At 44.5% G+C, this 72,089-nt stretch overlaps 1 protein-coding gene and 1 pseudogene across 1 annotated transcript; both read left to right on the forward strand.

Moving 5' to 3' along the window:
- Nucleotides 1-17,952: 17,952 nt before the first annotated feature.
- On the forward strand, nucleotides 17,953-22,235 carry LOC120961939 (uncharacterized; annotated as a pseudogene).
- Nucleotides 22,236-26,298: 4,063 nt separating this feature from the next.
- LOC109735950 (uncharacterized mitochondrial protein AtMg00820-like) lies at nucleotides 26,299-26,930 on the forward strand. The gene is made up of 2 exons (XM_020295152.1): nucleotides 26,299-26,315; nucleotides 26,507-26,930. The coding sequence occupies exons 1-2, from the start codon at nucleotides 26,299-26,301 to the stop codon at nucleotides 26,928-26,930; spliced, it is 441 nt and encodes a 146-aa protein (XP_020150741.1).
- Nucleotides 26,931-72,089: the final 45,159 nt, after the last annotated feature.

The raw sequence follows: 72,089 nt of genomic DNA on the forward strand, positions 1-72,089 counted from the left end.
TAAACAAGGGACACCTCCAGTCCTGGTAGGAATAACCACGTCGACGGAAGCCGTCGGATAAGCCGGGGGAGTCTGGTAAGCCGTCAATTGAGGCACCTGCTCCGCTTCTTGCCGTGCTCTGTCTTGGTCCGCTGCGTGATAGGCTCCGTTATAACCCGGGCCATGGCCAGGGGGCGGGTCATGGCGTCTGACGTTGCTTGAGCCGGTCACTGAGACCATGTGCCTGCTATAACTCGGGCTCCGGCCCGGACGGGGGGTCGAGTGGATCCTATCCCGGCTGTAGGAGTACGCCTCTTGCTGCACCAGTGCCGTCTGAAGGAGTTCCCTGACCCGCCGGGTTTCAATAGCCGTCGGAGAGTCGCCGTCAACTGGGAGAGCCGCCAGCCGTGTTGCCGCAGCAACTATGTTCTCCAGCGGGTTATTATAATGATCCGGGGGTGTTGGCACATACTGAGGTGGGGCAGGGGGCACCTGAGGAGGCCCCATCACTCGTGGCAGAATAGGGGGCCCAGACCCGGGCGCTATGACCCCTGGCGGGTTACTAGACCCTGCACCTGGCGTGCTGAAGAGGTTGCGTGGATCGTAAACCGGCGGGAGCCGAGATTGGGTCTTTTGATGCCTCCTCCGCATGACCTCATTGGACGCGTTCTGATCCATCGTGAGTTGGAAGGATTGCGCCTGGATCAACTGAGTTTGGGCATCGAGAGCCGCCCTCTCCGCAGCCATCCTGATCCCTTCCGCCGCGAGGTCCTCCTTAGCTTTCACTAGATCCAATTTTAACTGTGCCACCTCCGCATCATGCTGAGCTTGATCCGCCGGGTCAACCATGGCGGTTAACGGGGCCATCATCTTGTCCGTGAGATCCATCACTACCTGAGCCGGAGAAGGCACCGGGTTTCCTACTCCAGCCGCGGGGTTCTGAAAAGGCTGTGCACCGGCCATAAAGATTCCCACCCGGCTTGGCGGCTCAAATAGGTCCGGAATACTGTCACCATCGGAACAACCCATGAGCCTGCCATCCTGAAGTTGATACAACGAGTTTGACTCACCGGTGGCCGACTCGCCGTCAGAGCCGGCGGCCGTCTCATCACCAGATCCAGATCGATCAGAGAGTCCTCCGTGGATACACCCCACAAAAGCATGCCTTAAGGCAGGCCGGGCCCGGGCGGGTCGTGCGCGCTGAGCCACCTCGATGAGATCGGTGCAGAGATCCGGCTCAGGGCCCGGCTCACCAACCTTGCCGATGAAAACATGAATTCCGCCGAAGGGGACCCGGTACCCGTACTCAATTGAGCTGGCGTCGGGGCCCCAGTCTGCATCGTCGATGTAAAGCTTGCCGCGACGACTCTTGGTCATCCGGCCCACAGCGTATCCCTTGAGCCCTTCGAAGCTGCCCTTCAAGAACTCAAATCCACCGTGCGCTGGCCCCACGGTGGGCGCCAACTGTCGTGGATTTGTCACGGCAGATGTCCTCGAGCTAGGACTTAGTCATGGAGCCATCGCAACTAGGAAGCTTGAAGGGGTTAAGTGGGACAAGGAACACGAGGGTTTATACTGGTTCGGCCCCTTACGGTGAAGGTAAAAGCCTACGTCCATTTTGAGGTGGTATTGATTAGGGTTTCGATGACCAGGGAGCTTAACTACTATGCCTAGCTCTCGACGAGATCTTTCTTGTCCTTCAACTGCTGTCGGGTCGTCCCTTTATATAGGGAGGCTGACGCCCAGCAGCTCTGAAAGTCCCGGCCGGCTCATAAGAGTGTCCGGCTCGGACTCTCAACTATTCTTGCCTTACACTACAAGTTCTACCATAATAATAATTGTAACTACGGGCCTTAAGCCGTATCCAGGTCTTAAGCCCATCTTCGGCCCACCGTCTTCAAGCTTAACGCTGGGCTTCTGGCAATGACCATATGAGTAACCCGGCCCCTCCTGGCGGGTGACTCTAAGGTCCATATCCTCAACAGTTGTAGTTTGTTTCATAACAGTTGCAAGTCGACCCTTGACTCACAACTGGGCTCATTGTTTTCGTAGTTTTCTTAATTGCAAGTCCATCATCAACTCACAATTGGGCTCATTGTTTTCGTAGTTTTCTTAATTGCAAGTCCATCATTGACTCGCAACTGGGATCATAGTTTGTTGTTGTTCCAGATGCAAGTCCACTCTCGGCTGGCAACTGGGCCCATAGTTTGTTGTTGTCCCGGTTGCAAGTCCACCCTCGACTCGCAAATTGGAATGTGTTTTTTTCATCTCAATTGCAAGTCCACCCTCAACTCGCAACTCGTATCATTGTTTTATATACTTTTCCCAGTTACAAGTCCACTCTCGACTCGCAACTAGGCACGTAGTTTGTTTCATCCCAGTTGCAAGCCCACCCTTGACTCGCAACTGTGCTTGTGTTTTTGTCTTTCATCCTAGTTGCAGGTCCATACTCTTGACTCACAATTGGAACCGTAGTTTGTTTTTATCCCAGTTACAAGTCAACCCTTAACTTGCAACTGGTCTCATAGTTGTAGTTGTCCCAGTTGTATATCCAACCCCAACTCACAACTTAGCTCGTAGTTCTCCCGGTTGCAGGCCACCCTTTGACTCGCAACTAGGCATGTTTTTTGTTTTTTCCATCTCAGTTGCAAGTCGACCCTTGATACACAACTGGGGTCGTACTTTGTTTCATCCCAGTTGCAAGTCGACCCTTAACTCGCAACTTGGCTCATTGCTTTCATAGTTTTCTTAATTGCAGGTGAAAGAACATGCGGTGCCCCCATGTTTGGTTTTGGTAATTGATGACAATCTCTATGGACTAATGGTTGCCTTGAGTTATATTTGAAGGATTTGTCCATAGGCATCTCTTGAAGTCCATGTGTTGGTTTCAAGGAGTTTATGTGGTGACCAAGGTGTTATTAAGGAATTATTCAAAGATTGGTCATGTGAGAATTGAGCTTATTGCAAGCATGTCTTGAAGAAGAAGATTGTGTGATCATTCATGTTTACCTTCAAGACATCATCCAAATGAAGAGAGTTGGAAAGAGTCAAGGTTGATCAAGACTAAGTCAAGAGTGAATCAAGTTGATCAACACACAAAGCGCACAAGATGTACCGAGGGATCAAGCAATCCCATGGTATGGTAAGCATTGTCAATTACGCTTTGTGTACTAACCCATGGTCTTCGTGAGAGTTCTTTGTGGGGTTAGGTTGCGGTGTGCAAGTTCAAGTGAAGCGGGCAAGTTCAAGTAAAGCATCACGAAGAGATCAAATGCTTGAAGCCATTGTGGTGACAATGGACTTGTGAAGATGTGCGGAAGGGTGGCTCACCCATAGTTGAGTATGGGGGAGCAATCAACTAGTCTTCATCGAGCCAACGCAATCAAGAAAGGTGGTCCATCTTGAGGGAGTCAAGATCGTCATCATCTAGCTCAAGTGGACCATGTGCAAGGCAAAGGTTTGCTCTTGATAGGTTTTCTATTTTACCGGTCTCATGATGGTAGTTGGGAGACCGAGTTATAGGATCGATTGTCGTACTATCAAGGGGGGCTCTCGATGAGTAGCTTGATCGTATCGTTCATAGAGAGCTCAAACCATTGCATCCTTGCATCATCTTTATTGGTTCTTGTTTGGTTCTTCTCTTTGTGAGTTTTGGAGCTTATGGTCATCTTGATGACAAGCTCGAGTTCATCGAAAACAGAGTTCACTCGCATCTTCTATGATGTTTTCGATGTTGGAAGGTTATGTCGGTTCTTCTCGGTTGGAGATTTCACTCCTCTATTTGTTGGCATACCTCCCCTGCCTCTATTTGTTGGCATATCTGTTGGAAGGTTATGTCGTTGTTTTGATGCTACTCGTCGTCTTGTATCCAACAAGCTTGAGTTTGCTCAATTCGGAGCTCATATGAAGAAGTTTTGGCAGTTCTGTTTTTCTCCCTACGGTCGTACCGCAGTGGCAGCGGTCGTACCGCTTGTAGCGTCAAGCGGTAGTACCGCTCCAGTACCGCTCTACTACCGCCTCGATTTTGGGTCTGCTCTTTTCGTGTCGGGTTCAGCGGTAGTCGCGCGGCAGTAAGGCACGGTAGTACCGCCTATAAGCGGTAGTACCGCTCCGGTCGAGCGGTAGTACCGGTACTGCATTACTGCCACCGTACTCTGCTCTGTCCTGCCTCCTTCTGTCCCGTGTTCTGCTCCTCCAGCGGTAGTACCGCTGGGGTGAGCGTTAGTACCGCTTATCGGCGGTACTACCGCCCCAAGGTTCTTGGTTTGTTGCTCCTTTTCACTGCTTCTTCCGCCCGAGCGGTAGTACCGCTCGTGGAGCGGTAGTACCGCTCGTGTGCGGGCTGAGCACATAACGGTTGGATTTTCCCCCTCTTATAAAAGGGGGTCTTCTTCCCCAATGAACCTTATCCTTTGAGCTCGTGTTCTTCCCCCATTGTTGACCTTCTTCGAGCTTGCTAACTCCCAATCCCTCCATGGATTCTTGCTAGTTTTTGAGGGAAAAGAGAGAGGAGATCTAGATCCACATTTCCACCAATCCCTTTCTCCTCTATGTGAGGGGAACCCCTTGGATCTAGATCTTGGAGTTCTTGGTGTTCTCCTTCTTGTTCTTCCTCTCATTTTCCTCCCTAGCATTAGTTGCTTCGGTGGGATTTGAGAGAGAAGGACTTGGGCACTCCGTGTGCCCTTGCCATTGCATTTGGTGCATCGCTTTGAGTTCTCCACGGTGATACGTGGAAGTTACAAGTTGAGAAGCTTATTACTCTTGGGTGCTTGGTACCCTTGAGCTTGTTCCTCTTTTGTGCTTGGGCGCCCTAGACGGTTGGTGGTGTTCGGAGCTCAATCATTGTGGTGTAAAGCTCCGGGCAAGCGTCGGGGTCTCCAATTAGGTTGTGGAGATCGCCCCGAGCAATTTGACGGGTTCTGGTGACCGCCCCCAAGGGTTGCCAAAGTGTACGGGTTCGGTGACCCCCCCAAGGGTTGCCATTTGTACGGGTTCGGTGACCGCCCTCAATGGTCCCTTAGTGGAATCACGGCATCTTGCATTGTGCGAGGGCGTGAGGAGATTACGGTGGCCCTAGTGGCTTCTTGGGGAGCATTGTGCCTCCACACCGCTCCAAACGGAGATTAGCATCCGCAAGGGTGTGAACTTCGGGATACATCGTCGTCTCCGCGTGCCTCGGTTATCTCTTACCCGAGCCCTTTACTTATGCAGTTTACTTTGTGATAGCCATATTGTTTCTAGTCATATATCTTGCTATCACCTAAGTAGTTTTTCTTGCTTAGCATAAGTTGTTGGTGCACATAGGTGAGCCTAGTTGTTGTAGGTTTTGTGTTTGACAAATTAACCGCTAGGTTTATTCCGCATTTGTTCAAGCCTCAACCGTAATTATTTTAAAGCACCTATTCACCCCCCCCCCTCTAGGCGACATCCACGATCTTTCAGCAGGTCCATCATCGACTCGCAACAGGGATCATAGTTTGTTGTTGTCCGAGTTGCAAGTCTACCCTCCACTAGCAACTGGGCCCATAGTTTGATTTTGTCCCAGTTGGAAGTCCACCCTCGACTCGCAACTGAGACGTCATTTTTTTCCATCTCAGTTGCAAGTCCACCCTCAACTCGCAACTATATCATTGGTTTTATATACTTGTCTCAGTTACAAGTCCACCCACGACTCGCAACTAGGCACGTAGTTTGTTTTATGCCAGTTGCAAGCCCACCCTTTGACTCGCAACTGGGCATGTGTTTTTGTCTTTCATCCTAGTTAGAAGTCCATCATTGACTCACAACGGGAACCATAGTTTGTCTTTATCCTAGTTGCAAGTGAACCCTTGACTCGCAACTAGTCTCTTAGTTTGTAGTTGTCCCAGTTGTAAATCCATCCTCAACTCACAACTCATCTCGTAGTTCTCCCAGTTGCAAGCCCACACCTTTAACTCGAAACTAGACTTGTGCTTTGTTTCTCAACACGCAACTTGCCCCGACCTCTGTCTAGTTCCATGTCCAAACCCAATATGCAAACCCGCCCGACCCAGTTGCATGTCCAAGTTAAACATGCAACTCATGCCCGACATGGTTGCATGTCCACTCTCGAAACGCAACTCGTTCTCAACCCAGTACCCCTATATAGTTGTATTTCTTTTTGCAAATACATGTCTACTTTTATGTAATACACACTGTATATTTTTTGAATATGTGGGAACATTTTTTTAACACACACTGAACATTTTTTACCCCTATTGAACTTTAAAAAAGTAAGAGAACATTTTTTTAACATTGCATAAAAAATTTCTATAAGTTTTCATGATTTTTCTGAAATGCGTCAAGTTTCTTTTAGAAAATTGTCACAAACAGTTCCTTGAATGTTACAATTTTTTTCCATTTTATAATAGACTATTTTAAAACATCGCAAACAATCTTTTGAAATGCATCAACATTTTTAAAATGTCAATTTTAAAATCAACATTTTTTAATGGTGCAAACAACTTTTTTATTGAAAATTTATTATTAAAATAAAAATAGAATAATTTTATTCATGTTTTCTAAAAATCTTTGGAATTTTCAAAATTGTCCACACTCTAAAAACTGTTTGGGTTTTTTAAAAAGTTGCCATGTTCTCAAAATTTGTTTGAGAATAAATTGTTTGGAATACCTGATTTTCATCTTCTTTAAGATACTTTTCGAAATTTTAAAACTGTTTGTGTTATAAAAAAATATTCGACATTTCACAAAAATCATAATATGTAAAAAAGAGGTTTCAAACATGTTTTCTTAATCTGGACGCCGTGCTATGTTCTTAAATGTTTCCCATTTGCTAAAAGTCAACCGTTGCTATCGGTTGTACCAGTGCGATCTTTCGTTCCACAGTATTAGGTCCTGACTTCGATACCTATGCAGCGCAGAGAATGTTTTTTTCTTGTCACGCTCCAGTCATAAAAAAACAAAGAAAAAGAACGACGCGGTGGGCTGTGACAAAAAAACAAAGAAAAAGAACGAGGCGGTGGGCTGTGACTTCTGACGATGTCACAACTTAGATGTGAGATAATATCTCAATGTTATATAGTCACACCATTCTTCTTAGATCCACTAATTATTATATGAATTTAGTTTTTTCGATAAAGGACATTTCATTGAATAGATATATCGAGGTGATACAATCATGTCAAAAGAAAGCCCGGCCTCTGCATAGCTAGATGCACACAGTCAAAAAATCCAGAGCACCCTAAAAATAAAATAATTTGATACAATGCCAAGCAATAAATCGTGTCCAGCCTAAGGAGCGGTAGATCCTATCCGTAAATCACACCGCCATCCATGGGGGTAGAAAACCTCCCTGGCCGTACGCTCCAGCCGTGTAGACGCCATCATAAAAATGTCCCTGTCTTCCGGCTTTTGCAGGATAGACCAAGTACGGAGCCATCGTGTACAAACATGAATAACCTGCATAGGAGATGAGACACATTTATTGTTAAAAACCACATCATTCCTGGTAAGCCACATTGCCCAGCATAAGGCCGCCGCTCCCACAAGAATATGTGCAGAAAATTGTTTATCTATACCCCGCAACCAGTTGCCGAACATATTCCGTGCACTACGTGGTGGGTATAAATTCGAAGCTACTTGGACCATAGCCCAAACTGCCCGAGCGAACTTACACTCAAAAAATAGGTGTTTGATAGACTCGTCATGATGGCAAAAGACACATGTCTTGGAGCCATGCCAGTTTCGTCGTGCCAGATTATCTCTAGTTAGGATGACTCCTTTGTTAAGAAACCAGAGGAAAATCTTCACTCTTAGGGGAATTTTTAGCTTCCACAATTTCCTGTTATCTACAGGAACATCACAATGAACCATTGCATCATACATGGATTTGACCGAAAATTTGCCATTCTGATGCAAGTTCCATCGAAAAGTGTCCGGATCATCTGACAGTTGAATGTCCTCCAGGCGAGTGAGTAATTCATTCCATGCTGTCAGACGAGTGCCCAAAAGATCCCTACGGAAAGAAATATCGGGGTTTTCCTGTCCTAATATTTGTTTGATCGTGACAAATTTATGTCGGACGATCCGGTACAAGCTCGGATATTGCACCATTAGGGGAGTGTTCCCTAGCCAGGTATCTTCCCAGAAACGAACCTGAGCACCGTCCCTAACCAAGAAGGTCCCAAATTGGAAGAAGAATTCCTTGGCCTTCATGACACCACTCCAAAAATGTGAATCCCCAGGTTTCCAATGAATTTGAGAAATGGCATTGGATCCCACATACTTGTTGCGAATGATTTCCTGCCATACTCCATTCTCAGTGAGTAATTTATAAACCCACTTGCTGAGAAGAGCGATATTTTTAATCTCAAGGTCTTGGATTCCCAGGCCCCCTTGGCTTTTAGGTCTGCATAATACGCTCCACCTAGCCAGTCTATATTTCTTGGTTTCGTTATCACACTGCCAAAAAAATCTGGATCTAAAGTAATCTAGACGCTGTAGAACCCCTTTCGGCAGGTGGAAGAATGACAGCATGTATAAAACCATGTTGCTTAGGACAGAATTGATCAAGATCAATCGCCCCCCATAAGACAAGAGTTTGGCCTTCCAACTGGCTAAACGTTTCTCAAGTCTCTCTTCCACATGCTTCCACTCAGCGATAGTTAAACGCCGATAGTGTATGGGGATACCCAGATACCTAATCGGAAACTGCCCGAGCTGGCATCCAAAAATGTCGGCATACTCGGGTGCAAATTCTGCAGCATCTCCAAAGCAAAAAAGTTCACTCTTATGAAAATTAATTTTGAGACCAGAAAGTTCCTCAAAGACACATAAGAGCAGCTTGAGATTTCTTGCTTTATCAAGATCATGATCCATAAAAAGAATCGTGTCATCGGCATATTGTAGAATGGATAGACCATCTTCTACCAGATGTGGGATGACCCCGCTAATTTGACCATCCAGCTTGGCCCGCTCCACTAGGGTAGCTAGCATGTCGGCCACAATGTTAAACAGAATAGGAGATGCAGGGTCGCCTTGACGAAGCCCCTTCCTTGTCTGAAAATAGTTGCCAACGTCTTCATTAACTTTTATGGCCACACTACCGCCAGAGACAAAGCTCTCTACCCAGCGGCACCATTTTGGTGAAAACCCCTTCATGCGTAAGGTTTGCAACAGGAAGGGCCACTTAACTTTGTCATAGGCTTTCTCAAAATCAATTTTAAGAATGACACCGTTCATTTTTTTCCGGTGCAGTTCATGTACAGTTTCGTGCAGGACGACCACTCCATCTAAAATGTTGCGACCTTGCATAAATGCTGTTTGTGTGGGTTTTACGACATGGTCAGCTACACCGTTCAACCGATTAGTCGCTACCTTCGTAAAATTTTTAAAACTTACATTGAGAAGGCAAATCGGTCGATATTGTTGAATACAACTAGCCTCCTTAATCTTAGGCAGTAGGATAATTTCCCCAAAGTTTAAACGAGAAATATCAAGGTCCTCGGAATGCAGTTGGTTAAACAACTGAACCAAGTCTGCCTTAATGACGTCCCAAAAGCATTGATAGAACTCTGCGGGAAAGCCATCCGGTCCCGGTGCCTTGTTGTGTTCCATCTGAAACACAGCGGTTCGAATTTCCTCCTCAGAAAAAGGAGAGGTTAGGAATTCATTCTCCGCTTCCGTAACTTGAGTGATGTCATGAGTAACGGATTCGTCTAGATGAAAATTAGTCTCGGCTGGAGGCCCAAAAAGGTCTTTGTAAAACTTAGTGATAAAATTTCTAAGTGGTACGTCCCCCTCTATTCGGCCTTCGTCCTGGTCAAGGGCGAATATACGCTTCTTTCTATGTCTACCATTGGCTAGCATCTGAAAGTATTTCGTATTATCATCACCTTGTACTAACGAATCCGCCTTGCTACGTTGGTACCATTTAATCTCCTCCTCACGTAGAAGCCGGGCAATCTGCTCGTTAAGATTGCTTTTTTGCTCGATCTCAACAGCAGACAGAGGCCTTACCTCCGCTATTTTATCAAGGGAATCAATTAGGGTAGACAAACGCAATTTTTCTTTTTTGTAAATTCCAGCAGTATGCTTGGCCCATCCTCGAAGGAATCGACGCAAGGCGCGGATTCGATTATTCCATCTTTGGATGGGCGTGTTACCGCAGGGCTGGCGTGCCCACACTTTCTTAACTAGTTCCTGAAATCCCTCTCTAGTGAACCATCCCAATTCAAATTTAAACTGGTGGCGATTAGAACTCGGGATTGGTTGTCCAAAATCGGTTAGCAACGGAGCGTGATCCGATAAGGCCTCAATTCTTTCAAGTGCCTGAACCGACGCTAGGGGGTATTTGTATTCCCAGTCAGTGGTAACTAGCACCCGGTCCAGTTTTTCAAAGGTCGGCACCGAACGGTTGTTGGCCCAGGTATACTGACGACCAGACATCGTGATCTCCCTCAGATCGAGGCTGTCGATAACAGCATTAAAGAGGAAAGGCCACCTAGTGTCAAACCGATCGTTGTTTTTATCTTGCTGATAACGAAGGATGTTGAAATCCCCCCCGATTAACATGGGATGAGGATTGTTTCGACAGGTATTAACCAGCTCCTTTAAAAATGCAGACTTAAACTCCTCTTGAGCGGCACCATATATCGCCACCAGACTCCAGATGAAGTTGTCGGACTTATTTCGAAGGTGGAATTTAATATGATACTCCCCCTTTGTCGTGGACAATAGTTGCAAGTATGTAGAGTTAATACCTAGCAATATTCCCCCGGACCTCCCGGTCGGCGGTAAGACATGCCATTCGTAATCAAAACCACATGAAAAGTGGTCCAAGTCACGTGTTGGAAAATCACGTTTACCCGACTCAGTGATAGCCACAAAGTCCAACGAATGATCCTTTACACAATCGGCAATGTGTTTGTGTTTAGCCAAGTCACCAAGACCTCTGCTATTCCAGAACATGCCTCTCATGATGAACCAACTTTATGTTTAGAGACATTTAGTTTCTTAGAAGAGCGCCCTCTTTTCTTTGCTGAGTTAGACTTATTCTTACGTACTGACGCGACAAGCTCAAAAAGAGTAGTGTCGCGTATAGTATCATCAAGGTATACTTCAGTCGTGTCTTCAACCAGATGAGAGAGAAGCTTGCCTTCATAATTGGCATCAGCGTCCTCATCCTCCTCATCTGACACGAGAGGGTCGACAAAGCTCGAAGACTTGGGAGCAACCGTAAGCCGGTCGAACTCCACTTGTTTTAGAGACTTGACCGAAAAATCTATCTCCTTGTCATTACGTCCTAGTGACACCCCAAGTCTAGTAATATTTGAAGATACTTTGGAATTATCAAAAGACATAAAAGATTTACGAGAGGGGGTACCTTCGAAGTCGAGGTTACGTGCAGCAGTCCTACGCATGGCCTTCACCATAGTGTCCTCGTCGGTAGCTGCTGATCCGTCAGCCCCTACCTGATGACGCCCGCTGCGCCTCAGCAGTGAAGGAGTAACATCGGCCTCGGAGCCCATCACCTCGACTCCGCAAGGCGTGGTGGGTTGCTGCAGCGATGAAGAAGTAGATAGAGAAGGCTGCTCCTCAGCCTCCTCAAGCCCGGGGGACGGCGCCCCTCCCGGTGACGTAGGAGTTGAAGATAACGCGCGAAGCACTGCCATGGCAGACTCCTGGCTAGCTCGCACAGATGGGGAGAATATCACTCCGCCACGTCGAGTCGGAGAAGCAGGAGTGGGCGATGATGACGGCGAAGGAGCGGTTCCCTCCGGCATGGGGCGCCCGCGAGTCTCCACATGGGGGTTAGGCGGCGGCGACCAGCAAGTCGAAGGTGGCGGCGTCGAGAGCCGTGGCTCCAACGTCGTAGGAGAAGCAGCCCTAGACGAAGTATCCGACCCCGAGGAAGAAGGCCCCCTTAAAGACGATGGAGCAGCCATGGTGGGTAAGCCTCGATTAGGGCTCGTAGGTGTGACGACGGAGGCCATCTGCATGGGCACCACACCACCCGATGAAGAAGGGTTGTTGGATGATGAAGTGGGTTTGGACCTCTTGCTTGTATCATTGTTCCTCGCTGAGTCCTCCCTGTCATGCCCCTTGTCGCCCCCTAGATCATCGTCGTGCTCCCAGACTCGAGGTACAAAGTCACTATCAACGCGAAAGTCTGCTTCTTCAAGACTGTACCGGAACTCATAGCCTTTCCTTTGAACCACCACGTCGGAAGAAAGAGAGTCCAGTGTGCTGCTTTTGAAAGAATCAAGGTTCAGTACCGCTACCTGGATACGAACAATTCCTCTCCGGCGCAAACAAAGAAGATCAACATCGAGAGTAGAACCAATCACCGAGCCGACTGCCCAAAGCCCCAAGAAATGTCGGAGAGCGTGAGGCACCCCATGCACATGAACCCAGATAGGAATTAGCTCGAAGCGGTGTGGTATCTTCTCTGAATTCCATGGCTTAAACTCGATAGTGACATTGTGAGACTTGATAAATACTACAAAGCCAGTCACCCTCTGTAAGACCTCCTCACTCGGAAAGGACATAAGAAAAGCGTCCTTGCCGTGCGGTATAGCCTCCCACGTCCACTGTTGTTGGTACTGAGCAATTTTAGCAACCTCTGCCTCCACGATACTGGGAGTAATAGAGCCACCAGAAATAGATACCAGCGCCGTCAGTGAATCCTGTGGTGCAAGATCCTCCCTGCAAACATTGTCAGGCATCTGGAAAAAGGCCATACTTTCAGTTCCATAACCACATAACATCGCCACCGGCTTCGGCAACTTGAGAGCTGGGCAGCGCCGCGTGGTCATCGGATGGTTATTTTTGTTACAAATGAAACAGAACTGCTGCGTCTCGCAATCATCATTTGTGTGTCCTGCAGATTGGCACTTCGAGCACCATACCTTCTTAGCATTAGCTATCCCGTCTGCTGCCCCAGAAGATTGAATGGTATGCTGCTGGTGTAACGCACTGACCTGCAACGGGGTGTTCTGCCCATACCCCACTGCCAGCATAGACGAAGCAGCGGGCACCTGCACCAAAGGCGGCATCGCATAGGCCGCCAGTGGAATAGAGGTAGGTGGTACAACAGCTCCCTGGTGAACCTTGGGGCGACCACCCTTCCCGCCCTTTGGCTTCCGAGGACGTGCGCCTGCTTGGGCACTGGCGGTGGCCTGATTTTGTGGCACTTGGGCGCTGAAACCGGCCGCCATCTGCATACCGGCTGAACCAGGGTGTTGCATGGGCTGGAACTGTTGCTGCTGCACATAACCAGGCGACGGCTGAAGAAGAACCGGCTGCTGATGCATGTACTGACCAGGGCCGGCGAAGAAGGGCTGCTGAAAGTGAGGTTGATACGTTGTTGGCTTCTGCATAGGCTGTTGCTGTATCTGAGGCTGCTGCGCCGGCACGAAACCACCCGGCGTCCCATACGGCTGCGCGGCCTGCACCGGTTGATAGACACCCGGAGTGAAGCCAGGCGCGCCGCCCGTCGGGGAAGAAATCGACTGGGAAGAAGCAGGGGGCTGCAAGGGCTGCTGACCGGTGGTGATGCCCGGTGGCGCAGAAGGGTCGCCGCGCGTCATCGTAGGAGAGGCGACGACGGCAGCGAAGGTACGATCGAAATTAGGGTTCGCCCGTAGCGCCTTCCTGTTCCACATATGACGAAGCCAACGGCCGAGATCCACCATCCGAAGTGGACGCACAGGATCCACCTGCGTGCCTGCTGCAGCCGCCGATGTCGGATCGGCAACAGCTAGCGTAGAGACGGCTCGTCCAGGTTGGCCCGAGAGCTGTGGAGGCCCACGGAACTCCGGCGAACTGCCTCCATCTCCGAGACATGCTCGCGGCAGAAGATCGCCCAGCGTTCGTGGCGGTGACAACCGCGGCGGCGGGACCGGGCCGATCCAGGGCTTGATCAGAGGCCTCGACCGGCCAGGAACCCCGGGGACGCCGCGAGGGAAAACTGCGGCCGTCGCCGCCACATTCGAAGAGGAGGCCGCCACGCCTTCCAACGAGGCCGGCGAGGGATCGCCGCTCATGTCCGACCTGCACACAGGAGAAAAAACACCTACCTGACGACCTGAAGGCCTCTCCCAGACCCTAGATGCAGGTGTAGGGTAACCGATGTCAGCCCAGAATTCTTCCGCCAGTTCCTCGTCCGTTTTCCTCCGGCGAACTGCAGAAGGCAAAACAGGAGGGTCGAGGGAAGAGTCGCCGGCCTCTTGCGACGGCTCCTCCGCGTCAAGGCAGGAGAAACGGGATCCCGAGGTGGCCGCCGGCGTCGGCGACCAGCAAGGAGCCAGAGTCAGTCGCCGCCGAGAGGCGATCCGAATTTAGTTAGCGACGTAGTTAGCTGTTTGGACCCGTTGTAGTTAACCCAGTTTTTTACCTACTTACAAAATTTGTTTATTTCCTCGAGTACTAAAATGTTAATACATACGTTACTTACTTTCTGTCCACCAACTTATAAATACTATTCACCTTGTTCAATAAAATGTCCACAGGTATGTACGCACGATGCTAGTTGTAGTGTCATTTTTCACATTATTAGTTTGTTCATTTACACAAAAGTTTTCTGCAAAAAAATGGCAATAAGTTCCAATTTCACACGTGAAAACACACTTTCTAACAATTTAACGGAAGTTTCCGTAGAACAACTCATATGCATGGAATTTCTTATTCAATTCGACCCAAAAAAGAAAAGAAGAGGAAGAAATGGAACCAGCAACCCATACATTATTGGGCCGACAATCCCATAACTATTGCACAGAGAGTGAAGGGAAGGGGTGACGGCAATAAGGGTTATATAGGGCGACCCAAATAAGTGGCTGAATTAGGAACTATATTCAGAGATGTAAAATTCCAAATGAAAGTAGGACTAAATGTTGTTGATGTAGTTCACTGTAAGCGTGACTGTAACGTTGCTGCACATGTTTTAGCAGCGCATGGTGCTGGCATGGGGAATGGCTGCATAGAGACATGGCTAGGCCATTTTCCTGCTTTTGTATCTGAGTTGTAATTGGTGATATGCCAAATACAATATTGTAATGCATTACTTGTATTTTCCTTTTAAAAAAGGTGGATGAAGCAAAGTTACTAGCCTAAATGGGTATGGCGTGCCAAAGTACGGACTGTGTACAATGGTGCCTCTTCCCGGCCTATGGATTAGCATCCATTAGAATCGCCTAAAGAAAATGAAAAGTAGCCGATTGATCAACTACTCCCCTCTTAATTATAGATTGACATTCTTGATCTCGTGGTTACCGTGCACTGCCTATTCTTAGTCCAGACACCTTTGATGGTTATATTACACTCCCACTCGTAGCCTCTTCATCGGTGCCACGTCGATAATGATTGTGGTCACATGAAGTTATTGCTTCATTTTTTTATAGTATTAGCAGCCTTAGTTGAGTTTAGATGGACATTTTATGCTCATCAAACTTATAAGGCAGAGTATATTGCTTACAAAGTGTGGTAAACATTGTAGGCTACAATGACCGACTGCATCACATGAAAGTACTCTACTCTTTTCGGACGATACCACAAATAACATAGTTCATACTTCATAGTACCTCGTAGGCACTTTTTAGAATTGGATGGCACAAACGCTCTATTGCGCAATTTAACTCCATGGTACATGTTCCTTTTGTTTTGTCTAGAATTAAACCTAAAAAATACTCATGTTAACAAGAGAAAGTGTACACAATAGACTGGTATTTTGGCCCATTTTTGGCTGAGGTCCAGCAACATACAGATCACAAGTCCTCTCTCACATTGTACCACTACACAACTTTTTCTGACCTTCACACATAGACGCACTGCCACGGCAAAAGCGAGAGAAGGGGCAAGGCAAAGTGAAGAGAAGCGGCGGTCTTGGCCACCTTCACCACCATCGCCGGCGAGCAATGCCGGCCGCGGGGAAGATGAAGGAGAGTAGCGGGCGGAGACAAGGAGCTTGACATGTGCCTGCCCTCCCCCGCTATTTGCGTTGCTACTCTGCGCTCCATGCGTCCCACTCACGACGTGGTTCCAACAAGGAGACCGACAACAAGAGCGAGGGTTTAGTGGCCGCACCTCCTTCCCTCCCTCTCTCACATGTGACTTGTGTCGGATTTTCACATGCTTAACCAATTTGGTCATATGATTCGTGGGTGTTGCTCTAATGGGATCGTACGAGACAACGACTATCATGTCGATGCTCCAAAAGGACTATTCTTGAAGCATTTTAGAGCATCAGTTTTTCTCCCCATACCTCCACGAATGCCATTCCATCACAAAAATGCGTGGATGAAATACTCATCAATGCTTACCTATTTTTCCGGATTTTCCTATTAACCCGAGTGCATATGATCTTGGGATCAAAAGTGCACTTCCAAAAAGTAGTCAACCAGTCTCAACTACTTTCCTCTTTATTCCAGACTATCCATCTAGGTCTCTTGGGTACTGTATGCACTGTACGCCACCACCTCGTAGTCCCTATGCCTACCATGGTTATATTCTGCTCCCACTCACGGCCTCTTCTCGATGCTCATCTCATCAATGATCAAGATCTCAAGTTGTTGCTTAAAAAATGCAGTATTAGTGGCCTTAACCAAGTTTCGATGGGCATTGTATGCACACCAAGTTGCAAAGGTAGAGTACAATGCTTACAAACTACGGTCAAATTAGGTTTCATTCAGTGACTTTCTAGAATTGGATTTTTTAGGCTTCTAGAATTAGTTTTTTTAATTTGTAGAATTTGATTTTTTTAGGCTTCTAGAATTAGATGTTTCAGGTGAACTTCTAGAATTAGATCTGTTGCCCCGAAATCACTAGTTGAGGAGTACACGTTACAAAGATCATTCCCACCTCCCCAGGTTGCGACAAGTGGCGCGCTGCATGTGCGCCACTTGTCGCAACCCGAGAGTTTTTCCTTTTTTCTAAGATCCGTTTATTCAAAACGTTTTATCTCTTAAACCGTGCATTCAAATCTTGAACCATTTTCATCGTTGGATTCCTTGCTTCGAGATCTTCGAAACTAGATTCCATGTTGATAGGTTTTGACGATTTTTTTCACGAAAAAACGGACAAAAAAACCGACCCGGGAGCACGGGTTTTTTCCCTTTTCAAAAGAGGCACGCCTGTGCCTCTCGCGAAAGCACACAACCGCGCCTCTCGCAGAAGCAAAACCGTGCCTCTCGCGGAAGGAAAAAAATAGAAAACGCGTTTTTTTCCGTTTCCGATAGGCATGGTCGTGACTCTCGCGAAAGCACAACCGTGCCTCTCAAGGAAGCAAAACCGTGCCTCTCACGGAAGAAAAAATAAATAGAAAACGTGTTTTTTTCCTTTTCGGAGGCACGACCGTGACTCTCGCGAAAGCACAACCATGCCTCTCGCGAAAGCAAAAAAACCGGAAAACACGTTGTTTTTCGTTTCCGAGAGGCACGGCCGTGACTCTCGCGAAAGCACAACCGTGCCTCTCGCGAAAGAAAAAAAAACGCGTTTCTTCCGTTTCCGAAAGGCACGACCGTGACTCTCCCGAAAGCACAACCGTGCCTCTCACGGAAGCAAAACCATGCCTCTCGTGGAAGGGAAAAAACAGAAAACATGTTTTTTTCCGTTTCCGAGAGGCATGGCCTTGACTCTCGCGAAAGCACAATCATGCCTTTCGCGGAAGCAAAACCATGTCTCTCGTGAAAGAAAAAACATTTTTTCATGCAAAAATATACTTTTAAAAAAAAAATTGACCCAAAAGCTAAAGAAAACCCGTTGAAAACCGAAACATAACAAAACCTGTAGAAAAACCGTTTAAAAAGCCAAAAACGTGTGCGAAAAATAAAAAAAATCTGGAGAAAATGCCCAGTGCGCGACACGTGATGGGCGGCTGAGAGCACGCCAAGTGGCGCTGATCGTTGCGAGGCTCCCGAGGAAGCGCTCGTTAACTAATTGCTTCCAACACCCTAGCAAGGGAAATGTGTTATTTTGGTGGGCATTTGGGCTGAGATCCAGCAACATCCAAAGCCCAAACCCTCTCCCACACAGTAAGACTAAAAAAAAACAGCCAGAGAAGCGGCGGTCTCGTCCACCACCACCAGCACCACCGGCGAGCGATGTCGGCGGCGGGGAAGGCGAAGGCGAGCGGCGGCAAGCGGGGCGGGGCGATAAGAGGCGGCACGACATGGACGACTCCGACCCCGAGCTCGAGCTCGACAGGTGCCTCCCCCCTCCCTCCCCCCAGCTATTCGCGCCGCTGATCTCCGCTCCGTGCGTCCCGCTCGCGGCGTTGCTCGGATCGAAGGGACCGACGGCGAGGGCGAGGGTTTCCTGGCCGCCCTCCCCCTCTCGCGGACGGTTCGTGTCGGATTTTCGTGCGCTTAACTGATTTGTCCATGTGATTTGTTGGTGTTTGCTCCGATGGGATCCGCCGAGACAGCGACTTCAAGCAGATCGTGACGATGCTGCGCCACATCAAGGACAAGGCTCACAAGGACGGCCAGAAGAAGACCGAGCAGGCCATCTCCAGGTGATTCCACCTGCCCGGTCAATTTCGCAATGCTCGTCTGCGCATTCTTTCTACCAGCCCCACTCTCCTGGGAGATTTGTTGCCTGCAACGGTAGGATTCAGTAGCTAAGAGTGTGTTGTTTGTGTTTCTAATCTGCTGCATGCCCTGTATCTGAACCTGATGTTCTGATGTATGCACTGTATCGTTTTTGATAGGTATATGCACTATATCGTTTTTGATAGGCTTCAGGAGTTTGTAAATGGATGATAAGTAGGAATTTCCAGTGGCATGTTGTTTGTGAATGATCAGGTGCCCTTTTGATGATTGGAGTAGTAGGTACCAATGCGATGACAAGGCTTACAAAGTTACAAGTGTTGCGTGCACGCACCAGTTGGTTTAACACGATTTATCCACCTTGTTCAGAGTGAAACATAACTAGTTTTTTTATCGAATATATGCATCACACCCACCTCCCCATTTTGTGCTTGCCTCACCCTCACAATAGCCTGCAAACACTTGGGGGCCATGTTAGTGTTTCTGTGTACTGCATTGCATTTAGATATTGGAAATCTATGTTTGCATCACCAAAGTAGCAAGACAGCACACCAGTGTTGTCAGGTTGTTTGTGACTGCTTTGGTCTCATATGTGATTTGACGCCAGTACATCATAAACTTGCAAGCGACACTTTAGGCACTTTGCAATGTTGTGGCAGTTGATATAATAAACTTATGGGAGATTTGTTCCCTTCAATGGTAAGATTTTGGAATTATGAGTGCTATCAGTGCTTCTAGCCTGTTGTATGCCTGTACCTGAATTTAGGTTCCAGAAGTCTGTGATTGGATGAGAACTAGGATTTACGAGTTTTATGTTGTTTGTGAATGTTTGAGTGCCCATATGATGATTGGAGTAGTAGGTACTGATTCAATGATGTGACTTGAAAGCGCTGCGTGCACCGATTCAATTAAGACTATTTATCCTCCTTCTTTGTGGAGCTATAGCTAGTTTGTTTGATCGAATATATGCATCCACCTTCTCATTTTGTACTTGGCTCACTCTCACGGTAGCCCGCAAAGACTTGGGGTTATGTTAGTGTTTCTGTTTACTGTATTGCATTTATATATTGGAAATCTATGTTTGCATCACCAAAGTAGCAGGATCGCATACCATGGTTGCCAGGTTGTTTATGACTGCTTAGGTCTCGTATGTAATTTTGCACCAGTAGATCATAAACTTGTAAGAGACATTTTAGGCACTTTGCAATGTTGTGGCAGTTGATCATAAACTTATGGGAGATTTGTTCCCTTCAACGGTAGGATTTTGGAGTTATGAGTGTTATCAGTGCTTTTAGCCTGCTGTATGCCTGTATCTGAATTTAGGTTCCAGAAGTCTGTAATCGGATGAAAACTAGGATTTATGAGTGCCATGTTGTTTGTGAATGTTCGGGTGCCCATCTGATGAATGGAGAAAGTGGGTACGTACTGATGCAATGATGGGACTTGGAAGTGTTGCGTGCACTTATTGGTTTTAACACCATTTAGCCGCCTTCTTTGTAGAACCATAACTAGTTTTGTTGATCAAATATATGCTTCCATCTTCCCATTTTTCTCCTGGCTTACTCACATAGCTTGCAAAGACTTCCGAGTCATGTTGCTGTTTCTACCTGTCGTGTTGCATTTAGACATTGGGAAATCTGTGCTCACCAAATTAGCAGGGCAACATACCATGGTTTCCAGATTGGTCTTGTATGTAGTGTTGCACCAGTAGATCATTTTAGGCACTCTATAATGCTGTGGCAGTTGATCATAAACTTAAGGAAACATAGCATACATGATCATTCCGGTATGAAGGATGGATTCATATGATGAATTGATGACATCTCAGAGTGCATATAAACTGGCTCAATACTTTGAGCCTTTCCTGTCCGACAAAGGTCGCAAGTTATATCTATTGCACACTTTTCAGCTGCTGGCAGAATTTGCTTTACTAACAGATTCTTTTAACTTTCAGCGTTGCAACAGAGATTCAATCTATGGTACAGAACACCAAGGCAAAGTTTGAGAAGGAAAGGTGAACAACCGAACTGTTTCACTTGCCTTAACTTTCTGTGTGTAGGAATACAAATTTCTGCTATCCTTTCTGTAGTGAAGATTTGATATGTTCTTTTTTACTTATTGCTTCAACATGAACATGTACATAAGCTAGTTCTTGATAATAAAAACTGTAAATGTTCATTGAAATGTACTCTAAATCCTGGCAAATATTACTGATTGCGTTAGCAGGCAGACTGTTCTTAAAGCTCTAATGAAGGCTTCCAAAGAGGTTTTGAACTTCTATTGATACAATGATGTACATCTGGTTATATAATATTGTTACAGTTTGGTTACCAGCTTTAATTGTATGCAATGCAGTGTGAAGGTTCATTGAAGACCGAGTACACCAAGTTTCAAGCCACTCATGACAAGTTCTGCATAGACAAAGCTCCACACACACAGAATTTCAAAGGTGTGCCGAATGGGCTACCACATTTTCTCAAGTCTGGCATACATGCACTCTACATGTTATGATAAATACATATGTGTAGAACATAGTCTGCTCTTGTCCTAGCTTTTGACCTTGGAAGAACAGTAGCTGCATCATGTTGAATTATAAGCATATTTGTGTATAATAAATGAGTTTGTTATCTTGCCCTGACACATGTAGGAGAACTATATTGCCAAACAGTATCCAAAGAAAACCATGTCCTTGTTAACCTTTAAAGCTAGTTGAACTTTGTGCACAGTTTATGAATATGTGTTACTGGCTATTAATTATGCTTAATTATTTATTATTTGTTTGAAAGGACGAGCCCATATCTTCAGGTCATAGTTATGCATAATGAGACCTAAATTTGCATTTTCTTGCCACATTATGAATCATCTCTGTTGTCGACTACTTACTTATCCACATGTCATGTTCTGCAGATCTTTTCTCAAAGTTTGAGGTTGAAAAGGAGAAACTGATAGTTCAATATGAACTGCAAAGTAAGTAGATGCTTACACCACTTATCCACGCTATTACTTGTCTTATAAATAGTTCCTGTGTGTCGAAGATTCGTTGCTCTTACTCAACTACTAAGAAGGAGAAGACCTCTCTTTCTGATGTTGAGAAAAGAGTTTCAGAGAAGCTAGCAGATGCAGAAGAATCTGTGAAGAAGTTGAAGCAGGTCTGTTCAGGCACCCTACAGTGTTACTTGATCCGCCTTTCTTGTCTTGTAACCACATTGCTTTAACGGAGTTCGATGTGTATTGGTACCATGTAAATCTCTCTCTCTTCGATGTAACCCTGTGTTTGTGTCTCTTGCAGCGCGACAAATCCATCAGCAAGCTTCACAAGTCCTTTGCCTCGTTCCTGGGCCCCGACGAGGAGGAGGACTGCTACGTCTCTTGCCAGATGGCCTGTCTTTCAGATCGATGTGGATAGTGGTGTGGTTTTGAAGAAGAGAGATGATGCACAGCACAGGGGAAAGATAGAGTAGGTTCTGTAGGATTTGCTAGCTTCTTAACCCGCACGGCTCATATGGTTTCGGTGTTGTACGGTTGTGGTGTCTGTCTTTCAGATTCGACATGGATAGTGGTATATGGTTCTGAAGAACAGAGATGACGCACAACATAGGGGAAATAGAGTAGGTTCCATAGGATTTTGATATCTTCACTCGCACGGTTCATGTGATTTTGGTTTTGGTTTCGGCTTCGGTCTGCAGTGTATATCCAGGTTGCTTTCTCGCATGGGCAGCAGTCATTGCTAAACTTCTGTCCGACCTTTGCTTCTTGTTTTGCAACATGTAAACTCTCTAGCAGGCTTCCCCATGACTAGGTGATTGAACATCTTCTAAAAAAAAGGTGATTGAACATCTTACAGCCCCCTTATAAAATTCTATATGAACTCGCATGTAGCAAACGGACTCTGGAATTTGTCCTCGCATAGCACATCTCTCTTGGCCTTCCAGATTGCCCACAAACTTTTGCCAAACGCCACGTGAACACCTTAACTTTGGCCGGAATATTGTGCTTCCACATCTTGGTCCATGCTTTCACTTCCTTCTTCGGATTAGAATTCCCCGGTCTTTCATATAGCCAAGCATCTCTTCTATTTTTAGTGTGGATCAGCATGCGATAAGCTGAACGAACTGAAACCTCCCCCGATTTATGTCGGTTTACATGAATTTCGTCCGGTCTATTCAAACCTTGTTTGAATTGTATGAGGATAGCGTTGGATGACTGTCTCTCGCATTCGTGTCCGTGGACTGGTTCCCCCGCTTGTGGATGGACGCGGGAGGAAATTCGAGGGTCAGTGTTGGAGATGTTGTAATCACCATGTGGTTTTTCCGGACGTCTCCAACATCATGTAAATACTTGAATTCTTCATTTCTTCTTATGAGTAGGCAACACTCATGCCAGATTGACCCTAAAAAAGTTGGTAATTGATACTCCCTTTGTTCATAAATATGGACGCATTTTAGTGTGCCTGTTCACTCATTTTAATTCATATATAGTCCATACTGAAATATCCAAAGCATCTTATATTTATGAACGAAGGTAGTAATATCGTCCACCACCATGTGATTCATGTGGTAAGCAATCCAACTATTCAAAAAGTAGTAATATCCTCCATGGTTATGCCCAAAAGGAAAAAAACATGGAAAAGGCAAAAGATACTTTTTAATGTTTTATCAGGATGTTTTAAATGCCTAAAATTGAGAAATACTCTGTTGGAACCATGGGAATGCTCACTCACAAAAAATAAGGAACCATGGGAATGCATGGTTCAAACTAAAAACATTTCACTTTTTATATTTCATGTCTTAGTTATTTCATTGTTCAATAACTTTTATAGGGCACACTCATTTTTCTAAATTTCATGTTTCTTCTAAGTTTGCACTTTTTAATGTAAGTTTTGATTAAAAATGTATTTAAAAATACAATTTCTATGGCTAGTAAATTCGATTTTCCATGTAGTTTTTGGATTTCAATGTTTTTCCTACTTACCTTAGTATTCGGATAAACTTCGTTCCCGCCCTCCCATTTCCCTGATTATTTTGCACCACGAGCGTGAAACTACACATCATTAATCCATCGACAACACTGCTGAGGATAATTTCGTTGGATCGATGCCTCCCAGCAACGTGCCGTACAAGATTACTTTGGCAGTGAGACATCATCACAGGTCACCAGATGGACACAAGACATGAGTATAACCCAGCTTAACCCTTTGCCATGGGCAATAGCCCTACTTCTGCTTATATTAGATTGATCTCCAAATAGGGTACAATAGATCTTCATCCTCCTCCGTGTCGGTGGTGCCGGACTCAAAAGCCATCGACAAAAACCACTTTCAGCTAGGCAAAGGACAAAGTAAGAAATTTTGACACCATGAGAGACCAATAGTTTTCGGTAATGGGTTGTGGGTAAATATTTTGACAATGGGAGAAGCAAACATGGTGGTTTTCGTATTCTCTACTCCCTCCGTTCCAAAATAGATGACCCAACTTTATACTAACTTTAGTACAAAGCTAGTACAAAGTTGGGTCATCTATTTTGGAACGGAGGGAGTATGTTTTAGGTTGCTCACCTCATTTGCCACGTGGTGTCCTTTTCCTATTCTCTACCATTTGGCAAGTTCCGCTTGTCGGTTTTATTAAAGAGAAAACCCTTCGAATTATCATAGGCAGAAAAAACACAACCACATGCATGCGCGCACCTCCCTAAGCGGGTTCCCTATCTCTAGTCCTACAACATCTCACTATATGGTACTCCCTCTGTAAACTAATATAAGAGCGTTTAGATCACCATTTTAGTGATCTAAACACTCTTATATTAGTTTATGGAGAGAGTAGCTACTTCCTTCTTTTATAAATATACTCATTTTTAAAACTCACTATATATACACGTTTTTTTCGTTTAACAACTCCATGTGATACGAACACAATCCTTCCAAATGTTAATGAAACGTGTATATATATGAGTGCTAGCAGTTCTACTTCAGCCGTACGTACGTAGGACGTGCTGTCTCATGCATGCACGGATTAATTGCAGCACCCTCTTTTGGCATCCTTCATATTTTGTGACATTGTGTACAATTTGTCGTGGAGCTGCCGCATGGTCATATTTTTTGCATCATGTCTGCTATGTAAGATGGCTAGGTTTTAGAGAGAGAGAGAGAGAAAGAGAGCCTGGTTGATCGCCGTATGTATGATCGAGCTCTCTTACTTTATGACCTCGTGATTGAAAGGAGATGGAATTTGATCGGCCATTTTGCCATGGTTTTCGGTATGTTATTTCTCTGGTACGTCACATCATATTGTTTCTCGGGCCTGTGTTGGGTGCAGGCCGTGCGTGTGCCACGTCATGTGCCGACACACACACACACACACACACATTTCGGTGCACGCGTATGTAGTACTTAGTACTTAGGCTGAAGGTTTAGGGTTTGAAGCATGCACATGTGTCTGAAGCATGCATACAAGGAAAAGGAGAAAATGCCGAAACCAACACATATATGTTATCGGTGGGTGATAGGTCTTATTTTGTAAAATGTTTCAAAACATGAATGCCTAATCCAGACAACTTTCAAGAAGTGGACATCACTTAGATATTAAGATGTTGATTTTTTTGTTCCAACCACATGTTCTAATTCATACTTCCATGAAAAAGGTTAAACTAAAAGTTATGATATGCTATTGGAATAAATATAAAAAAACTACACGACAAGATGGTATTTGAACCACATGGGTTCTTCAACAACCATATAGAACAGAACACCATACACAAGTCAGCTCTCGATACACTTGGTTTGGTTCCCCACCTCTTTCTGCTGAGGGCGAACCCATGAGCCCCCTTCCACTAGAGTCATGCTTTGGCGACAGACGGGATGAGAGTGATCCATCTCGAGTGTGTAGGTAGGTTAGGGTTTTAATTAATGGCGGTGTTGATCCATCTCTAGGATGTACATAATCCAGGTCCATGCCACCTTTTAGTTCTTCCCAAGTGCTAGTTGAGACAAATTGATTTAAACATTATTAATTACAGTAGGTTAGGGTTTTAATTAATGGCGGTGTTGATCCATCTCTAGGATGTACATAACTCAGGTCCATGCCACCTTTTAGTTCTTCCCAAGTGCTAGTTGAGACAAATTGATTGAACACATTATTAGTTACAGTACATTTGTTCTTCGTAATCGTCATGATCGAGCTCTCTTACTTCATGGGTTGGATCATTGACTGATCAGCTGGGATGGATCATCGGCTGGTATGGTTGTAGAGTTTGGTTGTTCGCGGTACGTATGATCGAGCTCTCTTACTTTATGATGTCGTGATTGAAAGGAGGTGAAAATTGATTAACCTTTTTGTCATGGTTTGGTACATTATTTCTCCGGTCCGTCACGTCATACTCCTTCTCGGGCGTGTGTTGGGCGCAGGCCGTGCATTGCATGTGCCACGCCGTGTGCCAACGTTTTTTGCATGTAAGGCAGAAGGGAAGTGTGCACACACACATATATATGGGTGCACACGTACGTATAGGGTGAAGGTTTAGGGTTTGAAGCAATGCATGCATGGGTTTCAAAACAATGCATGCACGGTGACAACACCTGAATATAACAATACGATGAAGAGGACAAAATGCCAAAAGCAACACATATATGTCATCCGTTGGGTGATAGATCTAATTTTGTAAAATATTTCAACCTATGCATGCTAATCCGATCCGGACAACTTTCAAGTTAGAAGTGGGCATTATTAGAGTTATTGTACTATACGTATTGGGTATAGAGTAGTACTCTATCCCAATACATATCCTCTTTGTATACGCCACCATGGGGGCTCTTCCCGTGTATATAAACACGTAATGATTACCTCATCAGGTGACAGCTGCATGGATTCCGGTGTGGATCTGCCTGATTCTGCTGTCTCTTGAGGATCTTTTGTGCCTTCCACTCCTGCACCACCTCCTGCTGTTGGAGTTCAAACTAGGCTGCAAAAAGGTATTCGAAAACCGAAACTATATACTGATGGTACTGTTAGGTATGCTCTTCTAACAGCTACAGGAGAACCCAAGAATCTTTCTGAGGCCCTTACTGATCCAAACTGGAAACATGCTATGCAAGATGAATATGATGCTCTTGTTGCTAACAAAACCTGGCATTTAGTGCCTCCCAGTTCAAATAAAAATGTAATTGATTGCAAATGGGTTTATCGCATCAAGAAACATGCTGATGGCACCGTGGACAGGTACAAATCACGTCTTGTTGCAAAAGGATTCAAACAGAGATATGGTATTGACTACGAGGATACTTTCAGCCCCGTTGTTAAGGCTGCCACTATCAGAATTGTTCTTGCAATATCAGTTTCTCGAGGCTGGAGTTTAAGGCAGCTAGATGTGAAGAACGCGTTTTTACATGGTGTTCTGGAAGAGGAGGTTTACATGAAACAACCACCAGATTTTTAGTCTGCCGCTAATCCAAATTATATTTGCAGACTTGATAAAGCATTATATGGTCTGAAACAGGCTCCTCGAGCTTGGTACTCTCGCCTGAGTTCCAAGTTACACACACTAGGTTTTCTTCCATCCAAAGCTGATACTTCATTGTTCCTTTTTGATAAGCCATGACTCACTATGTTCCTCTTAATTTATGTTGATGACATCATTGTTGCAAGCTACTCTGATTCGGCTATATCAGCTCTCCTTCATCACTTAAGTTTGGATTTTGCTCTCAAGGACCTTGGAGATCTTCATTATTTTCTAGGTATTGAGGTTCACAAACAGTCCAATGGGTTGCTTTTAAGTCAGGAAAAATATGCTACAGACTTACTGGCTCGTGTTGGTATGAGTTCTTGCACGCCATGTCCAACACCCCTCTCCACTACAGAAACATTACGCTTGACAGATGGATCTCCTCTTGGATCTGAGGATATTACACATTATAGAAGCATTGTCGGGGGACTCTAGTATCTGACACTGACTCGCCCTGATCTTTCTTTTTCAGTTAATAAGGCCTGCCAGTTTCTTCATGCTCCTACTACTGCACATTGGACTGCTGTTAAACGCATTTTGAGGTATATTCAGGGCACAAGTAAGGTTGGTCTTACTTTCCAGCGGTCTAGCTCCACCCTTCTCAGTGCCTATTCCGATGCAGATTGGGCAGGTGATCTGGATGATAGACGTTCTACTGGTGGATTTGCCATATTTTTTGGGCCCAATCTTGTTTCTTGGAGTGCCAGAAAATAGCCTACTGTGTCCAGGTCAAGTACAGAGGCTGAATATAAAGCTCTTGCAAATGCCACTGCTGAACTTATTTGGGTTGAAGCACTAGTCGTGAACTTGGTGTTTCCCTTCAGGAGAAACCATGCCTATGGTGTGATAATCTTGGTGCTACCTACATGTCTGCCAATCCAGTCTTTCATGCCCGTACAAAACACATTGAGATAGACTTCTGCTTTGTTCGAGAACGGGTTGCTCGCAAGCAACTTGATGTCAGGTTCATATCAAGCAAGGATCAGATTGCAGATGGTTTCACAAAAGCATTATGTGTAAAAAAATGAGATGAGTTTAAACGTAATCTAAACCTCTCCCAGGTCTAGATTAGGGGGGGGGGTATTAGAGTTATTGTACTATACGTATTGGGTATAGAGTAGTACTCTACCCCAATACGTATCCTCTTTGTATACGCCATCACTGGGGCTCTTTCCGTGTATATAAACACGTAACCGGCTACCCCAAAGGGTACGACCATTCACCCTAAAATCAACAGGCATCACTTAGATTAAGGTCGTATTAATTGTTTTTGTTCTGACCACATGCTCTCTAATTTATACTTCCCCTGTAAAGAAATATAAGAGCGTTTAGATAACTAAAGTAGTGATCTAAATGATCTTATATTATTTACGGAGGGAGTACTTTCCTAATAAAGATGGTTACACTAAAAGTTATGATCTGGTGTTGGAATAAATCGAAAAATGAATATTGCGTGAGAAGATGGTATTCCAACCATATGGGTTCTTGGACAACCATATACTCCACCTCTTTGTGCTGGCGGTGAACCCAGGAGCCCCCTTCCGCTCCAGTCATGCATGCTTTGGCGACGGACGGGAGGGGAGCGATGAGCGATCCTTCTCTAGTGTGTAGGTAGGTTAGGGTTTTAATTAATGTTGGTGTTGATCTCCCTCTCTAGCTAGCTAGTGTGCAGATAATCCGGATCCATACCACATTTTAGCTCTTGGAAAGTGCTAGTTGGGACAAATTGATTTAGCACGCACATTATTAACTGTCTCACATGCTCGGCTGCGTGGGCATCATCTCCCACGCAGCCGCGGACTATCTCATCCTCGCCCTCCAACCCGGAGCACCAGCCACCCTCCTCTACTTCGACACTGACGCCTGAAGTGTGCAGGGCGTGGAAGGCGGTAGCGGCGGAGACAGACAATGGGCCTGGCACAAGGTGGTTTCGATTGAATTCAATGAACAATCTGCTCATAAAGTGACAATTCATCATATCACAAAAACACACACCACCTATTACATCAAATTGATCCCGATCATGTGAGACAGCTCACTAAAACTTGGTATTGAAGATGTGTGTGAGAGAGAGAGAGCGCTACACTTGTGGGTTAGTGCAAATTCTATGCATTCTGTGTACAAGTATTTTTTCATTATTTTTAATTTTATTTTTTCATTTTCTTTCTTCTTCTAGGGCAATACCAATATCCGTCGACCATTCTTTCTTAGAATAACTTTGTTCTTACTTTTTATTTCTATTTATCTAGAACAATGACACGAGAGATAAAGTTACACTAGTATATGCATGTTTTTTGCAGACTATGGAACGATGCAAATTCTAGGGCAATACCAATATCCTCAGACCATTCTTTCTTAGAATAACCGTGTTCTTATTTTTTTATTTTTGTTTAACTAAAACAATGACACAAGAGAGAAAGCTACACTAGTATATGCATGGTTTTTTGCAGATTATGGAACGATGCAAATTTACGAAATTTATATAAATATTTTTGTCATCATTTTCTTTTAGTTTTTTTACTTCATTTTATTTCTTCTTTTAGGTAACACCAATGCTCTAAATTCATTCTACCTTAGGGAAAAGTCCTTTTTTACTTTGGTTTTATTATGTCTTAGTTGATGTTCATGCGGGTTTCTGGCTGCTGGTTTTTCTTATATATTTGTGCATGCGACGTGTGTTTAATGTTGCAGTCTTGTGACATTACTTAATTTTGCAATAGGAACTTAAAAGAAACTCAATTTTAAATTTATCTACTTAAATCATAATATTTATCAAAGTTGCAGTAGTTTACATTTGTTCTTGCACGGTACATATAATAGTGCAAGTTTTGTGCAATTTGTGTCCAACTTCCATTTATTATAATTCCTATCAAAAAGAAAAGAGTATTACAATAGGTATTCTTGATTGTTCATGTTAGGCCTAGTTGTATACCATTATTTCTTTTAATTTTTTTATTGGCTTTTAAAGGTTAGACCAGTCCCTAATTTATTCTTCCTTAGGGAAAAATTATTTCTTACATTCTGCCTTATTTTCCCCAGGGAAGGAAGCCAATAATGGGAGTGTCAGGGCGGAACTTCATTAATGACTTTGGAGCGCCCACTCACGCTTCACTAACCTATTGTGTGGTAATGTAACATACACGATGCGGCTATATCTCTCACGTGTCAAGGCACGACTTAGAGGCATAACCGCATTGTAGGTTTTGTCGCAAGAAGGGTCATCTTCACACAATCCCATGTAATGAACAAGAATGGGATAAAGAGAGTTGGCTTACAATCGCCACTTCACACAATACATAAATAAATTCATACATCATCCAAAATACACACATAGACCGACTACGGTCAAATCCAAATGAAAAGAAGATAACCCCAAATGCTAGATCCCCGATCGTCCCAACTGGGCTCCACTACTGATCATCCGGAAACGAAACATAGTAACGACCACGTTCCTTGTCGAACTCCCACTTGAGCTCGGTTGCGTCGCCTGCACTGGTATCGCCGGCACCTGCAACTGTTTTGGTAGAATCTGTGAGTCACGAGGACTCAGCAATCTCACACCCGCGAGATCAAGACTATTTAAGCTTATAGGAAGGATGAGGTAGTGAGGTGGAGCTGCAGCAAGCACTAAGCATATATGGTGGCTAACATACGCAAATAAGAGCGAGAAGAGGAGCAACGCAACGGTCGCGAAGCTAGAAATGATCAAGAAGTGATCCTGAAACTGCTTACGCTCATACATAACCCAAACCGTGTTCACTTCCCGGACTCCGCCGAAAAGAGACCATCACGGCTACACACACAGTTGATGTATTTTAATTAAGTCAAGTGTCAAGTTCTCTACAACCGGACATTAACAAATTCCCATCTGCCACATAACCGCGGGCACGGCTTTCGAAAGATAATACCCTGCAGGGGTGTCCCAACTTAGCCCATTATAAGCTCTCATGGTCAACGAAGGATAAACCTTCCCGGAAAGACCCGATCAGTCTCGGAATCCCGGTTTACAAGACTTTTCGACAATGGTAAAACAAGATCAGCAAAGCCGCCCGATGTGCGGACAAATCCCGATGGGAGCTGCACATATCTCGTTCTCAGGGCAACACCGGATAAGTCAAGCTACGAGTAAAAACCAGCCCTCAAGTTGCTCCGAGGTGGCCCCGCAGGTTGCTCGGTTCGGACCAACACTCGAAGGAGCACTGGCGGGGGGGGGGGGGGGGGGGGGTTAAATAAAGATGACCCTCGGGCTCGCGAAAACCCAAGGGAAAAAGGCTTAGGTGGCAAATGGTAAAACCAAGGTTGGGCCTTGCTGGAGGAGTTTCAACCAAAGCGAACTGTCAAGGGGGTCCCATAAATCACCCAACCACGTAAGGAACGCAAAATCAAGGAACATAACACCGGTATGATGGAAACTAGGGCGGCAAGAGTGGAACAAAACACCAGGCATAAGGCCAAGCTTTCCACCCTTTACCAAATATATAGATGCATTAATTAAATAAGAGATATTGTGATATGCCCAAAATATCCATGTTCCAACATGGAACCAATTTCAACTTCACCTGCAACTAGCAACACTATAAGAAGGGCTGAGCAAAAGCGGCAACTTAGCCAAACAACGGTTTGCTAGGAAAGAATGGTTAGAGGCTTGACATGGCAATATGGGAGGCATGATATAGCAAATGGTAGGTGTTGGAAATATGCCCTAGAGGCAATAATAAATAGGTTATTATTATATTTCCTTGTTCATGATAATCGTTTATTATCCATGCTAGAATTGTATTGATAGGAAACTCAGATACATGTGTGGATACATAGACAACACCATGTCCCTAGTAAGCCTCTAGTTGACTAGCTCGTTGATCAATAGATGGTTACGGTTTCCTGACCATGGACATTGGATGTCGTTGATAACGGGATCACATCATTAGGAGAATGATGTGATGGACAAGACCCAATCCTAAGCCTAGCACAAGATCGTGTAGTTCGTTTGCTCAGAGCTTTTCTAATGTCAAGTATCATTTCCTTAGACCATGAGATTGTGCAACTCCCGGATACCGTAGGAATGCTTTGGGTGTGCCAAACGTCACAACGTAACTGGGTGGCTATAAAGGTGCACTACAGGTATCTCCAAAAGTGTCTGTCGGGTTGGTACGAATCGAGACTGGGATTTGTCACTCCGTGTAAACGGAGAGGTATCTCTGGGCCCACTCGGTAGGACATCATCATAATGTGCACAGTGTGACCAAGGAGTTGATCACAGGATGATGTGAGTTACGGAACGAGTAAAGAGACTTGCCGGTAACGAGATTGAACAAGGTATCGGGATACCGACGATCGAATCTCGGGCAAGTAACATATCGATAGACAAAGGGAATTGAATACGGGATTGATTGAATCCCCGACATCGTGGTTCATCCGATGAGATCATCGTGGAACATGTGGGAGCCAACATGGGTATCCAGATCCCGCTGTTGGTTATTGACCGGAGAACGTCTCGGTCATGTCTGCATGGTTCCCGAACCCGTAGGGTCTACACACTTAAGGTTCGATGACGCTAGGGTTATAGGGAAAGTATGTACGTGGTTACCGAATGTTGTTCGGAGTCCCGGATGAGATCCCGGACGTCACGAGGAGTTCCGGAATGGTCCGGAGGTAAAGATTTATATATAGGAAGTATGGTTTTGGCCACCGGAAGTGTTCCGGGCATCACCGGTAGTGTACCGGGACCACCGGAGGGGTCCGGGGGTCCACCGGGAGGGGCCACGGGGCCCCGGAGGCATACATGGGCCAAGTGTGAGAAGGGACCAGCCCCTAGGTGGGCTGGGGCACCTCCCCACCAAGGCCCATGCGCCTGGAGAGAAGAGGGGGCAAACCCTAGGGCAGATGGGCCTTAAAGGCCCATGCCTGGTGCGCCTCCCTCTCCCCCCCACTTGGCCGCAACCCTAGATGGGTTTTGGGGCTGCCGCACCCCTTGGGGTGGAAACCCTAGAGGGGGCGCAGCCCCCTCCCTCTCCCCTATATATAGTTGAGGTATTGGGGGCTGCAAACACATGAGTTTTCCTCTCCCTGGCGCAGCCCTACCTCCTCCTCCTCCTCTCCCGCGGTGCTTGGCGAAGCCCTGCGGGATTGCCACACTCCTCCATCACCACCATGCCGTTGTGCTGCTGCTGGACGGAGTCTTCCCCAACCTCTCCGTCTCTCCTTGCTGGATCAAGGCGTGGGAGACGTCACCGGGCTGCACGTGTGTTGAACGCGGAGGCACCGTTCTTCGGTGCTTAGATCGGAATCAACCGCGACCTGAATCGCTACGAGTACGACTCCTTCATCCGCATTCTTGCAACGCTTCCGCATCGCGATCTACAAGGGTATGTAGATGCACTCCCCTTCCCCTCGTTGCTAGATTACTCCATAGATTGATCTTGGTCATGCGTAGAAAATTTTGAATTTCTGCTACGTTCCCCAACAGTGGCATCATGAGCCAGGTTTATGCGTAGTTTCTATGCACGAGTAGAACACAAAGTAGTTGTGGGCGTCGATGTTGTCAATTTACTTGCCGTTACTAGTCTTATCTTGTTTCGGCGGCATTGTGGGATGAAGCGGTCCGGACCGACCTTACACGTATGCTTACGTGAGACAGGTTCCACCGACTGACATGCACTAGTTGCATAAGGTGGCTAGCGGGTGTCTGTCTCTCCCACTTTAGTCGGAACGGATTCGATGAAAAGGGTCCTTATGAAGGGTAAATAGAAATGGGCATATCACGTTGTGGTTTTACGTAGGTAAGAAACGTTCTTGCTAGAAACCTATACAAGCCACGTAAAAACTTGCAACAACAATTAGAGGACGTCTAACTTGTTTTTGCAGCATGTGCTATGTGATGTGATATGGCCAGAAGATGTGATGAATGATATATGTGATGTATGAGATTGATCATATTCTTGTAATAGGAATCACGACTTGCATGTCGATGAGTATGACAACCGGCAGGAGCCATAGGAGTTGTCTTTATTTTTGTATGACCTGCGTGTCATTGAATAACGCCATGTAAATTACTTTACTTTATTGCTAAGCGCGTTAGCCATAGAAGTAGAAGTAATCGTTGGCGTGACAACTTCATGAAGACACAATGATGGAGATCATGATGATGGAGATCATGGTGTCATGCCGGTGACAAAGATGATCATGGTGCCCCGAAGATGGATATCAAAGGAGCAAAATGATATTGGCCATATCATGTCACTATTTGATTGCATGTGATGTTTATCATGTTATGCATCTTATTTGCTTAGAACGACGGTAGTAAGTAAGATGATCCCTTATAATAATTTCAAGAAAGTGTTCCCCCTAACTGTGCACCGTTGCGAAGGTTCGTTGTTTCGAAGCACCACGTGATGATCGGGTGTGATAGATTCTAACGTTCGAATACAACGGGTGTTGACGAGCCTAGCATGTACAAACATGGCCTCGGAACACATGCAAAACACTTAGGTTGACTTGACGAGCCTAGCATGTACAGACATGGCCTCGGAACACAAGAGACCGAAAGGTCGAGCATGAGTCGTATAGAAGATACGATCAACATGGAGATGTTCACCGATGATGACTAGTCCGTCTCACGTGATGATCGGACACGGCCTAGTTTGACTCGGATCATGTATCACTTAGATGACTAGAGGGATGTCTATCTGAGTGGGAGTTCATTAATCAGATGAACTTCATTATCATGAACATAGTCAAAAGGTCTTTGCAAATTATGTCGTAGCTTGCGCTTTAGTTCTAGTGTTTAAGATATGTTCCTAGAGAATATTTAGTTGAAAGTTAATAGTAGCAATTATGCGGACTGGGTCCGTAAACTGAGGAGTGTCCTCATTGCTGCACAGAAGGCTTATGTCCTTAATGCACCGCTCGGTGTGCTGAACCTCAGCGTCGTCTGTAGATGTTACGAAACATCTGACATACACGTTTTGATGACTACGTGATAGTTCAGTGCGTATTGCTAACGGTTTAGAATTGTGGCACCAAAGACGTTTTTTGAAACGTCGCAGAACATATGAGATGTTCCGAAGACTGAAATTGGGATTTCAGACTAGTGCCCACGTCAAGAGCTATGAGACCTCTGACAAATTTCTTAAGCCTGCAAACTAAGGGAGAAAAACTCAATCGTTGAGCATGTGCTCATATTGTCTGAGTACTACAATCACTTGAATCGAGTGGGAATTGATCTCCCAGATGAGATAGTGATGGTTCTCCATAGTCACTGCCACCAAGCTAGTAGAGCTTCGTGATGAACTATAACATATCAGGGATAGTTATGATGATCCTTGAGCTATTCGCGATGTTTGACACCGCGAAAGTAGAAATCAAGAAGGAGCATCAATTGTTGATGGTTAGTAAAACCACTAGTTTCTAGAAGGGCAAGGGCAAAAGGGATACTTCATGAAAGAGCAAATCGTTTGCTGCTCTAGTGAAGAATCCCAAGGTTGAACCCAAACCCGAGACTAAGTGCTTCTGTAATAAGGGGAACGGTCACTGAAGCAGTACTACCCTAGATACTTGGTAGATGAGAAGGCGGGCAAGGTCGACAGAAGTATATTGGATATACGTTATATGAATGTGTACTTTACTAGTACTCCTAGCAGCACCAGGGTATTAGATACCGGTTCGGTTGCTAAGTGTTAGTAACTCAAAATAAAAGCTGCGGAATAAACGGAGACTAGCTAAAGGTGAGATGACGATATGTGTTGGAAGTGTTTCCAAGGTTGATGTGATCAAGCGTCGCATGCTCCCTCTACCATCGAGATTGGTGTTAAACCTAAATAATTGTTATTTGGTTGAGCATAAACATGATTGGATTACGTTTATCGCAATACGGTTATTCATTTAAGGAGAATAATGGTTACTCTGTTTATTTGAATAATACCTTCAATGGTCTTGCACCTAAAATGAATCTCGATCGTAGTGATACACATGTTCATGCCAAAAGTAATGATAGTACCACATACTTGTGGCACTGCTATTTGAGTCATATTGGGATAAAACGCATGAAGAAGCTCCATGTAGATGGATCTTTGGACTCACTCGTTTTTGAAAAGATTGAGACATGCGAACCATGTCTATTGGTATATATGCATGGAGAAACTCCATGCAGATGGATCGTTTGGACTCACTTGATTTTGAATCACTTGAGACATGCAAATCATACCACATGGGCAAGATGACTGAAAGGCCTCGTTTTCAGTAAGATGGAACAAGAGAGCAACTTGTTGGAAGTAATACATTTTGATGTATACAGTCCAATGAGTGCTGAGGCATGCAGTGGATATCGTTATGTTCTTACTTCACAGATGATTTGAGTAGATGCTGAGTGTATTTACTTGATGAAACACAAGTCTGAATTATTGAAAGGTTCAAGTAATTTCAGAGTGAAGTTGAAGATAGTCGTGACAAGAGGATAAAATGTCTGTGATATGATCATAGAGATGAGTATTTGAGTTACAAGTTTGGCACACAATTAAGACATTGTGGAAAGTGTTTCACAATTAATACCGCCTGGAACACCATAGTGTGATGGTGTGTCCGAACATCATAACTGCACCCTATTGGATATGGTGCATACCATGATGTCTCTTATCGAATTACCACTATCAATTATGGGTTAGTCATTAGAGACAATCGCATTCACTTTAATAGGGCACCACGCAATTCCGTTGAGACGACACCGTTTAGAGAAACCTAAGTTGTCGTTTCTTAAAAGTTTGGGGCTGCGATGCTTATGTGAAAAAGTTTTAGGCTGATAAGCTCGAACCCAAAGCGGATAAATGCATCTTCATAGAATACCCAAAACAGTTGGGTATACCTCCTATTTCAGATCTGGAAGCAAAAGTAATTGCTTCTAGAAATAGGTCCTTTCTCGAGGAAAAGTTTCTCTCGAAATAATTGAGTGGAGGATGGTGGAGACTTGATAGGGTTATTGAACCGTCACTTCAACTAGTGTGTAGCAGGGCACAGGAAGTTGTTCCTGTGGCACCTACACCAATTGAAGTGGAAGCTTATGATAGTGATCATGAAACTTCGGATCAAGTCACTACCAAACCTCGTAGGACGACGAGGATGCGTGCTACTTCAGAGTGGTACGTGATCCTGTCTTAGATATCGTATTGTTAGACAATACTGAACCTACGAGCTATGGAGAAGCGATGGTGGGCCCATATTCCGACAAATGGTTAGAAGCCATAAAATCCGAGAGAGGATCCATGTACTTGATGGTCGTAAGGCTGTTGGGTGCAGATGGATTTTAAAAGGAAGACAGACAATAATGGTAAGTGTCACCATTAAGAAAGCTCGGCTTGTCGTTAAGATGTTTTCCGACAAGTTCAAGGAGTTGACTACGATGAGACTTTCTCACTCGTAGCGATGCTAAGAGTCTGTTGGAATTGTATTAGCAGTCTTGCAGATAGGATGTCAAAACATTGTTTCCTCGAAGATTTTCTTGAGGAAAGGTTGTATGTGATACAACCAGAAGGTTTTTGTCAATCCTGAAAGATGCTAACAAGTGTGCAAAGCTCCAGCAATCCTTCTAAGGACTGGAGTTAGCATCTTGGAGTTGGAATGTACGCTTTGATGAGATGATCAAAGTTTTTGGGTTTATACAAAGTTTGTTAGAAACTTGTATTTACAATAAAGTGAGTGGGAGCGCTACAACATTTCTGATAAGTATATGTGAATGACATATTGTTGATCCGAAATGATGTAAAATTTCTGGAAAGCATAAAGGGTTGTTTGAAAGGAGTTTTTCAAAGGAAGACCTGGATAAAGCTGCTTACATATTGGGCATCAAGATCGATAGAGATAGATCAAGACGCCTGATGATACTTTGAAAGAACGCACACCTTGACATGATTTTGAAAGAGTTCAAAATAGATCAGCAAAGAAGGAGTTCTTGGTTGTGTTACAAGGTGTGAGTATTGAGTAAGACTCAAGAACTGACCATGACAGAAGAGAGAAAAAGGACGAAGGTCGTCCCCTATGCTTTAGACGTAGGCTCTACAGTATGCTATGCTGTGTACCGCACTTGAAGTGTGCCTTGCCATGAGTTGGTCAAGGGGTACAATGGTGATCCGGGAATGGATCACATGACAGCGGTCGAACTTATCCTTAGTATCTAGTGGACTAAGGAATTTTCTCGATTATGGAGGTGAAAAGGAGTTCGTCGTAAAGGGTTAAGTCGATGCGAACTTTGACACTAATCCGGATGACTCTGAGTAGTAAACCGGATTCGTATAGTAGAGCAATTATTTGAAATGGCTCCAAATAGCGCGTGGTAGCATCCACAAGATGACATAGATATTCGTAAAGCACACACGAATCTGAAAGGTTCAGACCCGTTGACTAATAACCTCTCTCACAAGCATAACATGATCAAACCAGAACTCATTGAGTGTTAATCACATAGAGATGTGAACTAGATTGTTGACTCTAGTAAACTCTTGGGTGTTGGTCACATGGTGATGTGACCTGTCAGTGTTAATCACATGGTGATGTGAACTAGATTATTGACTCTAGTGCAAGTGGGAGACTGTTGGAAATATGCCCTAGAGGCAATAATAAATAGGTTATTATTATATTTCCTTGTTCATGATAATCGTTTATTATCCATGCTAGAATTGTATTGATAGGAAACTCAAATACATGTGTGGATACATAGACAACACCATGTCCCTAGTAAGCCTCTAGTTGACTAGCTCGTTGATCAATAGATGGTTATGGTTTCCTGACCATGGACATTGGATGTCGTTGATAACAGGATCACATCATTAGGAGAATGATGTGATGGACAAGACCCAATCCTAAGCCTAGCACAAGATCGTGTAGTTCGTTTGCTCAGAGCTTTTCTAATGTCAAGTATCATTTCCTTAGACCATGAGATTGTGCAACTCCCGGATACCGTAGGAATGCTTTGGGTGTGCCAAACGTCACAACGTAACTGGGTGGCTATAAAGGTGCACTACAGGTATCTCCAAAAGTGTCTGTTGGGTTGGTACGATCGAGACTGGGATTTGTCACTCCGTGTAAACGGAGAGGTATCTCTGGGCCCACTCGGTAGGACATCATCATAATGTGCACAGTGTGACCAAGGAGTTGATCACGGGATGATGTGAGTTACGGAACGAGTAAAGAGACTTGCCGGTAACGAGATTGAACAAGGTATCGGGATACCGACGATCGAATCTCGGGCAAGTAACATATCGATAGACAAAGGGAATTGAATATGGGATTGATTGAATCCCCGACATCGTGGTTCATCCGATGAGATCATCGTGGAACATGTGGGAGCCAACATGGGTATCCAGATCCCGCTGTTGGTTATTGACCGGAGAACGTCTCGGTCATGTCTGCATGGTTCCCAAACCCGTAGGGTCTACACACTTAAGGTTCGATGACGCTAGGGTTATAGGGAAAGTATGTACGTGGTTACCGAATGTTGTTCGGAGTCCCGGATGAGATCCCGGACGTCACGAGGAGTTCCGGAATGGTCCGGAGGTAAAGATTTATATATAGGAAGTATGGTTTTGGCCACCGCAAGTGTTCCGGGCATCACCGGTAGTGTACCGGGACCACCGGAGGGGTCCGGGGATCCACCGGGAGGGGCCACGGGGCCCCGGAGGCATACATGGGCCAAGTGTGAGAAGGGACCAGCCCCTAGGTGGGCTGGGGCGCCTCCCCACCAAGGCCCATGCGCCTGGAGAGAAGAGGGGGCAAACCCTAGGGCAGATGGGCCTTAAAGGCCCATGCCTGGTGCGCCTCCCTCTCCCCCCACTTGGCCGCAACCCTAGATGGGTTTTGGGGCTGCCGCACCCCTTGGGGTGGAAACCCTAGAGGGGGCGCAGCCCCCTCCCTCTCCCCTATATATAGTTGAGGTATTGGGGGCTGCAAACACATGAGTTTTCCTCTCCCTGTGGCAGCCCTACCTCCTCCTCCTCCTCTCCCGCGGTGCTTGGCGAAGCCCTGCGGGATTGCCACACTCCTCCATCACCACCATGCCATTGTGCTGCTGCTGGACGGAGTCTTCCCCAACCTCTCCCTCTCTCCTTGCTGGATCAAGGCGTGGGAGACGTCACCGGGCTGCACGTGTGTTGAACGCGGAGGCACCGTTCTTCGGTGCTTAGATCGGAATCAACCGCGACCGGAATCGCTACGAGTACGACTCCTTCATCCGCGTTCTTGCAACGCTTCCGCATCGCGATCTACAAGGGTATGTAGATGCACTCCCCTTCCCCTCGTTGCTAGATTACTCCATAGATTGATCTTGGTCATGCGTAGAAAATTTTGAATTTCTGCTACGTTCCCCAACAGTAGGTAGCGCAGCATATCGATAGAGCGAACAACTAGCAAAGCAAAGATAGAAGTGATTTCGAGGGTATGGTCATCTTGCCTGAGATTCTGCAAGGAAGAAGAACGAGTCCATGAAGAAGACAAACGGACGTAGTCGAACGAATCCTCACAACTCCGGAACGAAACCGAAGCTAAAGAGAGAAGCAAACCGGAAAGAAGCAAACAACATGGTAAAACACACAAGCATAATCATGACATGATGCACAAACAAGTATGATGCATGTCCGGTTTAAAGAGGCATGGCAAAGTGCACAAACAATATTACAAATTAAGTGGAGCTCAATATGAAACGACTTGCATATTGACGAAACACCACATTCAAGTTATTTAGTTTGCTCTCGTTTATGAAAAAGACAAGATTAAATGTTGGTTAACATGGCAAGAGGTGAAGCATAATTAAACTGACTATTTAGGCAAGTTTAAATGAGGCCGAAAATAACAAACAACAATTCCGGAAAATCCCCATATGCAAATTTAGCAATTTAATGGAAACAACAAATATAAACATTTTAAATATTGTTATCATGATGCGGATGACATATGCAAGTTTTAATCAATTTTATGAAAATGTTGACATGAGCAAGACACGAGGCATTTGTCACCGTGGCGGAAAGAAAGGGTGTCACAGCGACGAATCCGAAAATGATGCCACGGCCACATATCGGTTCCGGTAGCTCATGGAGATACCGGTTCAAAAGGAAGTGTGCGGATGTGCGGAACATGCTAGAGATGGTGGGGTGCTCCCGACTACCGGGTTCCCATGGGTCAGTGGCATGGAAACGAGTGACAAATCGGACACGGTGCAAACAGTGCATCTCATACAACACATGCATTCGGTCCACGGCGGTCGTCTCGTCATTATACCTTTGAAGCGTGCGTTTTTGGGGCGGAACGAGTTCGATGCGGTGTAGAAGGAAGTATACGTTCTTGCGACGGTAGTGGAAGTAGTTGTACACGGCGACAGTAGAGGTACTCATTGGTAGTCATACACGTTCGGAGAGGAACTTGGCTCGTCCAAAATGAGCAAGGCAAAAGCCCTCGTTCAGCGGTGCTCGAACTTGACGAAATCCACGAACGGGTCTTGGCGTATCCTGGTCTTGGAGAGGTGTCCGAAAAGAACTTGGCGATCCGGGTCCTCTAAACGTAGTTGTACAGTGCGGTGACCTTGGGTCCATGGCAACAGGAGGTCGACGGCGAGGTGGATGTGCTGCTGGCATGCGGCGGAGGCAGCGAGGCCAGGGAGGCGCAACAGCGAAGCAGGGCTCGCGAGCAGAGGAGGAAGTCGTGGCGCTGGTGCAAGGGACCTGGCGAGCTGGTCAACACGGAGCGGGCGAGGAGGTAGGGGCTCAGCGACTTGCACGATGCAGGGGAGCTTGGCGCGACTCCGACGAGGGGCTGGCGACGCGGATCTGGCGGCGGAGGCGACGAACGGGCGGCGGCCATGGCAGGGCTTGAGCTCCTGGTTTCCTGTTGCTGGTCGGGACGGCGAGGGGTGGTGAGGGAGCGGCTTGGGGCGGCGACGATGGGTGCAGGCGCGACGCTGAAGGAGGAAGGCCATGGTAGAGGAGGAGCGGCGCGGAACAGAGGCGAGCTGGAGCAGCGGCAAAGATGGAAGGGCGAGGAGAGGTGGCCGCGGCAGGGTCAGGGCAGAGGCGAGGCGAGGACAACGACGAACTGGAGAAGGAGCTGCAGCGCCGGCGAGCGTCGAGGGCCATGGGCGCGGGGAACAGGGGCGCCATGGGGATCGGACGCGTGCGCTCCTCTCCTGTGCGATGCGTGTGTGTGGCGGCGGTCTGGGAGGACGAGAGGGAGAGATCGAGAGGAGGGGGTCTGGGCTAGGGTTAACAGGGCACCGGCTGGGCTACGGATGGGCCTTGGAGGCTGGGCCTAGGAGGTTAGATGGGCTGGTTGCAGCTTCGGTGCAAAAGGCCAACCTTCTCGCTATTTCCCACCTATAGAAAAATAGAATAGACAGAAGGAAAAGGGAAGGAAAGAAATAGCTAGGGGTTTTGGCAAAATGCTGAAACTTCTCCTACAGAGTCTAAGAATTATACTTAGCCCAAGAAAAGAAGTTTCACGCGATATGGAAGAGTTTAATTCAAACTCATTTGAATTTAATTCAAATGGTTTGAACTAGGACAAGGTTTAGGAGTGCTCAAAAATGTTGAGAATTTAGGAGGAGCCTCGATGAAAGGAGAAAGAATTATAGAGAAAGTTTGGAGAACAACCTTGAAGCAAAAGGCATGAGAATTAAGATGCAAGTGTGTTATGGTTAATTCCAAATTTATGGATTGTTTTATTATAGCTCCCTAAAATTGGGAGGATATGTTATAAAGAGAAGTCACCCTTCCGTCGATTTAAATAGATCAACCATCTATGCAATTTATTAGTTGAGTTGAGATGCAAAGATTAATGACATGATGGCATGATGCAATGCAAAAATAAAAGAGCAAGCACAAAAGAAACACACGGTGATCACGAAATATATGGAAGTCTTCTGGAGCGTCGGTCTTGGGGCGTTACAGGTAAAGAGAAGAGGGCGTAGAAGAATTGTAAACAAAGCAGACCGCAGGAAGGTTCTAGATCTGACAAGTCCCACATGGATTCAATTTTTTTGTGAGAATGGATCCAATACTAATAAGGAAATGAAGAACAGGAATGAAACAAAATAAAGCATTTCTAGCGGACGAGCTTCTCTCCATTTTGTCTGGTAGTAGAATAGGGCGGCTTGCTTTTTTTTCCTTCATCTTTTAGGGTGACACCAATGCTCTTAATTCATTATACCTTAGAATACCATATGTTTTGTACTTACTTTTTCATTTTCTGGGGTAATACTAATGCCCTTAATCCATTCTCACTTAGAATAACATATGTTGTTGTTTTTTAGTATATATCCTTGTTTATTACTCAGCTCCTCTTTTTTAGTTGTTGGATTTTCTCCTTATATTTGTGCATGCGACAACAGGCTGATGTTGCAACCAGGTGACCCTATTAAGTTTGGTGTTAGGAACTTCAAATTCAATTCCATTTTGTGTAATAACTATCACTGAAGTTGCACCAGTTTATAAATATATTTACATAGTATGGAAGAGTGCAAGTTTTGTATATTATGTGTGCAAGTTTGCGGTATAAATCTAGAATAACTTTGTTCTTATTTGCAGTATAAATCTATTTTTGTATATTATGTGTGCAAGAGGGCAATACCAATATCCTCAGATCATTCTTTCTTAGAATAACTTTGTTCTTATTCTTTTTGTTTAACTAAAACAATGGCGCAAGAGAGAAAGCTACACTAGTATATGCATGTTGTTTTGCAGATTATGGAACATTGCAGATTTATGAAATTTGTATAATATTTTTGTTGTCATTTGCTTTTAGTTTTGTACTTCATTTGTTCTTCTTTTAGGTAACACAAATGCCCTAAATTCATTCTACCTTAGAAAAAAGTCTTATTTATTTATTTTTATTATGTCTTAGTTGATGTTCATTCAGGTTTTCGGCTGCTGGTTTTTCTTATATATTTGTGCATGCGACGTGTGTTTAATGTTGCAATCTTGTGGCGCTACTTAATTTTGCATTAGGAACTTAATAAAATAAACTCGATTCTAAATTTATCTACTCAAATCATAATATTGATCAAAGTTGCACTAGTTTACATTTGTTATTGCAAGGTACATATAATAGTGCAAGTTTTGTGCAATTTGTATCCAACTTCCATTTATTATAATTCCTACAAAAAATAAAAGAGTATTACAATATGTATTCTTGATTGTGCATGTTAGGCATAGTTGTATACTATTATTTCTTTTAATTTTCTTGTTGGTTTTTTAAAGTTAAACCACTCCCTAATTCATTCTTCCTTAGGAAAAAATATTTCTTACATTTTGCCTTATTTTCATTTTTTTCTTCATCTTTTAGGGTGATACCAATGCTCTTAATTTGCTATACCTTAGAATACCATATGTTTTTGTACGTTTTTTCATTTTCAATCTTTTGTAAGGGTAATACTAATGCCCTTAATTCATTCTAGCTTAGAATAACATATGTTGTTTTTTAGTATATATCCTTGTTTATTACTAAGCGCCTCTTTTTTGGTTGTTGAATTTTCTCCTTATATTTTTGCATGCGACAATGGGTTGACGTTGCAACCATGTGCCCTATTAAATTTTGTGTTTGGAACTTTAAATTCAATTTATTTTTGTGTGATAACTTTTATTGAAGTTGCACCACTTTATAAATATATTTTCATAGTATGGAAGAGTGCAAGTTTTGTATATTATGTGTGCAAGTTTGCTATGAATCTAATTCCTGCATAGAAGAAGAAGATTTTGACACAAGTCTTTATGCCTTATTGATGTTAGTATGGTTGTACAATAGTTTGTCGATGTTTCTTTCAGGGGCAAACCATTCTCATAATTCATTCTTCGTTAGAATAAAGTTTTCCCTTGTTTTTGTCGTTGTTTATTTTTTTGTAAAATAACATGATAAAGAAATTCCTTCTTCATTCTTTCTAAAAATAAAATTTATTTTTATAATTAATCAACTTAAATCATAACATATAACTAAAGTTGCACTAGTTTACATTTGCTCTTGCACAATACTAAAAGAGTGCCATTTTTGTGTGATACACGTGTAAGTTTTCTATATATTCTACTCCATGCACGACAGGAAAAAGTTTGATAATAACCGCTCTGCGCTCCCCCTCTCCCCCTCTCTCCCTCTCTCCCTCGCTATTCATGTCACCACTCTGCGCTCCACGTGTCCCACTCACGATTTAGTTTCGATGAAGAGACAGAAAACAAGAGCGAGGGTTTAGTGGACGCACCTCCTCCCCCTCTCTCACACACGATGTGTGTCAAATTTTCATGTGCTTAACTGATTTGGCCATATGATTTGTGAGTATTGCTCTGAGCATCGTCTGAGACAACGACTTCAATTAGATCGTGGAGATGCTCCAATTGGAGCATCAGCTTTGTTTCCTTCCATACCCCCACGAATGTCATTCCATCACATAAAACGCATGCAAATGAAACACTCATCAATGCTTACCATTTTTTGTTCAGATTTTACTATTCACCAATGTGCATGTGAGCTTGGGATCAAAAGAGGACTTTCGAAAAGTAGTCGACTGATCTCAACTACTTTCCTTTTTATTCTGTACCATCCTTTTAGGTCTCCTGGGTACTGTACGTCACCACCTCCTAGTCCATATGCCTACCATGGTTATATTCTGCTCCCAGTCGTGACCTCTTGTCAATGTTCATTTCAGCAATGATCGTGATCTTAAGTTGTTTCTTAAAAAATGCAGTATTAGTGGCCTTAGCAAAATTTTAATTGACAGTGTTGCGAAGGCGGAGTACATCGCTTACAAGTCAAAATAGTTGGCGACAATGACCACGTGGCATGAAAGTACAAGTACTGAGAAAAGCAAGGAAAAAGGCTATTTTTTGGGTGGGGGGGGGGGGCATTTGGGTTTTCGAAAGGTTGTATAATAATATCGAAAGAAAGAAAAATATTGTTATTGTACCACCACCGCAAACGTGAGAGCGCAGAGTGACCACTAGGCTAGCACCAGTTCTTGCTTAGGTAGCTGGGCGCAACCGTACTTGAGGCGAAAATATCTGTTTTTTTCCTGCCCCCCCCCCCCCCCGGTTTTCCTCTATTTTACTGGGTTTTCTTTTCTTTTCTTTATTTTTTCGTTATGATTTTCATTCTTTTTTGCATTTTGTTTCTTTGTTTTTTATTTTTTATTTTCTTTTTGTTTATATTTTCTACTTTCTTTGTGCCTTTGGTTATTTTTTTGACAGAAAGACTGTAAGGGAACCCCTTACAGTATAATTGGTGCAACAACCCCAAATTGCAAGTACCATGCCTTGAACCTGGGTGGGTGGGAAGGCATCAGCACCTTCCCACCACTAGGCTATGCCTTAGTCTGCATGTGCCTTTGGTTATTATTCTGCATTTTGTATATGTCAACAACAATTTTCTAATTATGTCTAAAAAATTTCCAATACAAACTATACATTTTTGTAATACATGGTGAACATTTTTTCTATTAAAAATTTATAACATTTTAATGCTTCATTAACATTTTCCAAACACATGATTAACATTTTTTAATACATGGTTAACAGTTTTTCTATAAATTTTCAACATTTTTAGAGAAAGCTTTATTAACAATTTTCAAATAAAGAAATTAACATTTTTTTCTATACACATTCTACATTTTCCAAAGGCTTGATTAATATTTTTTATATACATGATAAAAAATCATCATTTTTAATACATGGTAAACATTTTTATATACACATTTAACATTTCTCAAATGCTTGATTAACATTTTGCAACATTTTTTAAAATGCTTGATTAACCTTTTTGTATACATGTTCAACATTTTTTCAAATACTTGTTCAATATATGTCAATTTTTTGTTTAGAGTGTTTTTAAATATATATATTTAAAATATTTTAAAGTTACAAATATAAAGCAAAAAAGAAAACAGAAAACGTAAAAAAACAAAGAAAAAGAGGCCGTGGCCTCGCGCGCGTGTGGGCCGGCTCAAGTCACTCGCCCCGCTGAAGGCGAGACATACAAACCCCTCTTCTCCTCCATACACACACACACGCTGCGGTCTTGTCCACCTCCACCACCACCGGCGAGTGGCGAGCGATGTCGGTAGCGAGCGGGGAAGTCGAATGCGAGCGGCGGCAAGCGGGGTGGGGCGAAGGACCCCCGACCAGGCGCCCTGGTCCGAGAAGAGGTGGCGCAACATGGACGACTGCGACCCCGTGCTCGAGCTCGAGCTCGACAGGTGACTCCCCTCCATGCCCAGCTATTGGCGGTGTTGCTCGGATCGAAGAGACCGAGGGTTTTCCTGGCCGCGCCCGCTCCTCCTCTCTCTCGCGCTCGATTTGTGTCAGATTTTCGCGTGCTTAACTCCCCTCCCCATGTTTCTCCCTCGTCAATTTCGCAATGCTAGTCTTCACTTTTATAGAAGATTCATTGCCTGCAACGCTAGGATTCAGTGGTTGCTGTATGCCTTGTATCCGAACCTGCTGCATGCCCTGAATCTGAACCTTCTGCATGCTCTGTATCCGACCTGCTGTATGCACTGTATCTGAATTTAGGCTTCAGGAGTCTGTAACTAGATAAGAACTAGGAATTTACCAGTGCCATGTTGTTTGTGAATGATCAGGTGCCCTTTTGATGATTGTAGTAGGTACCAATGCGACGACATGAGTTAGAAGTGTTGCGTGCACCAGTTGGTTTAACACGATTTATCCACCTTGTTCAGAGTGAACCATATCTAGTTTTTTTATCGAATGTATATGCATCGCATCCACCTTCCCCTCACAATAGCCTGCAAAGACTTGTGGGTTATATTAGTGTTTCTGTTTACTGCATTGCATTTATATATTGGAAATCTATGTTCGCATTACCAAAGTTGTCATAGCATGGTTGTCAGGTTCTTTGTGACTGCTTAGGTCTCGTATGTAATTTCGCACCAGTAGATCATAAACTTGTAAGAGACATTTTAGCACTTTCTAATGTTGTGGCAGTCGAACATAAACTTATGGGGGATTTGTTCCCTTCAATTCAATGTTAGGATGTTGGAGTTCTGAGTGTTATCAGTGCTTTTAGCCTGCTGTATGCCTGTACCTGAATTTAGGTTTGAGAAGTCTGTAATTGGATGAGAAGTAGGATTTCCAAGTGTTATGTTGTTTGTGAATGTTCGAGTCCCCATATGATGATTGGAGTAGTGGGTGCTGATGCAACGACAGGCCTTGGAAGCGTTGCGTGCACCTATTGGTTTTAACACGATTCATCCGCCTTTGTGGAACCATAGTTTTGTTGATCCAATATATGCTTCCATCTTCCCATTTTTCTCTTGGCTCACTCTCACAATAGCCTGCAAAGACTTAACACTCATGTTACTGTTTTTACCTGCTTTGTTGCATTTAGATATTGGGAATCTGTCTTCGCATCACCAAATGAGCAGGGCAGCATACCATGGTTTCCAGATTGGTCATGATTGCTTAGGTCTTGTATGCAGTGTTGCGCCAGTAGATCATAAACTAATAAGAGACATATTAGACTCTCTGTAATGGTGTGGCAGTAAATCATAAACTTATAAGGAAGCGTAGCATACATGATCATTCTGGTATAAAGGATGGATTCCTATGATGAATTGATGATATCTCGATGTGCATATTCAGTGGTTCGATACTTCGAGCCTTTCCTGTCTGACAAAGGTCCCAAGTTATGTCTATTGAACACTTTTCAGCTATTGACAGAATTTACTTACTAACAGATTCTTTTAAATTTCAGCATTGCCACAGAGATTCAATCTATGATACAGGACACCAAGACAAAGTTTGAGAAGAAAAGGCGAACAACTGGACTGTTTCACTTGCCTTTTAATTTTCTATGTGTAGGAATACAAATTTCTGCTACCCTTTTTATAGTGAAGATTTGATATGTTCCTCTTTACTCATTGCTTCAACATGAACACATACATAAGCCAGTTCTTGATAATAAAAACAGTGATTGTTCATTGAAATGTACTCTAAATGCTGACAAATATTATTGATTGCATTAGCAGGCAGAATGTTCTTAAAGCTCTAACGAAGGCTTCCAAAGAGGTTTTGAACTTCTATTGATACAATAATGTACATCTGGTTATATAATATTGTCACAGTTTGGTTACCAGCTTTAATTGTATGCAATAGGGAATGACTAATGTCAGTTGAGCTTCCAAATTCTCCGGCTTCTAATGCTACGTGAATAATTATGATCAAATAACAACACAAAGCATCATTGAGTTTTAAGAGAATTCATATATTATAAAAACCGAAAATCTCGCAGATACAAGGACTTGATCTGCAGAACTTTTCCCTTTTCCCCTTGAAGCAGACAAAACAGAAGCATCCAAAGGACTCAGTACGGAAGAGAGGGCCAAAGCAAAAGTAGAGGGCAGACTAACGACGTAGTAAGTAGCATACTTGCACTAATGTGTTTCATGCGCGAGCTTAGTGTTTTCTTATTCTATTAGTTAAATTTTACATACTTTAACTTCCTATTTTCTGCTAGATTAGTACCAAATTACAAGGATGTGAATGTTCAACAGTTAACTAACTAAAACACTCAACATGTTAGTTTGATGACCTCCGACTATATCATGTATATGCATGTTCTCTCTTCCAGTCATGTGACATGGATTTTGAATTTTAAAAAACATATATGTTTTTCGATTTTTGGTGATGTTTTGTTCAAGTAAAGAAGAAACTTAATTAGGCTAGAACTTTTGGAAGAGAATATTCGTATAATATGCCCTTCTATAAATTAATTACTTTGTTGTAGAACTTTTTATCAAATGTTCATCCCATGTCACCCGACCTATTGCCCATTTACTTTCCTGCCTCATATGAGAATGGAAAACTGGAAGATTTTCTACATCGGTGGATGAAGAATCATGAACATAAGAATTTCTGGTTTAGCAACGTTCCCAGAAAGAAGATACTTTTTTTCCATTCGAGAAATGAGGAGCACGACTGAAGTGGATATACAGACAAATCCATGTACGGATCTATATGCTCCGATTGGAACTGGAAGTTCCAGAACTAGCGGCTGGTATACCACCATAATGAAATTGCAAAATATGGAGTCACAATCAGCAGCCCTTCTTTTAGTTTTGGAGATACACTAAATCAACACAGAAAAAATACAAAAATATAACATCTACGCATGTATTTCTGCCTTTTCATTGCAAGAGTTAGATTACATGAAACTGTTGAATGAGATGCTTTTAATTTTAGTTATCATTTTCTAAAGTTGGATCCCTTGACCAGCTGTCGATTTTGTATATGTTGTGCCCCGTATCTTATTCAAGATTTACCATCTTCAGTCCCACAGATGCTCATTGTCATAAATAGTTTGGGGGTAATTTTGGTATTGGTGCAGATCTGTGCAATAATGTAGCTCCAACTGTTCTGACATATACTAATCTGTTAGCGGCTGTCAAGTTATGCACGCAGTTGCCTGGGTTGATGACTAGCTCAACTGCTCTGTTGCCACCGCTTGCAACCGTGACACTGGCCTCCTCTTTGGTCCTCCTTATCTCTGCTTGCCCAGGATAAGTCCCCTCTTCCTTACCAATGCCCCCCTCGATGTTGGCCTCCTATAAAAGCACTCAACCCTACGGCGCAGCCGATTCTGCATCCCATCGTTTTCTCCCATTGCAACGCGCAGGCAATTTTCTTAGTCATTTACCTAAAAAATCTATCAACACGCTTCCTCCGAAAAATAAAAGGTTGGGAATGCGGTACGTGAGAAAGGCGAGCCATGCGCGAAAATGCTAAATGGAGGACGAGCTCATGTAGCTCTTTATTTTGATTTTATTTTTGAAAACCACATTTTAAAGTTTAGAAATTTGCTAAAACAATGACACACGTTCATACGGATTTATACTACATGTGTGTAAAATTTGAAGATGATATACATTCTGGTGAGAACTACACAAAAAGACAAAATCATGGTTTTGAAAATGGTGAACACTACTATAAAAATGCACGGACTTATCTTTTTTGTGTAGCTCTCTTCATAGTGTCTCCATAGTGTATTTCATCGTTAGACTTTACAGACATGTAAAACACATCCGTATGAATGTGTATGATTTTTTTTTTTCAGATTTTTGTAAGACTTGAAATATATGATTTTTTTCCAAAGCGAGCTCGGTCGAGCTCATCCTCCAAAATGCCCTACTGAACAATGCGTTACCTCCCCCCATTTTTTTTTACCTTTTTTAAAATATATTTTTGGGTTTTATTTACTTTTTTCTGAACATATACACATACAATAACCCCTATGAACGCATGCAACGCACTCTACCTCTACGAGCAGCTCCGACAGATTGAGCCGGCAAATCATCTTGAGATTTACAAAGTTGTCATAGACGCCTTCATATTCAACAGGAATGTCTCCTCTTACTGAATATACATCGCCGGAAGGCCTGAAATAAATCCAGAAAAAAACAAGCATCGGTGTCAAGTCTAAAACTTGACCCTTGTGAGCTGGAATACCACTATCCTCATAACCATCCCACCATAGATACTCCTTTGCATAAAATACATGTATTAAAAAAATTCACATGTGTCAAAAAGGTTAGCAGATATAAAACTTTTGTTACACATGAATAAGAAAATGTTCATAGTTCTTACACAATGTCCATTGCACATTATAAATTTATTAATTGTATATTAAAATAGTTGACCTCTTACTGAAAAATACGCACCTTGTTTTTTCAAAATTATCATGGCGAAATTTTGATAATTACATTAACATTTTAAACATGTGTCAACACTTTAATGATTTGTCATCATCCATTAAACACCAATTTATCGTCTATTTAGAAAATATTCATCATATGTTTAGGAAATGTTTATAGTATAATTTGAAAACATTTATCATTCATTGAAAAGTGATCACTGTGTAATAAAAAAATGTTCGACTTGTACTAAATATATTCACATTGCATTAAAAAATGCACATAATGTATCAATAAAATCATCATACATTTTAAGAAAAACATATTCATCATGTATTAAAAATTGTTTGACGTGTATTAAAAACTGCTCGTCTATGTATCATAAAATATTTCTATTTTTACAAGAAAGAAGCAAAGAAAAGAAAAAAGAACATAAGATCGGACCTGAAAAGAACCATGAGCGTGTGGCCCATGTCGTAGCGGCGTGCGGGTGATCACCCCTTCTACTGCCGTGCTTTCGCTGAAGGGCGCGAGCGATTACAGAGAAACGGGACGAGCGTTAAAGCAGTGCAGGCAAATGGTTTTGGGAACCATCTAGAAGGTTCCCTCCTCAACTAGTTTTTTTTTCCGTTTTTTTCTTTTCCGGTTTTTCTGTTTTCTTTTTTCCTTTTTTTTTATTTTTTCCTTTTCTTTATTTTAAACTTTTTCGTTTTCATTTTTTGTATGCTTTGTTTTTAAGAAATGATTTGAAATCCCAACTTTTTATCATGATTTCAAAAATTGTTCAGGGATTTCAAATTTTGTTAATTTTTTTTAAAAATGTTTACAATTTAAAAAAATTCAGTGCATATCACAGAATGTGCAATATGTATTTAAATGTTGTTCATAGTATATAAACAAATTATTCAATGTGTAGTTAAAAATTTCAATGTATATTACAAAAATTCTTAATGTATATTTAAAAATTGTTCAGTTACAAAATGAGCAGCTTTTGCTGAAGGATTCGCGCAAAACGGGCCGGACCAATCCCATAAGCGAACGTAAATAAAAAAAGTCACGAACAAATGCAAAGATTGATGGAATTGAACCCGCTACATAATATGAGATAGCCACGTTGCACGCCACTGCAGTAGCGACTAAGTGTATCTTTAAATACAATGCTAAACTAAAAGTATTAAGTACAGCGGTGATCCGTTTTTTAATCTTCCTTCAAAGAATGAATAATATTTTCTTGAACAAATTTTGAAACTCGGACAAACTTTTAAAACGTGCTTTAAAAAACATGAATAATTGTTGAAAATAAGAACAAAATTTGAAAATCCAAACATTTTTGCAATCATGAACAAAAGTTGGGATTTCAAATCATTTCTTGAAAACAAAGTACACAAAAAATAAAAAGGAAAAAGGTTAAAATTAAAGAAAAGGAAAAAATAAACAAAAAAGAAAACAATTTTTGAAATCATGAACAAAAGTTGGGATTTCAAGCCAGCCGAACTCTGCCTATGCTTTCTCGCGCCCGACGCACCCCCGCATGCATGTCCGCTTCCGTCCTCGCCATTGTCGCGTGCCGCGACCGCCCCTGTATTTCCCCGCAGCTGTCGACCACCGCAGCGCGCAACCTGGTGTATCCTCTCGTCTTGCGTCGCTGCACGCCTTCACGCAGAGGAAGAGGCCTGCACTCAGCCACCGGAGCCCGCCCTGCTCACCACACACCTCGCAACGTCGCTAAGACGCCGAGGCGCCTCGATGCGCATCTGACCGAGTCCACCCAGTCGACGCCCCCACTTGACCTCCCCAGCTCGGTGCGACGGAGCAGCCGCTGTCCCTTGGCTCCGGCCGACGCCGCTGTCCCACCCACCTATCGAGGCATCGAGCAGACCAAGGCACTCATCCGTCCTCTCCGGTGGCTGCATGTAAATGAAGCAAAAGATTTCTTCATGTCATGACGACACGAGACAGAGAAAGAGCAGGCCACGGCGTACCTAGTCTTCAAGATAGACTTTGTAGAAAGGCTGACAAGGGCTCCGGACCATTCACGAGAGCGCTTCATTTCATGGGAGCTTGGTAACTTTATTTTTGCGAGAGGGGAGCTTGGTAACTTAAAAGATTAGAAAACATGCAGTTCGTATTCCTACGAGGCCATAGACAAATATTTATACATGTACAGATGCAAAAAAACCCTTTATACAATAGGATATATATAGTATCATCGAGGTGACATCAATTACGCGACACCTTCATTCGGCCGCGCCCGCATCGGCAGCGCCATGTCACAATTTTACCGATCTGACTTTGACGTCCAAGCTATAGCCCTTAATTTATTTATTCCACATAATGTATTGTGTAAAGATTTTTTTTACTTCAGGTTGCATCACTTTTGTGTGTGCAAGTAAATAAAATACGACTACACTACGCCGCCACCTCGGTGAGCCGACGTCATCGTGCTGCTACTTCATCAAACCAATGTCACCCAAGTTGCGTCATCACATTAGTGCTTCGGCATTGTCGCGCCATTGCTTCATCAAGCCGACATCCACCAACGTTGACTTGCACCGTAATGTTGGCTGCCGTGGGGGCTCCAGCATCACCTCGCTGACCTGCAACAACAACATCACGTCGTTGCTGAAGGAAATATGCCCTAGAGGCAATAATAAAGTTATTATTTATTTCCTTATATCAAGATAAATGTTTATTATTCATGCTAGAATTGTATTAACCGGAAACATGATACATGTGTGAATACATACACAAACAAAGTGTCAATAGTATGCCTCTACTTGACTAGCTCGTTGATCAAAGATGGTTATGTTTCCTAGCCATAGACAAAGAGTTGTCATTTGATTAATGAGATCACATCATTAGAAGAATGATGTGATTGACTAGACCCATTCCGTTAGCTTAGCACTCGATCGTTTAGTATATTGCTATTGCTTTCTTCATGACTTATACATGTTCCTATGACTATGAGATTATGCAACTCCCGTTTACCGGAGGAACACTTTGTGTGCTACCAAACGTCACAACGTAACTGGGTGATTATAAAGGGGCTCTACAGGTGTCTCCAAAGGTACTTGTTGGGTTGGCGTATTTCGAGATTAGGATTTGTCACTCCGATTGTCGGAGAGGTATCTCTGGGCCCACTCGGTAATGCACATCACTTAAGCCTTGCAAGCATTGCAACTAATGAGTTAGTTGCGGGATGATGTATTACGGAACGAGTAAAGAGACTTGCCGGTAACGAGATTGAACTAGGTATTGAGATACCGACGATCGAATCTCGGGCAAGTAACATATCGATGACAAAGGGAACAACGTATGTTGTTATGCGGTTTGACCGATAAAGATCTTCGTAGAATATGTGGGCGCCAATATGAGCATCCAGGTTCCGCTATTGGTTATTGACCGGAGACGTGTCTCGGTCATGTCTACATAGTTCTCGAACCCGTAGGGTCCGCACGCTTAAAGTTTCAATGACGGTTATATTATGAGTTTATGTGTTTTGATTTACCGAAGGTAGTTCGGAGTCCCGGATAAGATCACGGATATGACGAGGAGTCTCGAAATGGTCGAGACATGAAGATTGATATATTGGATGACTATATTCGGACACCGGAATGGTTCCGGGGGTTATCGGATATATACCGGAGTACCGGGGGGTTACCGGAACCCCCCCGGAGGTTATTGGGCCTCATGGGCCCAATTGGTGGAAGAGGAGAGACGGCAAAGGGGCAGCCGCACCCCCAAGTCCGAATTGGACAAGGAGGGGGGCAGCGCCCCCCCTTTCCTTTCCCCCCCTCTCTCCTTCCCTCTCCTCTCCTAATCCAAGAAAAGGGAGGGAGTCCTACTCCCGGTGGGAGTAGGACTACTCCTGGCGCGCCCATCTTGGCCGGCCGCCTCTCCCCCCTTGCTCCTTTATATACGGGGGCAGGGGGCACCCTAGAGACACAACAATTGATTTGTTGATCTTTTAGCCGTGTGCGGTGCCCCCTCCACCATAGTCCACCTCGATAATACTGTAGCGGTGCTTAGGTGAAGCCCTGCGTCGGTAGAACATCATCATCGTCACCACGCCGTCGTGCTGACGAAACTCACCCTCAACACTCGGCTGGATCGGAGTTCGAGGGATGTCCTCGGGCTGAACGTGTGCTGAACTCGGAGGTGCCGTGCGTTCGGTACTTGATCGGTCGGATCGTGAAGACGTACGACTACATCAACCGCGTTGTGCTAACGCTTCCGCTTTCGGTCTACGAGGGTACGTGGACAACACTCTCCCGTCTCATTGCTATGCATCACCATGATCTTGCGTGTGCGTAGGAATTTTTTTGAAATTACTACGTTCCCCAACCCGTTGAGATGACACCTTATGAACTGTCGTTTTGGGGTTATGCTTTAGAGACGACTGCATTCACGTTAAATAGGACACCATCGAAATCCGTTGAGATGACACCTTATGAACTGTGGTTTGGCAGAAAACCAAAGTTGTCGTTTCTTAAAGTTTGGGGCTGCGATGCTTATGTGAAAAAGCTTCAACCCGATAAGCTCGAACCCAAATCGGAAAAATTTGTCTTCATAGGATACCCAAAAGAGACAGTTGGGTACACCTTCTATCACGGGTCCGAAGGCAGGACTTTTGTTGCTAAATTCGGAATCTTTCTAGAGAAGGAGTTTCTCTCGAAAGAAGTGAGTGAGAGGAAAGTAGAACTTGATGAGGTAACTGTACCTGCTCCCTTATTGGAAAGTAGTTCATCACAGAAACCGGTTTTTGCGACACATACACCAATTAGTGAGAAAGTTAATGATGATGATCATAAAACTTCAGATCAAGTTGTTACTGAACCTCATAGGTCAACCGGAGTAATATCCGCACCAGAATGGTACGGTAATCCTGTTCTGGAAGTTATGTTACTAGACCATGACGAACCTACGAACTATGAAGAAGCGATGGTGAGCCCAGATTCCGCAAAATGGCTTGAGGCCATGAAATCTGAGATGTGATCCATGTATGAGAACAAAGTATGGACTTTGGTTGACTTGACCGATGATCGGCAAGCCATTGAGAATAAATGGATCTTCAAGATGAAGACTGACGCTGACGGTAATGTTACTGTCTATAAAGCTCGACTTGTTGCAAAAGGTTTTCGACAAGTTCAAGGGATTGACTACGATGAGACCTTCTCACCTGTAGCGATGCTTAAGTCTGTCCGAATCATGTTAGCAATTGCCGCATTTTATAATTATGAAATTTGGCAAATGGATGTAAAAACTGCATTCCTGAATGGATTTCTGGAAGAAGAGTTGTATATGATGCAACCGGAAGGTTTTATCGATCCCAAGGGAGCTAACAAAGTGTGCAAGCTCCAGCGATCCATTTATGGACTGGTGCAAGCCTCTCGGAGTTGGAATAAACGCTTTGATAGTGTGATCAAAGCATTTGGTTTTATACAGACTTTTGGAGAAGCCTGTATTTACAAGAAAGTGAGTGGGAGCTTTGTAGCATTTCTGATATTATATGTGGATGACATATTGCTGATTGGAAATGATATAGAATTTCTGGATAACATAAAAGGATACTTGAATAAGAGTTTTTCAATGAAAGACCTTGGTGAAGCTGCTTATATATTGGGCATCAAGATCTATAGAGATAGATCAGGACGCTTAATTGGACTTTCACAAAGCACATACCTTGACAAAGTTTTGAAGAAGTTCAAAATGGATCAAGCAAAGAAAGGATTCTTGCCTGTGTTACAAGGTGTGAAGTTCAGTAAGACTCAATGCCCGACCACTGCAGAAGATAGAGAGAAGATGAAAGATGTTCCCTATGCTTCAGCCATAGGCTCTATCATGTATGCAATGCTGTGTACCAGACCTGATGTGTGCCTTGCTATAAGTCTAGAAGGGGGGTACCAAAGTAATCCAGGAGTGGATCACTGGACAACGGTCAAGAACATCCTGAAATACCTGAAAAGGACTAAGGATATGTATCTCGTTTATGGAGGTGACAAAGAGCTCATCGTAAATGGTTACGTTGATGCAAGCTTTGACACTGATCCGGACGATTCTAAATCGCAAACCGGATACGTGTTTACATTGAACGGTGGAGCTGTCAGTTGGTGCAGTTCTAAACAAAGCATCGTGGCGGGATCTACGTGTGAAGCGGAGTACATAGCTGCTTCGGAAGCAGCAAATGAAGGAGTCTGGATGAAGGAGTTCATATCCGATCTAGGTGTCATACCTAGTGCATCGGGTCCAATGAAATTTTTTTGTGAAAATACTGGTGCAATTGCCATGGCGAAGGAATCCAGATTTCACAAGAGAACTAAGCACATCAAGAGATGCTTCAATTCCATCCGGGATCTAGTCCAGGTGGGAGACATAGAAATTTGCAAGATACATACGGATCTGAATGTTGCAGACCTGTTGACTAAGCCTCTTCCACGAGCAAAACATGATCAGCACCAAGACTCCATGGGTGTTAGAATCATTACTGTGTAATCCAGATTATTGACTCTAGTGCAAGTGGGAGACTGAAGGAAATATGCCCTAGAGGCAACAATAAAGTTATTATTTATTTCCTTATATCATGACAAATGTTTATTATTCATGCTAGAATTGTATTAACCGGAAACATGATACATGTGTGAATACATAGACAAACAGAGTGTCACTAGTATGCCTCTACTTGACTAGCTCGTTGATCAAAGATGTTTATGTTTCCTAGCCATAGACAAAGAGTTGTCATTTGATTAATGAGATCACATCATTAGAAGAATGATGTGATTGACTTGACCCATTCCGTTAGCTTAGCACTCGATCGTTTAGTATATTGCTATTGCTTTCTTCATGACTTATACATGTTCCTATGACTATGAGATTATGCAACTCCCGTTTACCAGAGGAACACTTTGTGTGCTACCAAACGTCACAACGTAACTGGGTGATTATAAAGGTGCTCTACAGGTGTCTCCAAAGGTACTTGTTGGGTTGGCGTATTTCGAGATTAGGATTTGTCACTACGATTGTCGAAGAGGTATCTCTGGGCCCACTCGGTAATGCACATCACTTAAGCCTTGCAAGCATTGCAACTAATGAGTTAGTTGAGGGATGATGTATTACGAAACGAGTAAAGAGACTTGCCGGTAACGAGATTGAACTAGGTATTGAGATACCGACGAACGACTCTCGGGCAAGTAACATATCGATGACAAAGGGAACAACATATGTTGTTATGCGGTTTGACCGATAAACATCTTCGTAGAATATGTGGGAGCCAATATGAGCATCTAGGTTCCGCTATTGGTTATTGACCGGAGACGTGTCTCGGTCATGTCTACATAGTTCTCGAACCCGTAGGGTCCGCACGCTTAAAGTTTCGATGACGGTTATATTATGAGTTTATGTGTTTTAATGTACCGAAGGTAGTTCGGAGTCCCGGATGAGATCACAGACATGACGAGGAGTCTCGAAATGGTCGAGACATGAAGATTGATATATTGGATGACTATATTCGGACACCGGAATGGTTCCGGGGGTTATCGGATATATACCGGAGTACCGGGGGGTTACCGGACCCCCCCGGAGGTTATTGGGCCTCATGGGCCCAATTGGTGGAAGAGGAGAGGTGGCCAAGGGGCAGTCGCGCACCCCTCCCCCCCAAGTCCGAATTGGACAAGGAGGGGGGGCGGCGCCCCCCTTTCCTTTCCCCCCCTCTCTCCTTCCCTCTCCTCTCCTAATCCAACAAGGAAAGGGAGGGAGTCCTACTCCCGGTGGGAGGACTCCTCTTGGCGCGCCCCTCTTGGCCGGCCGCCTCTCCCCCCTTGCTCCTTTATATACGGGGGCAGGGGGCACCCTAGAGACACAAAAAATGATCTGTTGATCTTTTAGCCGTGTGTGGTGCCCCCTCCACCATAGTCCACCTCGATAATACTGTAGTGGTGCTTAGGCGAAGCCCTGCGTCGGTAGAACATCATCATCGTCACCACGCCGTCGTGCTGACGAAACTCTCCCTCAACACTCGGCTAGATCGGAGTTCGAGGGACGTCATCGGGCTGAACGTGTGCTGAACTCGGAGGTGCCGTGCGTTCGGTACTTGATCGGTCGGATCGTGAAGACGTATGACTACATCAACCGCGTTGTGATAACGCTTCCGCTTTCAGTCTACGAGGGTACGTGGACAACACTCTCCCCTCTCATTGCTATGCATCACCATGATCTTGCGTGTGCGTAGGAATTTTTTTGAAATTACTACATTCCCCAACAGTTGCGTCATCTTCTCGCCACATCAATCTGCTCTCGAAACTCCGCGCCGCCTTGGCAACCTGTTTCCTCACGTCGGCTGGTTTGGAGGCTTCACCTTGCCGCACTAACTTGATTCAGCACGCCAACCATCCCAGGGGCTTCTCCTCGCCACATCAATTGTGCATGGCCGTTACTTCGCCAAGAAGACATCCTCCCTTTTCCACATCAACATTGCCTTGGGAGCTAGGACCTTGTCCTGCAGCGAGCCCTGACCGCGTACCAATGTTGGGAACATAAAACCAGCTAAGTTGCTTTCATGCTTTTTTTTAAGTTTTTTACTTTATCTTTAGTACGGTCAGGCATTATATATGTGCTGAATAAAGATGTTTTTTGTGTGTTCTGTTGGATCATTTAAATAATTTACCTAGTTCGGCTTTTGCCTGGAAGTTTGATTTTGGTCCCCCAGCCCCAACTCGGGGGTTGTTAAAAGCCTATAGCTCAAATTGTATTGTTCCCCAGCCTGTATGATTCCTTCCTTGGTCGGTGTTCGGGATATAACCCCGCGGTGTGACCCGCCCAGGAGGGGCCAGGTTACACCATTGGTGACTCAATAGAGAAAGCTTAAGTAGGCCCAAGAAGGAGACATGAAGACTGGAGGCGGCTCACGAGGCGGGCCTGTTGAAGGCCCAAGACTAGGCGACGGTGCTATAATCCGGAGATGTGAGCCGCCCGATGGCGGCTTGCCTAGCAAGGCAAGGCGACTTAGAACCCGAGTTGCACACATTGTGTGAGTCGACTTGGACTCTTGTAAGCCCAGGACCTCGACCTGCGTATATAAAGGTGAGATCCTGCGGTGCATTAACTGAAGGAACAATCAATCGATAGCTAGGTCAAGCGATTCCGCTCCCTTATAATCGATACACAATCAATAGAGTATAAGCATGAAGTAGGCTTTTACCTTGTTGTGAGGGGCCAAACCTGGGTAAACCTTGTGTCTTTCGTCCCACTCAACCCCTTCAAGCTAACCTACGTCGCGATGGCTCCACACCTAAGTCCTTTCACTAGGGCATCTGCCGTGACAAAACCACGACAGTTGGCACCCACCGTGGGGCCAGCGCACGGTGGTTTCGAGTTCTTGAAGGGCTCTTTCCGAGGGATCGAGGGGTACGTCGTTGGCAGGATGACCAAGAGTCACCGCGGCAAGATCTACATTGACAGCGCTGGCTGGGGCCCCGAGGCCGACTCAATCGAGTACGGGTACCGGGTCCCCTTCGGCGAAATTCACGTCTTCATTGGCAATACCGACGAATCTGAGCCTGAGCCGGACATCTCCACCGACCCTTTCGAGTCGGCTCGGTGCGCGCAATCCACCCGGAAGCATGCCTTCGTCGGTTTTACGCAAGGTTTGGAGCTTGCGGAAAACTCCGCATCTCGTGGGGCGACTCTCGTTTATTTAGATGATGAGTCCACTGAAGAGATGGAGTCAATCTATCAGCTTCAAGACGATGGGCTTGGGGGCTATTCCGATGGCAACAATATTCCGAACCCTTATGAGCCGCCGTACAGGGCCGCTATCTTTATGGCTGGTACGCAGCCGATTCTAAAATCATCAACAGCTGCAGCTATGACATCTGGATCAACTGGGGTGGCGATGGCTGGAGCTGTTGGCTCAGTTGTCTCGCCGGCTCAAGTTCTATCAGATCTTTTGGGCTCTTTGAACACTTTGCTTGCAATGGAGGTGACTGCAGTGAATCAAGCAGAGTGCAATGCAGAGATTGGAAAGATTCATGCATAGATCACTAAGGCACAGGAGGATGTCAATGCAGAGAATGCCAGGATGGCAGAGGAACAGTCTCAGATCGCGGCTAAATCAGAGCGAGTAAGGGCGGAGGCTTGGCGCTTAAATCTGGATCAGAACGCCTCTAACGCAGCTTTTCGTAGAAGGCACCAGACCCGCCCGCCTTTACATTACGAGCCTATGAACCAGTTTAACACCCCTGGAGCAGGTTTAAGCACTCCAGGCGCTCGAGTAAACCCTCAGGTAAACCCTAACGGGCGTGGAAGTGGGGGGGGGGGGCTCAGCCTCGACAGCCTGAGCCGGCGCAAAGGGAAGAGCGGATGCCTAACCTGCCCCAAATCAAACGCCGCCTCAATGTTTCTTGACGCCGCCGCCGGGTCATTTCTCTAACCCGGTGGATAACATGATAGCAGTGGCAACACGGCTGGCAGCTATTCCAATCGAGGGTGATTTGTCGGTTGCGGTGGAGACCCGGAACGTAGTGGAGCTTCTTCAAACGGCTGTAGCGCAGCAGGCGGCTTATTCATACAGTCGTGAGCGTGTTCATTCAACCCCTTGTCCAAGTCATAGTTACAGCCAGTGTATTGAGTCGTCGTCGGTTTCAAGTAGCGAACGGCGTCGTAACCTGCCCCAGGATGATAACCCGCCCCATGGCGATAACCCGCCTCGTCACAACAACTTGTTGCTCAATGCTCAAGGCCATTGTGGACCAAGCCAGAGCACGTCGTGAGGCGGAAGAAGCGGCTCAATTGGGGGCTTATCAGCAGCCTCCAGCGAACCCTTCGGCCTTAGTTGAAGCTGGGACAATCTCTAGGACGGTTGGAATGCCGTGTTTGGTACCGGCTCTGCGTAATGAACGACTGCCGAAGGATTTTAAAGGCCCTTGCAAGGTGCCTAATTATACGGCCGATCTCCCTCCCGAGGCTTGGATTGAGAGTTATGAGTTAGCTATGGAGATGCTGTATGTTCACTGGTGCAGAGACCTGCTATACAAACAGTTTGTAACCCCTTTCCGCGATGGTGTTTGGAACCGTCGCCAAGTGAGTGTGGGCGATAGGGGGGTCCTTCCCACACGACCCAGAAGCCGTCGGGGATAGTCCCTCCTGGCACACAGGCTGGGGCAAAATGAGCTCGTGTGCGATCTGGCAAGGCATCGAAACCCAACCGTTTGCGTTCGTATGTACATCCCACACGGCGAATCCCAGAAAAACATTTCCGTTCGTATGTATATCACACACAGTTTTTTGTGTGGAAACGTTTGTGCAAGGTGGCCTAACGCAAATAGTTATCTGCCGGAAGCCATGTGTGATTGTTAGTTGATCGAACACGCCTACTTTCTAGAAACTGTGTGGGTTGTTTGAGTTCATCGCCCACGGTGTTGTCTGAGTAGCCGTCTGCAATGGAAAACCCCAATAAGCAGGGTAATTAGCCTCTTATTGATAATCCATGTACTAATCAAATTGATATTTCTTATAAAACACACCAGATATTTCATATCCCTATAATGGCAACCAGGATTTCATAATCGAATTACATCAGATAGCTTCGGCACTCAGTACGCCATTACACAACAGCACCAAGTTTCACATGCAACATCGGAAACTTTTGGAAAGTAGCATCATACACGGTAAATAGACAGATGAATCTCATCTGGGAAACTGCAGAAGCGGAAGGCAAATATTGAGCCCTCAGTGATGTTGAATATCCTTGCAACTTTAGGCCAGTGGCTATGGATAATTGCCCGCCCAACCTTCGTCCTCTTCGGGAAGACTTCAATACTGTACCGTGGGTGTTGAATGAATACCTTCCTTGCCTCTTGACCATGCAGGTGGTTTGAGAGGTAATCATTGGTGAAATGCTTTGAAAAGTACTAAAAACAAAGATATGCATAAATCGCCGTTTTACATTTTGAAATGGCGCAAGGGGTAAAAACAAGGTAAAAGAGTTAGTACCATCCTATAGTTGACTGATGTCTTCTTCATTGTGCAAACAAGGATCTTGCTGTTATTCATCGCAAGTTTCTTCATCCTAACAATCTTTCTGAGTTTCTTGACTTGACTGATATTCATGGACATCTCATTTCCCCATATGCAAAATGGGTCGAACAGTGGGTCTAAGCCTCCGACAGCAGGACCTACATGTGCAAGACCAAATTGTAAGAAACCTAAATATTAGAATGATTCCTGCAACTGCAAAATAATGTGCTATTAGCAAAAGGACCATGCATGAGCAAACCTCGATGGTAAACCGCAGTGTCTCCCATTGTTTCGCTACAACACACATAAGGAAACTGAGAGTTTCCATACAATCAGTAGAATATGTATTGAGTACAACCAAATTTGATTTATTTCACATGCATAACAATACAAAATTGTACACACAGCAAATGAGAATCAAATTGCAGAATTGAACCAAACAGTTAAATGGACAGCAGACCAAATGAACCAAAATAGTTAACTGAGCACGACATTGCAGAATAGAAACATGTACTAGAAGATAAGACAGTTAACAAAGCAAAGAATGCTTGAGAATAGTACTACGAAATGTAGCAATTGTTGGTCCAAACTGTTAACTGAACATTACATTTCAGAGGACCAAACTGTTAACTGAACATTACATTTCAGAGGACCAAACTGTTAACTGAACATTAGATTGCGTATTAACATTACAGAGGACAAATCACTAGAAGGCACTGGTAGTGGCCTCGAGAGAACAGCATGAACTGTATTTTAAAGTAGACAACCGCGTGGCGGTGTCGACGGTGGCCTTGAAGACGAGGTGCTCCTCCAAGATCTGGCAGCCGGCATGCATGGCAGCCATAGCGACCTCGTGCGCGCGTGCGGCCATGATTTGCTTCTCCGCTGCCAGATGCTACTGAGCTCCATGTTATACTGCGTGCAAAATGGCTGTGGGCGGTGCTTAAGGTGGCATTTGGTTCAACGACGAGGCTGGGTTGGCTAAGGATATCCTCAACCAGGTGGTTTAGGATAACCACTTTTCGTTGTTTGGTTGGGTGGGATTGGATTAGTTGAATATCCATGTTTTGTTGTTTGGTTGAAAGGATAAGAAGTGGCTAAGGACATGCCAAGTTTGGAAAATATACACAGGGCGCACACATAAGCAGACTCATAAATTAGCTATACACACACAATCGTCCATGAGTATAATAACAGATCAGGCTGCAGTTCGTAGAGCAAAAAATCAGAGAATATAATTTTATATAGTGGAACTAGAGCATGGGAATTGAGAGGATAGAGCCATCGAGCCAGCCTCAGCCTAACCCATCAGGCACGCAAAGCTCGATTGCATGGTGGCCGTCGTCGAGGAGTGCGAGGCTCCGGCTGGATCTGGTTCTACACCTTCAAGAGCACTCAAGGGTGATGGTGCCATCGCAGATCCGCCCAAATGACCACCGCCTTCACGCCAGGCACGCACACTGCACACGAGAGATGGCTGGATTGACAAGTAGAGGAAGGGCAAGGCCTGTCCGCCACTCCGCTTCTCCGGCCGGCGCCCGCTGGCGCCGCTGCCAAGCCCGAGGAGGATGAGGAGAGTTGGATAAACTGAGAGATGCTTTTCTTTCTGTAGAGTTGACTGAACAAAAGAAACGATTCGCTTGCGACACGAAGGTGGCTACCCTCATCCGCCATATTTTGCCGACTCTTCCCAACCAACTTTTTGAGGAATATTCTCGGCATCTTGGCTATCCCTATCCTTTTGTGCCTCTAAACCAAACGGGTGGCATCCCTCAGAAAATTGGTTATCCCTGTCCAACCGAGGGATAGCCGATGAACCAAACGCCACCTAATTGGAGGAGGGGGACAGTGATTTTGGCAGAAGGTGTCGCGCCGTCGGTCGGGGCATGTGGAACGGGGAAGGAGGAGGATGGTGTGGATTATTACCTGACCATATCGACGACGCCGCACAGCAAGAAGAAGGGTCGCCGGCGAGGAGGCGGCGCTGCAAGAAGAAGGGTCGCCGGCGAGGAGGCGGCGCTACAAGAAGAAGGGTAGCCGACGAGGAGGTGGCGCTACAATAAGAAGGGTCGCCGGCTAGGAGGCCGAGCTGCCAGTAAGCAGCAGTGAAGGTTTGAACTTGGAAAGCAAGGATGAACTGTGGAAATGTGGCTTTTGGTGGGAGGGAGGGGGCGGGGAGATAGATATTTTCCACGGTGGCAGAAAAATTTCGCTCGGTGCCGCGAGAAACTAGCGCAAGTGTGGTTCAAGCGGGGGCGATGGACTGTAGGCGACGAAGCTTCCTGCGTAAGCCAGACAAGACGGTGCACCAAGATATTTTATATCGCATCTCACACGATTCTTTCAGTGAACTGTTTGTGGTATACCTGATTTTTTTCATTATGTTTTGAAAGACAAAATGGTGTTACGCATGGAAAGGATGGTGTTTGAATTGCTAGAACATTTATGTACAGTGAACATGCAACTACATGAGTGTCGTGTTTAAATTTGGAATTATCCCGGGTTCGTTTGGAATTTTTATGCATTAACTGAGTTTCTAGGCATTTAATGTGCATAATTCAAATTTGAACTACAAGCACATGCTCCAGTGCACCAAAGTTTGTTGAAAAATCACATGTGTGTCTTTGGGTGAATTTATAGGTCCCATGCAAGAAATGTGAATGAAATTCAAACATCTGGGCGTCGTGGCTCAGCCGGGAACATTGAGAACTTGGTTTTTAAATTCCTGGAAATTCAAAACTTGCCTGAAAATCATGAAACTTGGCATGGTGTCATTTCATGGCACAAACATGCTGTGGTAAAAAATTGCCCACATTTTGACAAGTTTTTTGTATAAGCTTCTTGCAAACCGGAGCAAGAAGACTCGTGGTTCCCGAGGGGGGACTGATACGTCTCCAACGTATCTATAGTTTTTGATTGTTCCATGCTATATTATATTCTGTTTTGGACATTATTGGGCTTTATTATACACTTTTATATTATTTTGGGACTAACCTATTAACCGGAGGCCCAGCCCAGAATTGCTGTTTTTTGCCTATTTCAGAGTTTCGCAGAAAAGAATATCAAATGGAGTCCAAACGGAATGAAACCTTTGGGAACGTGATTTTTGGAACGAACGTGATCCAGAGGACTTGGACCCTACGTCAAGACATCAACCAGGAGGCCACAAGGTAGGGGGCATGCATATCCCCCTGGGCACGCCCTCCACCCTCGTGGGGCCCCTGTTGCTCCACCGACGTACTCCTTCCTCCTATATATACCTACGTACCCCCAAACTACCAGATACGGAGCGAAAAACCTAATTCCACTGCCGCAACCTTCTGTACCCGTGAGATCCCATCTTGGGGCCTGTTTCGGAGCTCCGCCAGAGGGGGCATCGATCACGGAGGGCTTCTACATCAACACCATAGCCTCCCCGATGATGTGTGAGTATTTTACCTCAGACCTTCGGGTCCATAGTTATTAGCTAGATGGCTTCTTCTCTCCTTTTGGATCTCAATACAATGTTCTCCCCCTCTCTCGTGGAGATCTATTCGATGTAATCTTCTTTTGCGGTGTGTTTGTTGAGACCGATGAATTGTGGGTTTATGATCAAGTTTATCTATGAACAATAGTTGAATCTTCTCTGAATTCTTTTATGTATGATTGGTTATCTTTGCAAGTCTCTTCGAATTATCAGTTTGGTTTGGCCTACTAGATTGATCTTTCTTGCAATGGGAGAAGTGCTTAGCTTTGGGTTCAATCTTGCGGTGTCCTTTCCCAGTGACAGTAGGGGCAGCAAGGCACGTATTGTATTGTTGCCATCAAGGATAACAAGATGGGGTTTATATCATATTGCATGAATTTATCCCTCTACATCATGTCATCTTGCTTAAAGCGTTACTCTGTTCTTATGAACTTAATACTCTAGATGCATGCTGGATAGCGGTCAATGTGTGGACTAATAGTAGTAGATGCAGGCAGGAGTCGGTCTACTTGTCTCGGACATGATGCTTATATACATGATCATACCTAGATATTCTCATAACTATGCTCAATTCTGTCAATTGCTCAACAGTAATTTGTTCACCCACCGTAAATACTTATGCTTTTGAGAGAAGCCACTAGTGAAACCTATGGCCCCGGGGTCTATTTTCCATCATATTAATCTCCCAACACTTAGCTATTTCCGTTGCCTTTTATTTTACTTTGCATCTTTATCATAAAAATACCGAAAATATTATCTTATCATATCTATCGGATCTCACTCTCGTAAGTGATCGTGAAGGGATTGACAACCCCTTATCGCGTTGGTTGCGAGGATTTATTTGCTTGTGTAGGTGCGAGGGACTCGTGCGTGGCCTCCTACTGGATTGATACCTTGGTTCTCAAAAACTGAGGGAAATACTTACGCTACTTTGCTGCATCACCCTTTCCTCTTCAAGGGAAAACCAACGCAGTGCTCAAGAGGTAGCAGGGACGTGTCACCTTTGTGTGCGAAACGAGATATGCTGCCTCCCCCCCTTGAATTTTTACAGAGGAAACATAGAACTATATGAGTGTCGTGTTAAAATTTGGAATTATTCCGGGTGTTTAGACTTTCTTATACATTAATTGAATTTCTGGTCATTTAATGTGCATAATTCAAATTTGAACTACAAGCACATGCTCAAGTGCACCAAAGTTGGTTGAAAAATCACTTGTGTGTCCTTGGGTGAATTTCTAGGTCCCATGCAAGAAATGAGAATGAAATTCAAACATCTAGGCGACGTGGCTCGGCCGGAAAGATTGAGAAACTTGGTTTTTTAATTCATGTAAATAAAAAACACGCCTGAAAATCATGAAACTTGGCATGGTGTCATGACATGGCACCAACATGCCGTGGTAATTTTTTTGGCCGAATTGGGACAAGCTTTGGTAAAGCTTCTTGCAAACCGGAGCTTCTCTCAAGAAGGCTTGTGGTTCCGAGAGGGAACGTGTCACCTCCGTGTGCGAAATGACATACAACACTGCCTTCTCCCGCCTTAATTTTTTACACAGGAAGATTAGACCAAATAGAAGTATCATGCTAAATTTTGGAATTATTCCGGATTCGTTTGGCCTTTTTTATACATTAATTGAATTTATGGGCATTTAATGTGCATAATTCAAATTTGAACTACGAGCACATGCTCCAGTGCAGCAAAGTTGATTGAAAAATCACATGGGTGTCCTTGGGTGAATTTCTAGGTCCCATGTAAGAAATGGGAATGAAATTCAAACATCTGGGCACCGTGGCTCGGCCGGAAAGATTGATAAACTTGGTTTTTTAATTCCTGTAAATCCAAAACACGCCTGAAAATCATGAAACTTGGCATGGTGTCATGACATGGCACCAACATGCTGTGGTAATTTTTTGGCCGAATTGGGAAAAGCTTTGGCATAAGATTCTTGCAAACTGGGGCTTCTCTCAAGAAGGCTCGTGGTTCTGAGAGGGAACATGTGACCTCCGTGTGCGAAACAACATACACGGCCTTCTCCCGCCTTAATTTTTTTACACAGGTAGATTAGACCAAGTAAAAGTATCATGCTAAAATTTGGAATTATTCCGGTTTTGTTTGGCCTTTTTTATACATTAATTGAATTTTTGGGCATTTAATGTGCATAATTTAAATTTGAACTACAAGCACATGCTCTAGTGCACCAAAGTTGGTTGAAAAATCACATGTGTGTCCTTGAGTGAATTTTTAGGTCCCATGCGAGAAATGAGAATGAAATTCAAACATCTGGGCGTCGTGGCTCGGCCGGAAAGATTGAGAAGCTTGGTTTTTTAATTCCTATAAATCCAAAACACGCCTGAAAATCATGAAACTTGGCATGGTGTCATGACATGGCACCAACATGCCATGGTAATTTTTTTAGCCAAATTGGGACAAGCTTTGGTATAATCTTCTTGCAAACCGGAGTTTCTCTCAAGAAGGCTCATGGTTCCGAGAGGGAACGTGTCACCTCCATGTGCGAAACGACATACACTGCCTTCTCCCGCCTTGATTTTTTACACATGCAACTTAGACCAAATAGGAGTTTCTTGCTAAAATTTGGAATTATTCCGGGTTCGTTTGGCATTTTATACATTAATTCATTTTCCAGGCATTTAATGCACATAATTCAAATTTGAAGTACAAGCACATGCTCCAGTGCGCAAAAGTTAGTTGGAAAATCTTTTATGTGTACTTGGGCGAACTTCTAGGTCCCATGGAAGAAGTGGGAATGGAATTCAAACATCTGGGCGTCTTGGCTCGGCCGGAAACATCGAGAAACTTGGTTTTAAAATTCCCGTAAATCCAAAACTCGCCTGAAAATCATGAAACTTGGCATGGTGTCATGACATGGCACCAACATGCTGTGGTACTTTTCTGTCTGATTTGCGAAGGTGCAAACATTAACAATCAACAAAGCATTTTGGAACAAGTGCTGTCACGTTACAAATCGGAAACACAAGTATTATTGAAACCGTGGGCTTTCTACTTACCAATTACGTGCCGCCACGCGTCCCCTTTTTTTATTGGCTAGGAGGTGCCGTGCGGGGTAGCTATTTGAGTATGGGAGGCGTGCGATCTGACCCCTGCGCGTGCTCATGGGGAGGAGAGCCCTTTGAGCTCTATCCGTCGCGCACCTCTGATACGTCTCCAACGTATCTACAATTTATGAAGTATTCATGCCATGTTTACAACAATTTTATATGGTTTTGGTATGATTTGCATGGAACTAACCCGGACTGGCGCTGTTTTCAGTAGAACTACCATGGTGTTGTTTTTTGTGCAGAAATAAAAGTTCTTGGAATTGGACGAAACTTTTCGACGATTTTCTATGGAACAAAAGAGACCCTCGAAGCTTTGTGGGAGGGCCAGAGGAGCCACGAGGAGGGCACAACCCACCAGGGCGCACCTAGTGGGCCGTCTGTGCCCCGGTGGGTTGTGCTCACCTCGAGGCCCATCTTCGCGTGATTCCAACTCTGAAAAATCCTATAAATACCAAAACCCCTAGAATTAGACCTAGGTTAGAAGTTCCACCGCCGCAAGGCTCTGTAGCAACCAAAAACCAATCTAGACTCTTTCCGGCAACCTGCCGGAGGGGGGAATCATCACCGGTGGCCATCTTCATCATCCCGGCGGCCACCACGATGAGGAGGGAGTAGTCCACCCTCGGGGCTGGGGGTTTGTACCAGTAGCTATGTGTTTATGAAGGAAATATGCCCTAGAGGCAATAATAAAGTTGTTATTTATATTTACTTATATCATGATAAATGTTTATTATTCATGCTAGAATTGTATTGACCGGAAACTTAGTACATGTGTGAATACATAGACTATGAGATTATGCAACTCCCGAATACCGGAGGAACACTTAGTGTGCTATCAAACGTCACAACGTAACTGGGTGATTATAAAGATGCTCTACAGGTGTCTCCGATGGTGTTTGTTGGGTTGGCATAGATCAATATTACGATTTGTCACTCCGTGTTACGGAGAGGTATCTCTGGGCCCTCTCGGTAATGCACATCACTATAAGCCTTGCAAGCAATGTGACTAATGAGTTAGTTGCGGGATCATGCATTATGGAACGAGTAAAGAGACTTGCCAGTAACGAGATTGAACTAGGTATTGAGATACCGACGATCGAATCTTGGGCAAGTAACATACTGATGACAAAGGGAACAACGTATGTTGTTATGCGGTTTGACCGATAAAGATCTTCGTATTATATGTAGGAACCAATATGAGCATCCAGTTTCTGCTATTGGTTATTGACCGGAGAAGTGTCTTGATCATGTCTACATAGTTCTCGAACCCGTAGGGTCCGCATGCTTAACGTTCGATGATGATCGGTATTATGAGTTTATGTGTTTGATGTACCGAAGGTAGTTCGGAGTCCCAGATGAGATCACGGACATGACGAGGAGTCTTGAAATAGTCGAGACATAAATATTGATATATTGGACGACTATATTCGGACACTGGAAATGTTCCGGAGAAGTTTCGGATAAAACCAGAGTGCCGGAGGGTTACCGGAACCCCCCGGGGGAACTAATGGGCACATGGGCCTTAGTGGAGAGAGAGGGGCGGCTAGGGCAGGCCACGCCCCCCCTCCCCCTTGGGTTCTAATTGGACTAGGGAAGGGGGGCGGTGCCCCCTTTCCTTCTCCCTCTCCCTCTCCTTCCTCCCCCCTCTCTTCCCTTATTGGAAACCTATTAGGAATAGGATTCCTAGTAGGAATCCTACTTGGGGCGCGCCCTATGAGGGCCGACCGGCCTCCCCCATGCTCCTTTATATACGGGGGCAGGGGGGCACCCTAGAACACACAAGTTGACAGTTGTCTTAGCTGTGTGTGGTGCCCCGTCCACATATTTCCACCTCGGTCATATCGTTGTAGTGCTTAGGCGAGGCCCTGCATCAGTAACTTTATCATCA

The sequence above is a fragment of the Aegilops tauschii genome, chromosome 5, assembly GCF_002575655.3.
Source record: "Aegilops tauschii subsp. strangulata cultivar AL8/78 chromosome 5, Aet v6.0, whole genome shotgun sequence".
Lineage (NCBI taxonomy): Eukaryota > Viridiplantae > Streptophyta > Magnoliopsida > Poales > Poaceae > Aegilops > Aegilops tauschii.